The sequence below is a fragment of the Nothobranchius furzeri genome, chromosome 7 (assembly GCF_043380555.1).
Source record: "Nothobranchius furzeri strain GRZ-AD chromosome 7, NfurGRZ-RIMD1, whole genome shotgun sequence".
NCBI classification, from domain to species: Eukaryota; Metazoa; Chordata; class Actinopteri; order Cyprinodontiformes; family Nothobranchiidae; genus Nothobranchius; species Nothobranchius furzeri.
In genome coordinates, this window is record NC_091747.1 from 76,060,486 (window position 1) to 76,124,228 (window position 63,743).

At 41.3% G+C, this 63,743-nt stretch overlaps 2 protein-coding genes and 2 long non-coding RNA genes across 5 annotated transcripts in view; 2 read left to right on the top strand and 2 right to left on the bottom strand.

Annotated features, from left to right (window-relative positions):
* The window catches only part of kitb (KIT proto-oncogene, receptor tyrosine kinase b), a 43,375-nt gene extending 42,712 nt beyond the window's left edge, over positions 1-663 (top strand). For both annotated transcript variants that reach the window (XM_015954230.3, XM_015954231.3), the window contains exon 21: positions 1-663. This exon is cut by the window's left edge and continues 2,488 nt beyond it. The gene's annotated coding sequence lies outside the window, so the exon portion shown is untranslated.
* Positions 664-5,597: 4,934 nt separating this feature from the next.
* Positions 5,598-59,303, bottom strand: LOC107382190 (uncharacterized). The gene is made up of 3 exons (XR_011521260.1): positions 58,660-59,303; positions 58,404-58,516; positions 5,598-6,354 (listed from the first exon to the last, which is right to left on the bottom strand). It is a non-coding gene; the product is annotated as an uncharacterized lncRNA (long non-coding RNA).
* LOC139070810 (uncharacterized) lies at positions 45,217-58,395 on the bottom strand. The gene is made up of 3 exons (XR_011521261.1): positions 55,552-58,395; positions 45,636-54,822; positions 45,217-45,584 (listed from the first exon to the last, which is right to left on the bottom strand). It is a non-coding gene; the product is annotated as an uncharacterized lncRNA (long non-coding RNA).
* LOC139070809 (uncharacterized) lies at positions 48,997-50,625 on the top strand. Its single transcript, XM_070553756.1, has 2 exons — positions 48,997-50,434; positions 50,515-50,625. Exons 1-2 carry the CDS (start codon positions 48,997-48,999, stop codon positions 50,529-50,531), a joined length of 1,455 nt encoding a protein of 484 aa, XP_070409857.1. The 3' UTR covers positions 50,532-50,625.
* Positions 59,304-63,743: the final 4,440 nt, after the last annotated feature.

Here is a 63,743-nt window from a genome sequence, read left to right on the forward strand (position 1 = left end):
TACCAAGGCTGCCCAAACTTCCCCATTCTATTGTAGACAATAAGATGCTGTTGTGTAAAATAGCTCCTTTTTTTATTTATTTTTTATTGTACATTCAATTTTTTTAAACATTTTCTGAGATGCTTTTGTTGAATTCTAAAATAATCTTTCTGTTTCAAAGATATTTCCTAAAACATTTGATTGGTGATTGTCTCCGAATTAGTGCAACTTTTTTTACAGGCCTTAACAGTGTCTTTGAATCGATGAGCCATAAAAGCGGCGTGCAAGCAATGACCCAGAATGGAAGTCAAACAAGATAAAGCCATAAGTTACACAAACACTGACTCCTACCTGTGTGTTGTAGCTCCAGATACTGTGACTAGCTGCTTTATTACTGTGCGTACATCATGGTTAAGCTCTTTAGCAGCGCCACTGAGGCCGAGACTCTAGGACTGGTCGTGTGCTTTTTTGTTGTTGTCAAGTGTATGCAATGTAAATATAATAGAGATGTGCCTTTAGGTTTTTGTTTTTAAACTCTGAATACGTTGTTTCTTGACCGTTCAGCACTGAGAAGATGGGCAGAAGAGAATGTCTGCACTCTGGTTTTGAGATACTTGTCATTTTGATACGGCTGGTTGACTTGTGATAATAAAGAATGCACCTGTGATGGTGAAACCATATTCCTGAAAATGACTTCAATGAGACATATTATGACATATTTTCTGAAGTTGTGATAGTTCTATTGTCTATACAAAGCATGTTTATGAAGTTGTGTGTAGAAAAAGAAGCTGGAGTACTCTGGTCAGTCAAATAGTTTGAAGGCGCAAGTAATAGTTTTAGAAGTTGTTTACTTGACTCGCCAGAGTGCTTCTTCTACACAGTTCATGTCCCTCGGCTGTGGAGCACCAGTCTCATCAGTCAGATGGTGTGCAGACCACCTCGTTTGAAGTTCCTTACTCAAAATCCCACTCACAATCAGCAATCGCAGCAGTTCTATTCTTGACATTTTCAGTGCCTTCCAGAATGAGCCATTTCAGGCCTCTGTCACTCTAAAACAGTAGATCACTCGTTTAATCAGTACATTTGCAGTGGTCTCTGCTAGAAATGCCTTGTAAGTTGTGCTCTGGGGAAAATGTTGGTGCAACATTTTTTGAAACTAAAAGTTGCACTCGTGACAGCTGAGCTTCAGACGGCAGGTTTTGGAGTCTGATATTTGGATATCTCGGCCCGGATTGGATAACAGCAACCCGACTCTACGACTGACTTCAAATGTGGTTGTTCTATCTCCACAAATAATGGTGGAGTTGCTAATCCTAACAGTTAGATTCTATTAGCTAAGACGTCCACTGCTGATCCTGGACGTTAAAACGACAACCTACCAGAGCCGTGTCCAGGACTTTTAAAATGGGGTGGCCTATGTGGGGCACTTGTTTATGCATGGGTGGCACCAATGGTTATGCTTATTTATTTATTTACACAAATCGTTTATTTATTTACTTTCTAGTGAATTTTGGAGTTTGACATTGCACAATCACCATTTTTTTCTATTCATCTTCTAGTTTTGTGGTGGTTAGCAAGTCACTTCTTGTTGCATTATTGCCACCAACTGGAGTTGAGTGGGACTCTAAATACTATTTATGTGAATATGAAAAAATTATAAATAATATTAATACTACAGAAACGTTCTGTAGGCCTGGGCTAGAAGACATTGTTAAAGGTACATGCTACCACACACTATTTTTGGAGTTTACAACTCAAGCCTTTTGTCGACAATGTAAAGTCAATTTAAACTGGAACTTAGTAGGGTGGCACCTGGGTGGCCAATCAGATTCTAAGGGTGGCATGTGCTACCCCAGGCCACTCCCTGGACACGCCCCTGCAACCTGCCCCGTCACGGGTCAAGATCATCGACACAAATACTGGACAATTTGTGTCCATAGGCTCGAATTATAAGTTTTTGTGCACAAAGCTGGGCACCTGCTCAAGTTTTTATGCAGCCTCACTAACATGTTTGACCAAGCAGTTAAATGACACAGCATCTATTTAACCTAAAATGGGGTTTTTAACCAGGCTGTAAATATGTTTACTTCTGCTGTGAAATTGGCGTTTTTAACATGGGACTCGATGAGGATTTGCTGACTTCTGTTGCCAGACCCTAGCGGATGAGGGTGGAACTGCAATTTTTGCCTCTTCCTTGTTGGCTTCAAATTTAAGGCAGAATTATGGGGGCTTGGTCAAGCTCAATGAGTCCATGAATGTTAAGTGACAGCATGACTTAGAGTTGACAGGCTTTTCAAATCCTAGCATTCCAACTTCTGTTTTCTATCAGAAGTTAATGCAGGAGATAGGTGTAGCAGACCATTTTCATGTTCAGCCTGAATGAAAAGCTCAAGAGTGACCAATTATTATCAGCAATAATTATTAAAAATGGGTTTTCTGGGAACTACGCCTTTAATAAAACAAGCTGGAGCTGGCCACGCCCACCCAGCCCAGGCTGAGAAGCTCTGATATTAAAGAGGGGCTCAGAGTAGAGCCACTGCTCCTCCAATAGCATCTGCTCCCCTCAGGTTGAGAGGTGGTTCTACACTATATGCAGCTCAAAAAGATGCAAAAGGTGAGTTTTGCATAATATGTTCACTTTAAAATGATGCTGGAGTGACATTATGTTGTCTCATCTCACAACACTTTCACTAAAATGCATTAAAGGCCAAGTGTGCCTTTTATGAATGGATTCCCTGCCATCAAACTAAGATCGTTTTGAGAAGAGTCGCATTTCTGATCAAACCTTGAGAATAACATGAGCGATCTCATATAACCTCCACCTTGCATGATTTGTCAGCCGTAGGCAGGGGCGTGTCCAGGGAGTGGCCTGGGGTAGCACATGCCACCCTTAGAATCTGATTGGCCACCCCAGGTGCCACCACACTAAGTTCCAGTTTAAATTGGCTTTACATTGTCGACTAAAGGCTTGAGTTGTAAACTCCAAAAATAGTGTGTGGTAGCATGTACCTTTAACATTGTCTTCTAGCCCAGGCCTACAGAACATTTCTGTAGTATTAATATTATTTATTATTTTTTCATGTTCACAAAAATAGTATTGAGTCCCACTCAACTCCAGTTGGTGGCAATAATGCAACAAGAAGTGACTTGCTAACCACCACAAAACTAGAAGATGAATAGAAAAAAATGGTGATTGTGCAATGTGAAACTCCAAAATTCACTAGAAAGTAAGTAAATAAATAAATGAATTGTGTATATAAGCATAACCATTGGTGCCACCCATGCATAAACAAATGCCCCACATGGGCCACCCCATTTTAAAAGTCCTGGACACGGCTCTGTTAGATTCATTATATATTTCCCCCAGTTTCAGCTGAGTGTCTCATTTAGTAACAAAACATGATTGTGAACTCTCTCTCTCAAGTCAACAACGGTAGCCCAATGTGCTTCACATAGTTAAAACAATCACAAGTGAAATGAAATAGTTTAAATGTCACACCATGTTGTGTAAAATAAAATCAAAGAATACTGACACAGAACATAGCACACAAAAATAAAAACATATTAAGCACAATTATTGGTAGCGCTTTCCTTTACAGTCCACTAATTACTCAGTACTTACATGGTAATTACTTAGTAAGTTAGTTTATTGTTTCAGAGTTCTTAAACTGTTATTACCATGTAACTCAGGTTCAATTCTAGTTTTTATTTTATTAATTTATTAATCATTCCTAGTATATACTGCTTTACACAATAACCACACTTTATTACAAGTATTCACTTTAATTACACAATAATTCACAATAAAACAGCACAGAATATGTATACATATAAAATACATATAGAATAAATTTAACACAGTACAGAAAAATAGTAGAGCACAGATGCAAGGATAGGTTAATGGAAGGCATCATGAAAAAGTTTAGTTTTTAATCTGGATTTAAAAATGGAAATGGTGGGAGATGTCTTAATGTCTACTGGAAGACAGTTCCAGAGACGGACCGCATAGCAGCTAAAGGCAGCCTCTCCGTGCTTGGTGCGGGCTCTGGGTTGTACCTGGTGGGATTTATCTGCTGACCTAAGTGATTTTGAAGGGTGAAACGTCTCAAACAGGTCGTTTGCCATTTAATGATTTGAAAGTAAGTACAAAGTCTTTGAACTCAACCCTGTAAGTTACTGAAAGCCAATGTAAATATTTTAAGATTGGTGTGATGTGATCATTTCTTTTGGTTCTGGTCTCTTGCTCTCTGTCTCTCTGCTCTGTGTAACGCACAGCCTTCAGACCTGCGGAGAAAAAAAAACCTGCAAAATGCAGAAAAAAAGGATAAACCTCCAACCTTCATATTGTCAGCAATAAACGCAGCAAAACTTAACTTTCATGACCAAAAAACCACATACAAATTATTCAATAAATCAGGAGAGCAGGAACAAGTCTTATTTCTGATTTTACATTTTTTACTTCAATTCAAACTATTTAGACTTTTGTGTTTTCATCACATTTAGCTTGTATTTTATATAAAATATCATCAGCTTTACAGGTTAGCTGTTCCTGTGTGCTTAAAAAGTTATGTTACTAACCTTCTAAAAAAAATTACCAAATCATTCACATGAAGTAGATTTGTTATTCATTATCTGAAAGTATCTGATTATTTTAAAAAACTAAATATGTTTTGATTAATTTGGTTTTCAGAATGTCACTAGTTTACTTATACTTTTAAAAAAACATACATACTGATGTACTGAAATACAGAGAAATCAACTTGTGAGTACAATGCTTGTTAATATAGTAAGTATAGCATGTTTAACAAAAGCACATTCACACATGGAAAGTATCAATGTAAATAAATCATATGGCAGTAACTCTGCTGTACTTTCATTGTGTAAAAGTAGCTCACGGGCCAAAAAAGGTTGGAGACCCCTGCAATAGATCGTTCAGCCGTAGTGTTTTCTTTCACCGAAATCTTCGTCCACAGAGCTCACAAGCAAAAGGCTTCTGTCCTTTATGAACTCTTTTGTGACCGTTTAAACTTGTCTTTTCGCTAAAACTTTTCCACCAAACTCACAGGCGAAAATCCAGTGTGGACTCTCATGTGAATGTTTAAATGTGCCTTTTGGCTAAATCTTTTTACACAGATCTCACAGGCGAAAGGCTTCTGTCCTGTGTGGACTCTCATGTGACTGTTTAAAGTTGAATTTAAGCTAAATTTCTTTCCACAGAGCTCACAAGGATAGGGCTTCTGTCCTGTGTGGACTCTCATGTGACTATTTAAAGTTGACTTTTGGCTAAATTTCTTTCCACAGAGCTCACAAGGAAAGGGCTTCTCTCCTGTGTGGACTCTCATGTGACTATTTAAAGTTGACTTTCGGCTAAATCTCGTTCCACAGAGCTCACAAGGAAAGGGCTTCTGTCCTGTGTGGACTCTCATGTGACTATTTAAATTTGTCTGATGGCTAAATCTCGTTCCACAGAGCTCACAAGGAAAGGGTGTCTCTCCTGTGTGGACTTTCATGTGACTGTTTAAATGTGTCTTTTGGCTAAATCTCGTTCCACAGAGCTCACAAGGAAAGGGCTTCTCTCCAGTGTGGACTCTCATGTGACTGTTTAAACTTGTCTTTCGGCTAAATCTCGTTCCACAGAGCTCACAAGGAAAGGGCTTCTCTCCTGTGTGGACTCTCATGTGACTGTTTAAATGTGTCTTTTGGCTAAATCTTGTTCCACAGAGCTCACAAGGAAAGGGCTTCTCTCCTGTGTGGACTCTCATGTGACTGTTTAAACTTGTCTTTCGGCTAAATCTCGTTCCACAGAGCTCACAAGGAAAGGGCTTCTCTCCTGTGTGGACTCTCATGTGACTATTTAAAGTTGTCTTTTGGCTAAATTTCATTCCACAGAGCTCACAAGGAAAGGGCTTCTCTCCAGTGTGGACTCTCATGTGACTGTTTAAACTTGTCTTTCGGCTAAATCTCGTTCCACAGAGCTCACAAGGAAAGGGCTTCTCTCCTGTGTGGACTCTCATGTGACTATTTAAAGTTGTCTTTTGGCTAAATTTCATTCCACAGAGCTCACAAGGAAAGGGCTTCTCTCCTGTGTGGACTCTCATGTGACTATTTAAAGTTGTCTTTTGGCTAAATCTGATTCCACAGAGCTCACAAGGAAAGGGCTTCTGTCCTGTGTGGACTCTCGTGTGTTTGTTTAAATGTGTTTTATGGCTAAAGGATTGAAACCTGGCAGCATCAGTCTCCTTATTCAAATGAAGATGCTCTCCCTCCATACTAGATCAGTTTCTCCTGTTCCTCCTTGTTGTGGAGAAAATCTTGGTGCTGGTGGTTGACACAAGCACTCTGTTCTTCTGAAGCTTCTTATTTAACCAGAACCACCTGTTGAAAATCAGTAGAAAACACAGAAACATATTATGTGAATGACAGACAGCTGTAACTGTGTTTTCACACATATAACAGTTGTATTATTTCTTTAAACTGACAGAATGAAATGTATTTACAATTGGAAACTGAACTTTGAGCCTCTATAAATCATATGAGCCTTAACCCTCAGGCTTCATTTTAATTTTCATACAAGAGTCATTAGAAGACAAAAACGTCTGCTTGTAAAAGTGGCTATAAAAATGTATACATGAATGTTTTTTTTTTTACTTTTTTTCATAGATCTGTTGAACAACTTCAGCCCTGCTCAAACATAAAAAAAATCAATCATTTTGAGTAGGGCTGCTCAATTAATCAAATTTTAATCCCAATTACGATCTAAGTTTTGAACGATTATAAAAACAAAACAAGCCGATTATTTGCTCCTCTCACTTGTGCTGCCCTGAGTTGCAAATTAAGCGCCCCTCACAGTGTTGCCAACTTAGCGACATTGATGCTATTTCTAGCAGCTTTTCAGACCCCCTTCTTGACTTTTTAAATCCTAAAAGTACCTAGCGAACACCCCAGAAACATCTCTGGTAATCCTTAGCTACTTTCTGAATAAGTATCGTTGACATTTCCTGCAGGTTAGCTAAACACTCCGCCTGCGCTCCGGACCGTTCTTCAGGACATTAGGAAAGGAAATGATGTAGTGATGTGTCGGTCGCTAAAGAAACCGGCTCCCTGTTGGATTAACCAGAGTGAGTGACACACACCGTACCTGCGGGCTCCTGAGCCAATAAAAACAGCTAAATGCGCGCACGTGGCGCGCTAAACACACCTGTTCGGGAAACGGCTAAAGGGCCATTACACCCAATTTTTCTCTACTCTGACCATCTTTAATCTGCTCTAGCTCAAAAACTACAACAGCCACACTGTTCAAACCTGTTCTAGATTATTCTACTATAATAGCAGATTGCACCCAACCTTGTTTGGGATTTGTGAAACCTTTTCCTGATTTGTATAACTTCAATTTAGCCTTAAAAAATCGGTCTGCGCATGCCCCATAGTAGCACGTCAACGAGCACGGATAGTCCGAATATCTTGAAAATACGCCTCCAAAACAATTAGTTCGCTCCTCCATTGTTCTAATGGTGTAGTCTTTTTCTCCCGGGCCAGCTCTCAGACAGGAACTCCGTCATATTACCGTAATGTACCGTACACCTCTGAAAAGGGCAGAGTGTCACCTTTCTGAAACCATTGGAATTATGAAGGTTGCGCAATCGTTTGAACAGTTACGGTAGTAAACATTTGTGTGTGGCCTCCGGGCGAAGTAGACGACCACGCTTGACGAATATCTTTTGGAAGCTACATGGACGTTCATTTGGCTAAAGTGTGTATGATGTACTTTCAGCATATCTTTGAATAGTAAGGTGAGAAATATTAAGAAATTTTAAAATTGTCTCATGGGATGTATATGAAACGTGTATTCTAATTATTTAATATTGATACTCGCTTTTGAGTAAACATGAGTTGAACATGAGCTACTCTTATTATGGTTAATTTAATATAGTGTAATAATGAAAACACTTGCTACTATTCAACACAAATGCTCACTTCAATCCACCTGACAATGAAAAAAATGTGTTAGGATTTCTATGCGTAGGCTACATTAAGTGACATTCCATAAAAATGAAAGACCTTTACCCTAAATTTTTGTAGAGAAGATGACATAAAACATTAAACAACTGTACTTGATAATTAAAATGCCTTAAGACATGTTTCCAGTATTGTATTCCGGGACTAATTATGTGTTTGGGTTCTCATAATTACTTTAATACTCATTACAGTATAATACTCAACTATGCCATTTCTCTTTTTTTCAGATTCCAAATATGAAAATATTAAGAATAGGTCTGTCACGATGCGCTGGTGAGTTGAGCTGAGGTGGGGATCCAAACGCTGGGGAGGAATCAGGCAGGTAGACAAACTGGGAAAACTTAAAAGGTTTTAATGAACTTTGGACGCAGGACATGGAAACAATGAGCTAAACAAGAGACACAGAACTGGAGGGGTTTAAATACAAGAGGGCTGGGAGCTTGGGTGATTGGAAAACGAGAGGCAGGTGGGAGCAATTAACAGAGACTAAACCATAAGGGGAGACAGGACAGGGTGTGACAAGGTCACAGGCGTGGATGTCCACATATGTGGACACTGTCAGGAGGTGGACAGAATCATTTCAGAACTGTCAGCGTTTTGACAGTTACCAAAAAAAATACATTGGAAGAGCACCATATGGGAAGATTTGGCAGGAAAGATATTTCATGACAAGTCATTAAACAAAAAGAAGTGGCTTTATACTGTACAGACAGAAAGTTTGTAAGAACAAACCTGTTACAAAACCTTAAGAAAAGAACTTGTGATGATATTCATCAGGAGGAAAGAACAGATGACAAGAGCATGACAGCAATACAAGACAGAAAGGAGGAAAATACAGTAATAAAAGAAAATGCTCAGATTGCTTATGATGTTGTTAAAGACAATATTTGCCTTTCCAGACAAAAACAGATGACAGTTTCCTTAACCAATCAGATTTACAACTAGGGATGAGCCGGATACTCGTTTCAGACGAGTATCCGGTACGGATAAAGCATTTTTGACGAATACGAGCATGAAACGAGTAAAATTGGTAAATATCTGTAATCGTGCTGAAGGAAAATCCTCATTGGGTAACTGACTGTCTTCACGCTCGGTGATTGGCCAGTAAAATATAGAGTCCGCCCCTCCCTACACACAAAACTGCAGCCGGGAGCTCTGCTCAGTCCGTGTCCGGTCCATCCACGCACACACACAGACTCATCACATCAGGCAGTACTTTACTATGCATTATGCATCTCTTGTCAATACACAACAAAAACAGTGGTTCTTGTTTGTGAAATGCTGACCTCTGATCAGACTTCTGCTACTATTCTGCACTGGTTGAGTTGCTTGCGCCGTGACTACTTCAATGTATTCCACAAGCACCTTAAGCCACAAAAGGTAGAAATGGATTTCAGTTGGGCTATGATCCACGCGGTAGTTCAGGCCTTCAACAATGTCAGTGTTCAAAAATATCTGAAGATTTGTTTTGAAGTTTGTCAAAATAATGACCCAGCACAAGTTACTGTGGTACATCTGTGTGCTGCTCACATGCTGAAGTTGGTCAGCATGAAGTTGTCAAAAGTGCAGTGCAGTAAAGCCACAAAGCAGCTGTTTCTATACTGCTTTGCTCTACTACAGAATGCAGTAGAACTTAAAGACATTTTGACACTAACGAGGTGCATTGTGTACGTTTTTTCTTCAAGAAAGGAAACCAGAGGCTGCAAAGAACATCTATGTGTCCTTAAAGAAGCAATAAGGACGCAAAACACAGAAAAAATCAAAGTGGACAATGGCGACGAAGATGACGATCCCAAGCGGGTGGATATGACAGAGTTTACAAGATCTATAACTAAATCCTCGCCTTTCTATTCTACCATTCAAGGGATTGTTAAGCAGTCAAAAGAGGAAGCTGGGGAATCTGATGACATGGAGGAAGACCAAAAGCCAAATCTACATTACTGTGAGTCTGTGGCTGATATTATCTTGCATTTTGCAGGCACTGTTCCTCTTTGGTCTGGAATATTGCTGAAAAGTCTTGGGAAAACTAGAGACAGCAATGCAGTTGTTGAGAACTGGTTTCGCACAACTAAAACTGTCATTCTGACATCAAAACTGCATAGACGAGCAGGTGACTTTATTCAACTTCTGCATGAATTTGTCACCGGAAGACTGAAAGGACTTAAGTTTTTGGAAAAAAGAAAATAAGGTCATAGATTGAAGACCAAGTCTAAAGTTAAAAAAGAGACATTACCAGGTCCTGAGACAATACCTTTATATCAAGAAGAAGAATGGAAGAAGAGAAGTATTTCTGGCAAGCAGACCTCGAAATACTTCAGTCCACCCCCTCCAAGCAAGAAAAAACCAACAACTCATAAACAAAAAGACCCGTACTGGGGAGGGGAAGGAAAGATTGGTGATGAAACAATTACCATGATCAACACATGCACAATTGACAATCTCCTATACATTTTGCATTTGGCAATTAAACGAAAAGCAGGGGTTAAAAACGACATCGAAGGAGCTTCCAAACATGACATGTGGGTGTCAACTTTGCTTGAGGTAGATAAACTTTTTGACAAGAAGGAATGGGCACAGGGTAAAATATTGTGGTTGAAAAAAATTGGGAGATTTAATGGACATTCTTGAGATGCATTTGGATCTGAAGAGGACATGGTCACATGTAGGCTTGATTATCTTCTATCCACAGAAGTCAGACAACAATGCCCAAACCCATCTTGTCCAAGTGTGAGTAGGGTGTATAACGCCATTGAGATTATGTAAGTATTTCATAAAAAGCTCAAAGTGATATGTGTTTATTTTTTCAAATAAAATAAATTATGTATAACTAATGTAATTAAGAAAACTTGCTTGAATGTGATTATTGACTTTATGTCATTTAAAGTTTAACCAATTTTCTATGATTATGTTTTACTAGGTGTGATGATTTCAAAAACTTGCAAGTTAAGATGGATTAATGGGCCAGATACACTCTAAAAGTTCTGTGCTACAGGTATGAAGAATGTCATTCAGAACATATACTGGCAATGAAATGCAGACATTATGCAAACACCCTCAAGCAAAACTGAGCCATATTTATATTTTGTCCAGTATGTAATTTTCATGCATTTAACCTTGCCCAATTTGCTTTCTTTTTAAGTATCTTTATAATAAAACATTTCCTGATCATTAATATTAATTTCCTGGACATTTCTGCTTGTTTTTAATTAAGACACGCAAACATCAAAGTAATTTTTGCATAGTTGTGGCTGTTCTGTAACTGTGCTACATGTCACCGAAAAAATACAATCTGTGTTCACAAATCAGGGAAAGGTTTCACAAATCACAAACAAGGGTGGATGCAATCTGCTATTATAGTATAATAATCTAAAACAGGTTTGAACAGTGTGGCTGTTGTTGTTTATGAGCTAGAGCTGTTCCATCGTTGGCCAGATGCTGAAAAAACGCATAAATCAGGCTTTGTTGAAGTTTCACAAATCAGGAAAAGGTTTCACAAATCCCAAACAAGGTTGAATGCAATCTGCTATTACTGTAGAATAATCTAGAACAGGTTTGAACAGTGTGGCTGTTGTAGTTTTTGAGCTAGAGTAGATTAAAGATGGTCAGAGTAGATAAATATTGGGTGTAATGGCCCTTTAGCCGTTTCCCGAATCGGAAGCTGGAATCAGAAGCTAACTTCAGCCTCGTCAGCTTGCCCCTGATTGCTGTGAGACCGTCTTGGGGGGTGGGGGGTGCAGCTGTGGTTGGAACAATTATTACATTAACTGATGGACCTGTAAATAAATAGTTTATAAATAAGGTAGAAATAAGGTCCTCATGCTGATAAATAATAACGTTGGTTAAGTATTGTAACCCCAGATTCTATGAGTCTAGTCGCAGCCCTTAAACTAGCTGCTATTGGAAGGATGATCTCAGCATCAGCCTATCATGAAGAACTTAAATGTACGCCCACCAATGGTGGGCACCCCTGTGGGTATATAAGTGGAGCGACTCCACTGTTCGCCTCCGATGGCTCTTAGTCCTAACAGAACCAGTGGGGCCATTGGCCTAACGGCACCACAGCGTGGGCTGCAGCCATCATGCCCAGAAGTTTCATGACTAACAGGGCTCTCACGATCTTGCGGGGTTGCACGCGGGAGATCACCGTGGTGAGATCTGACGCTCTCGCCGGAGACAAACGTGCTCTCATTAGGGAGGCATTCAGCTCCACCCCGAGAAACACAATCGACTGGGATGGAAGGATGGAGCTCTTTTCCCAGTTTATGGAAAACCCCAGGGTTGACAGATGATCTATTAACTTCCTGGTTTGCTCTGACGCCTCGTCCTTTGGCCGGGCGCATAGGAGCAGATCGTCCAGGTAAAATAAAACCCTCATTCCCACCGTGCGCAATGGCTGCAGAGCGGTCTCCAGACATTTGGAGAAGGTGCGCGGGGCTAGTGAGTAGCCGAAAGGGAGACGATTGAACTGGTATTGAACTCCCTTGAATGAAAAGCGCAGGAACTTCCGATGTTTGGGAATTACTGGGATGTGGAAGTATGCGTCTTTCAGGTCTATTGACGTGAACCAGTCTCCAGAGCGCACGCATTCTAGGACTTGCCTCATTGTTAACATGCGGAAATGCATCACTGCTATGGAGCAGTTGAACAGGGAAAGGTCGAGAATTGGTCTCATTCCTCCCGACTTCTTCTGTACTACGAAGTAGCGGGAGTAGAAGCCTGAGAGCTCTTGTCTGTGAGGGACTTGGGAAATGGCGTCCTTGGACAAAAGTTCCCGCAGCTCCAGGGCCTGAGATTGTTCCTGTGACGTGAACGTCGTCTCCACAATCCCGTTGAAGGGAGGAGAAGCGGACTGAAAATGGAGTGTGTGACCGCAATGAATGGTGTCCGATATCCATTTGCTCATGAGACAAAGGCGGCGCCATTCTTGCGCGCGTTCCGACAGCGGACGCATGTTCGAGGTTACGTGAATGGCGTCTGAGGACTGGGTTCACACCCTTACCGCCGTCGCTCGCACCAGAGAACTGGGAGCGAGCCATGGAGGGCTGCGCTCAAAAGGGCGAGTGTGAAACAGCTGTAAAAGGCTGATCCGTACTGCGGAGCGTGGAGTCCAAAGATAAAGGACGAGTGGGAGCCGGGCCCATGCATGGGGATGACAAAGTGCCAGCGGATGGAGCCGCGCACTGTGTCGCCGCGCGTGGTCGCGACAGCGCCATGACATCCCATCCCAGCCTACATTGTGGGGGGAGCGGGGTGTGTTGGGCCTGGCTGGAAGCTAGAGCCGATGCGCAAATGGAGCGCACCCGTACAGCTGGCCGTGTAATATGACTGACTGCGGGAACATGCAGATGTGTCGCAGTGCTTGGTGTGGGGAACATGTGTGAGGATTCTGCAGAGGACTGTAGGATTGTGCTCTCTAAGTGACGTTTTTTGGGTTTTATTTCAAAACCAAAATCATTCATAGAGTTAACATTACAGTCAGAAACACACACATTCCCCCTAATGAGTCATTTTCGTGGTTATTTTCGGCGAGGTTCCTGCAACTGTGACTGCCAAGACGGTGTCTGCTGGCTCTTTCGGAACCGTTGGCCGCCAACTCTGGTCCCGCTTCGGCTCCACCTCAGCGGGAGGCCGGCTCCGCGGGGCGGGCGGTGCAGCTGGGCGCCTGAAGTTTCCGCGCCGTTCGTCCCATCCTCTGGAGGAACGGCTGGAGTGAGAGGCGGACCGAGGGTGGACCAGGTCTCGCACCGTGGCTGACAGTTCAGCTGTCTTGTGAGCCCACTCGATGACGCTCCTAAGATGGGGACCAAACATAATGTGTCAGAGGTGATGGGGCCTTCCAGCATCTCCCTGTGCAGGGGTTCAGGAATGGAGGGCAGGGCCTTGAGCCACAAGGCCCGCTGGATAAGGGTCTGCCAGGCAGCAATGCGAGCAGAACCGGTGAGTACAGCAGCGCACAGATTGAGAATGGCATCAGCAGTTTTAGTAATGATGGTTTTTGACTCGTCAGGAGCGTCAAGCTCTTCCACCATTTTGGAAACGCCAAAGGCAAGAAGGGCGATGTTATTTCCTGCAGCTCCGGTCCCAGATGGGGTCTGGACAGCGCATCTGTGTTGCCCCGAAAATTCCTGCCAAATCATCTGCTTCAGGCAAAGCCGGTTCTAGCACGGCTAGCCCCTTGCAGACCGCAGCCACGGAGATGATGGCAGGCAGCTCCTGGAGCAGAGCTCTAACTGCTGGCAGGAAGGAGCGAGAACTCAGTGGAGCAGAAGGACCCGCTGAGCGAGGCTCGTCGACCTCCGTGTTGTCCAGGAGGGAAGAAGGGCTATGGCAGCCAGCCTCGTCGTACTCCTCACTGTCGATGACATTATCCAGTCGGTTGAAGCCAGCCGGCTCCTGGCCGACGTTGAAGAACTGTAAGGCCTTGTCCAGCGAGTACGTGTCAGCCACTGGAAATTCCTCGGCGGTGGCGGGGGTGAAGTACTCGACCCGGCGGATTTTTTCAGCCACGGGCAGAGCGGCACAAAACGGGCACGAGGCCTGGGGGGTCAAGGCCAGGCCAGCATGATGAGCCCCGAGACAGACCTCACACTTGGCGTGGTCGCCGCTGGAGATGGAGCCTGTCTGGCAGGCCGGGCAGGTCCTGGCGTCGCTGGGCATGGTAGGTGAGTAGAATGCTTCTTGGATAATTGCTCTTTAAAAGAAGCTCTTAAGCTTGGCTTGAAGAGATAACGGAGGCGAACAGTGGAGTCGCTCCACTTATATACCCACAGGGGTGCCCACCATTGGTGGGCGTACATTTAAGCTCTTCATGATTGGCTGATGCTGAGATCATCCTTCCAATAGCAGCTAGCTTAAGGGCTAAGACTAGACGAAATAGAACTAATCTCTTTGAGGACACGGTGCTAGTGCACGCTCCTACAGCACCTTGACATGACTAAATACTGATATTATGCAAAATTTTGTTGATCATCAATTTATTTGCATTTATTTGTTATAAATGCCACTGTATAATTCTTGCTGTCAGTATTTGCAAGATATTGGTATTTGGGTCTGTACTGGTTAGACTTAAATGAGTTAAACCAAGGTCTATAGCCCTTGGGTCATAAACTATGAGCTAAAAGTATATTGGTCTTTTTATACTGGGAATCAGGAGTTATTTTAGTGATCATCTGTTTCCTATTTATTTTTGTCCTGATTGTGCCCTGAGCAATTTCATGACTGAAAATAAAACAAATAAAATCAACATTAATTGAAAAATTGTCTTAAATAATCGAGATCTCAATTTCAGTCAAAATAATCGTGATTATTATTTTTGCCATAACCAAGCAGCCCTAATTTTGAGGCTTTTAACCCCTGAAATGCCAGTTGGAATACTCAAAGTCATTGATGTAATTTATGAAGAAAAAAAAGCACAAAAAAGGAGTTATTTTCTAAAAAAAAAAAAAAAAGACATTTTGTTGCCTGGGGTGTTTAGTACAAATCAATCTTGATTATGTTATGAAATATCAAAAAATTTGAATTTTTTGCACTTATGGTTTTTATATAGCAACAGATTTAAAATTTACTATACACTCGAGCCATTAAAGGACAAAAACTTCCACTTTTAAAACAGCTTTAAAAATGGTCCAGATTAGGGCTGGGCGATATGGACCAAAACTTACATCTCGATATCTTTTAGCTGAATTCCAATATACGATGTATCTCGATATTTTTCCTCCTAATCCTAACAGTATTAACTCATATCAGCGATTATACTGTAATGACTCAGAGTCTCTGGTTGCCCATTTATGAGTATTATTTTCGGGCTACTGTCGCCGTAACCCACGCCTTACAAACTCTTAACTTTTTCTACAGAATCGCTCGTAACGGAGTATTTACTAACATAGCAAGCCAGAGCGGAAAAAAACAGAACATTTCTCACCCGTTGAGCTCACCTTCATAATAAAACAGTAACCATGTAGTTTAGTATTCCAACCCTTAAAATACATTTGAGGTAATTTGGCCACTCCAGCTTTCCGTAGTTGTTTCTTCATTACACAGGGGAGGTAGGGGTTTGGCTCGTCTTGCCGCACAAGCAGAATGCAAAAGAGAATTCCGTTGACGTTGAACGTCTCCAAATAATTAAAAACCAGGACGCCAAATGCGAAGTTTAGAGCAGCACATTTAGCCAGAGGCTCTCAGATTGAGCAAGCTTGTAAGAATACATGTAATAGCCACTTAGAGACGGAGCAACATGTCGCTAGCAGAGCGGCTAATCGCTAGCATAGCAGTTTGACCAGTTATATTGATATAAAGTCATTTTATATCTTGTTTTAAAATTATACCGATATTTTAAAAAATATCGATATATCGCCCAGGCCTAGTCCAGATTAATATTTTTTTCTGCTTTTTGGGTCTAAATCTTGGGATCAACTTCAGTTCTTATCGAAAAAATCAAATATTGAATATGTATCTAAATTTTAACCCTTTATATGCCAGTTTGATGTGATGCTCATTTTTCATGAAAAAAGCAGACAAAAGAGGAGATATTTTACATAAAACATATTTTGAGTGACTGAAATAACTTTTTGAAATCAGCCTTGGATATGTCAAGAGTCTGGCAAAATATCACATTTAATGCTGTTAGGTATTTTTAATTGTTCATTATTGTTGTGAAATCTTTTCCTTTGTCTATGTGAAGAGTTCATTCACCTTTGCTGCTTAAATGTGGTTAGGAAAAACCCTGACCTAGTTATTTGTTTTCACGTTTGGGTGTTTTCAGAAACTCCTTTCTGCTTTAGGCATTTTGATCCAGTATCTGAAGTTTTCCTGTGCATTCTAAGACCAAGATGTTATTCCAAACTGGTCAGGCAGGGGTTTCACACTAATGGTATTTCTGGGTGTGTATGTGCAAATAAAAACCCCTCCACAGCTTCGGCTCCTTTGTGAGAGGAAAATGGCTTCTGACTCCAGTGTGTCTCTGTGCCTCCCCTCACCCATTACAAAGTAAGCTTTGTAGCGTATGTTATGGTTTGTTACAATTAGGGATGGGTACCTTTGACATTTGAATCGATCCGGTACTAATTACCGGCACCTAGGAATCGATACCGGTACTTAACGGTACCATTTTTCGATACTTTTGAGTGTTTATTATTTTAATTCTCTTTTATAATTAAATATATATTTTTCTCAATATATAACAATATTTGATAAATATCACGATAAATAACATAACAGTTTGTATTTTAACATTGCCCTTGTAGTTTTATAAGCTGATAATTAAACTGAAGCAAACATCTTTACTGTGAACTAAATTTACTGTGTCTTCATTCCTTTTGCCGTCTTTTTTCATTTGATTTTTCCTACTGGGAAGTTAGAATTTCCGAGGAGAAAGCGAACGCACCATTAGCTGATAACAATGGTGGCAATGGAAGCTAACATATCAAGCTAACAATATCTTAAACAGTTTATTTAGCTGCTGGAGCAGATTAAAACGATGCCTCACACTTAGATCGTCACTGGTTTCGTCTTCACCCGTCACATTTAGTAAAGTGAAGCCAAACTTTAGAGCGCGTTCATGTTGTTCTAGTCGGAAAATCGGAGTTCCGAGGAGAAAGCGAACGCACCATTAGCGAAACGGAAGCTAATATATCAAGCTATTTATATTTACCTACCGGAGCAGATTAAGATGAGGATGTCTCATTTAGATAGTTGTCGCTGGTTTCATCATCCAGTTACCCATCACATTTAGTGAAGTGGACCCAAGCTTTAGCCTGCGTTCTCTCTACCATGCTGCTCTGTTTACAACTGGTTCACAGCAAGCGACGATAAAACGCTCTTGCGCATGCGCAGCTGTCTTGGCAAGTTCTCGTTAGGATGGACGGGTACCGAAACGAGGCACCGTTTGAAATGACGTGAATCGGTGCTCGGTCGGTACTATGGAATTCGGTCGGTACCTTAAAAAGTACCGAATTCGGTACCCATCCCTAGTTACAATTTACCAAATTATGAATCTAATCCCTCTGTGTGTGTGTTCTGACTTTCTTTGAGGTAATATAAGAACAATAGTATAAATTAAATTACCTAACAAATGCTTTTTTAGTTTTTGTGTAGCAACAGATTTAAAATTTACCACCCTCTTGTGCCTGTTATGGACAAAAACATCCCATTGACTTCAATGCAAAACACAGTTTTTGATCCTGTATTATCTGCATCAAATATTTATGCTTTCTGTGATGTAATGGTTTCATTTTGGACAAAAGTAGCCAAATTTATTATTTTTACTGTTCACCACCAAATTCAGTTATTTCTCCATATGTTGCCCAGGTGAGAAAGTTTACACATTTCTATGAATCTGCTGTTTTTATTGGTCAGCAGCTCAGCATGAAACAAGAAGAAGAAGAAGAAGAAGAAGAAAATATCATTTCTATAGCGCCTCTCAAGATAAAAATCACGAGGCGCTTCACAAAAACAAAAAATGTAAAAATATAAAAAAGCATTTAGAAAATGTTTAAAAATATATTTAAAATGAGCAAAAAGAGGCAATTGTGATTAAAAAAATGTTAAGAAAGAGAGAGAGAGCAAATAGGAAAGAGGGAAATCAGTGGATCCTGAGGAAGGTGGAATAGGTGGGGAGAGCAGAATAAAGAGAGAGTGGTGAAGAAGGTCATACAAAAGCCAGCTTGAACAAGTGAGTCTTCAGCTGCTTTTTAAAGGAGACCACTGAGTCCACTGATCTCAGGCTCAGGGGGAGAGAGGTCCAGAGTCTGGGGGCCACAGCAGCAGATGATCTGTCACCTTTGGTCTTTAGCCTTGTGCTGCACAACCAGTAGGCTTTGATCACTGGACCTCAGGGACCTGCTGGGGGTGTAGGGACTAAGAAGATCACCAATGTAAGATGGTGCTTGTCCATGTAAGGCCCTATAGACCAGAACCAGGATCTTGAAATGAACCCTGAAGTTGACTGGCAGCCAGTGAAGCTGGAGGAGAAGCGGGGTGATGTGGGTGTGTTTGGAGGTGTAACGGTATGAAATGACTGTTTCCCCTTCTCCTCTGACACAGAACTAATCTGCATGAGAAATTGCCCCAAGCCCTCATGCATTTGCTCTAAACTCTTTTCCTTTCCAGCCCAAGAGAAGAATGAAGAAAAGGACTCTCTCCTTTTAATAAATCAAAGAACTATATTTTTAATAAGCTAATCAAACAAAGTGTTAGTCAATAATAAGATGTGACCGATCTGTGAAATGAAAATATTAATGACTTTATTATAATCCTATAGAATATAATAAGTAATATGACTTTAAATGTTTAGACTAAGACTGATGTCACGTAGCGTAAAGACATGACACATTGCTTTTACTGATCCAATCAGAATCTGCCAGATCTGACGGAGGCGTGGTTTTGGTGGTGCTTGGTAAATCTGTCATCTTTTCATTCGACCATAAACCAAAACACCCGAAGTATAAAACTATGCCCACGTCATCTTTAACGCCAGTTCAAAGCGTTCTAGAGAAGTTGACAGAGTGGCCAATCTGTAACTTTCCTCTTCAGCCGAATGAACCAACGACAAGCTGGATAAAATCGGTTGCTGTTCCACCTGCTGCAACGGTTCCTTTCAGAATAAAAGCTGAACCATCACGACCCATTTGGGTCTTGTTAGATGCCGATAAACTGTCGTGACCCGGAAGTATCTCAAAGACTGGACTGGTCGGCAGCCGCTGCTGTTCTACACGCTGCGGCTCCAGAAAGGTCCAAGGTGGACCCCTACACCTCCTGATCTAGACGGGGACTTCCACCAGGGTATGTAGACCGACAGAATGGCGTCTTATGTATTTATAAATCTCAGAATCAAAGCTTAGCGCGAAGACATCACCTTCACTCCCACCAGAACTAACCGTTTCTTCGGATTTGCTGGTTCTGAACAAAATTCCACACTACACCATTCTTCGTCTCATTTCACCTTAGTTACACCATACATTTAGTGTTTAAGTTAGTCTAGTTTTAATTTGTTTAGTAATAAATCTTTAAACTTTTAAAACTTGACTCTCTCTTCTGTTGTCTCTGAGTTAATACGAAGTGTTACATAATCCCTGCAATAAAAAGTTCCAATCTTCTGGTTAGAAAGTACCCACAGATCCATAAGGTTGATTCCATATTTCCTATGGAATCTCATGTCTCATGGTTCATTAAATAACATGTAAATTAACCATTTACAGAGGACTTGGTCAGAAGCCGAGCACAGGCGTTCTGAACCACCTGTAGACGGTTCAGGGAGGTTCTGCTCAGACACGTGAAAAGAGAGTTACAGTAGTCTAAGCGTGAGGAGATGAAGATGTGGAGAACTGTCTCAAGTTCAGAGTGAGACAGAATGGGACTCAGCTTAGCAATGTTCCTGAGATGGAAGAAGGAAGAGCCAACAAGAGAACTGACATGAGAATCCAGGGTGAGAGCTGGGTCAAAGGTCACACCAAGATTCCTGACAGAAGGTTTGGTGTGAGAAGAAAGCTGACCAAGAGAGTCTCTGACTTTGGGAACCAGCTTGTCTGGGGCACAGATGAGGATCTCAGTCTTATCTTCATTCAGCTGTAGAAAGCTCCCAGCCATCCAGGTTTTGATAGAGTCTAAGCAGGAGTGTAACAGCTGCAGCTTAGACATCTCATGGGGCTTAAAGGAGACATAACATGAAAAACCCACTTTTTTATCCATTAACACAGTGTGTTTCACATTTTAAGTGTCTAAGTGAGCAAAAAGGCTTATATTATTCACTGGAGTTGCTATTTAGATATTTAATAATTAAGTTTTGGGCATATTTGTCCACCCGTTCAGTTTTTACATTATCTATTACATCAGTAATTAATTTAGTCAGGATAACTACCAAATATGGCAATGGCCCTCGGCTAAACACAGAGCCAATCCGCCATTTTTTCTTCTCGCTAAGATTTTTTGTAGTCCTATTGGAAAAATGCAGAATGTCTGGTTATTTTAGCCACACAAAGCTCAAAACTGTTCCTCGTTTTAAGGAAGGGTGGTGTGGCAGTATTTAAACCCAGGAGCTGATGACACTACTGCTAAAAAACACAGAAGAAAAAGTAGTGTGTTTGTGTTTGTGTGTGTGTGTGTGTGTGTGTGCGCGCGCGTGCGAGCGTGCGCGTGGTTCGTTCGTTCGTGTCTCCAGGCTAGTAAGTACTGAGGGCTTCATCTATCTAAAAGGAGTCATTTTTATCTGAATTTGGCAGCACCGGGACACAGCAGCAGAGCGGTAAGCTTCATATCACTCTAAAATGTCGACAAACTTTACTTTAGATTTACGGGCATTAGCAGCACTAAAGCGTTAGCATCCGGCTTGCTATCGCTAGCACAGTATGCTAGTAAAGTTAGCACCCAGATTAATGTGGATTTGGCTGATTTTCGTGGAATAAAACGTGATTTCTGATCAACGCCTTCTTTTACACCAGATGATAACCTCCCACTGATTGTAACAGCAGAGAGCCTGTGTGTTATTCTACGTGAGTGTGATGTAATCTTAGCATCCAGTAAATAAAGTCCCATATCAGCTAAAATGCAGCGTGACAAAGTCATTAAAGTGCGTCAACACAGTGGATTTAATAGTTTTAAAGAACAATCTCTGAGTGGAGTGAGGTTAGTTTTTTGTCTCACTGCAGATATAAAAACTAACTTTATCAGTCAGACGCAGCAAAGCTCACCGTCTGTATGAGCGTGAGCATCGGAAAGCTGATAAAATCGGCTGTAAAATAATTAAAACAAAAGTAAAAATGCTCCTTTGCTTTTTAGAGTCAACATCCAGAAGACTGGAGCCGTGTTTCACTGACAGGCTGTCAGACTAACGCCCTGATGAGCTCAGCTGGGACAAACTGGTCTGATGTTTAGGTACGTGAAGATCTGCTTCTCCAAGGCCTTGAGATGCTAGTAAAAAATAATTTAGCCAGCTTGCTAATGTTACTTTTCTTCTCCTCTAAGGAACACAGAACGTTCAGATGTTGGCATTTCACGTGACCTACTGAGGAAGGAGACCCACCAGTAAAGAGACGGTAGCTGGACCAGACCAAAGTGAGTGATGACACACCTCAGCCACCCTCATCATTAAGAACACCTCACCCCCTGAATCACTCCGTCTGATGACAGCAGAGTGATTTATTTGATGTTTTACTTGTTTAGTCTGTTTAGAAATGATTGAATTACATTATTTTCTGTAATCGACCATCTGATCTGGATGTGTGCAGAATAACTTTCCCCAAGTTCAGCAGCAGCTGGCCTACAAAAACAGCTGCAGCATGTAGTAAGTCTGTCTGCACTGCTCTCTAATGAGCTTCCTTTCATAAGGAATCATTTGTATAATTTTAGTGTCACAATTTTATTACATTTGTAGGAATATGAAGTCACTGCAGCAAAGTGAACTTGTGAACAAACACAAACGTGACTATAAACATGAAAGCTAAAGAAACAACTTTCCTAAAGCTGCTTGTAAACAAAATATGTCATTAAAGTTATCGTCTATCATTGCAGAATATGGCGATGACATCATGGAACTGGTCTTTGGAAAAGTTTTCCCTGAACCAACTCCGTTTCTAGATGAGGTAGAGAAGATCTGCATCTCACCAACTCTCTGGTCTCAGTATTCAGACAACGGAGGTCTCCCACTGTTATCCAGGACCAGTTTGAAGCCCACATACTGCCCCTCCCTCATCATCAGGAAACCTCAATCCGTATCCTGAGGACAACAGAAGACGGCAGGAGGACAGGAACTCTGAGACCTAGATACCACCAGCACCGACCTGTGTGCACAACGCCCTGTTTAACTACTAAAACCTGTTTATTATATTGTTCTACTTATTTGCTGTGAGGTTAATACTTAGAAAATTTGTATTTTAATGTAAACAATAAAAAAAAATCACTGATTGTATGTTTTCTTTTAGATGTAATGGTCCAAACTCAGCCTTGTAGACATTTATTGCATCCTGTAGGTAAATACACAGAACAGGCTCAGATCCAGGATGACCCAGCATGCTCTTCTTCCATTCTGGCTGTTAGGGATTGTATCAATAACTCAATGCCTACTGATGTTTCCACCTAACGGTATTTATTTAGAATGCAGGTAAGATTTAACTATATTTGTTAGCAAAGCAGACTGATCTTGGGAATTTCACTGCAGCACTGATGTCCACCTCTCTGTACACATTAGAGAGAATTACCACTTTACAGCTAAACACATTTAATAAAGATATAGGCTACGCATTGCAGACAATAAAAAAGTTCTAAGCATTAGAATTATAATGATCACATTAAAGAACATTGAGAAATGTTCTTTATTTTTGACTAGAATCTCAAATCTTTAAATTAAAATGTGACTGCTTTTTATCCATTTTCAGCCTTAAGACACCCAATATAAAATAAGACTACTTATAAAATTATTTATAATTATATGTATGTATATAGATAGATAGAGATCTTAATAAAATATATTATTTTAATGGTGTTTTAATGAGCTGTATCATTTTTTTAAAACATTTTTTTATAGAAATAAATAAGCAAGCAGCATTCCTTGTGTGTGTGTGTGTGTGTGTGTGTGTGTGTGTGTGTGTGTGTGTGTGTGTGTGTGTGTGTGTGTGTGTGTGTGTGTGTGTGTGCGCGCGCGCGTGCCTGCTCGTTTGTCCTTCAGTCGGCCGTGACGGATGTGTGTGTGTGTGTGCGCGCGCACGTGCCTGCTCGCTTGTCCCTCCGTCGGCCGTGACGGGTGTGTGTGAGTGTGTGCGCGCGCACGTGCCTGCTCGCTTGTCCCTCCGTCGGCCGTGACGGGTGTGTGTGAGTGTGTGCGCGCGCACGTGCCTGCTCGCTTGTCCCTCCGTCGGCCGTGACGGGTGTGTGTGAGTGACTACAGACAAATGCATGAGAGAGTTAGCAGCCTTGAAACAGCCTGATGAACTACTCTCCCCACATGTTTTAAAAATGCTAATATGCTATGCTAAATAATGATTTCTCTATAGAACTACAAAGTCCGGCTGGGGGAGGAGAGTACAGGTCTGCACTATGGAGGGGGGCGGAGTTTACAGCTCCTCCTCCAGTTTAAAGAGACAATACCCCAAAACGGCTCGTTCTCAAGACTCTCCTCAGAACAGGGGTAGATGAGGGTCTGTAGAGCAACAATAATGAGGAAATCAGACCAAAGAACTGCAGTTCCACTGTTTTTAGACCCCAACTGAAGGATTTAGATGTAAAAAGGAATAACTTAAAAGCATGTTATGTCTCCTTTAATGTTTAGAGCAGCAGGAACTCCGAGAGGCTGCAGGCGCATCAGTGAGTTTGCGGCTGCTGCGCAGGGGGAGGGGGGAGATGGCTGAAGCAGAAACTACCATTGTTAAAATAAATGTGTTTAACTTTGAAAACGTGGGTGCAATTTTAATTGTCAAAAACTCCAGCGAACCATTAGTTCATTTTGCTCAAATAGAAATAGAGGCCTGCCTCTAATACTGGCCCTCCTTCCAATAAAGACCTGGAGCTTGATGAGCTTGAGTCAAATACAGGCCCGGGCCTGTATTAGAGGATTTACGGTATAATGATGATGATGATGGTAAAACTAAGAAAGACTAAACTCTACAAGCGGATGAAAAGTCCCCACCATCCTGTTTATTCTGCATCCTGCAGCGCAACAGATCAGAACCGCTGCAGATACGAGTCACATTACTGCTACAAGTCTAAGGCAAGCCGTTGTAGTATATAATTCGCAAACGCTTCCATCTCTGGACATAATTTGAACTGGATTATTGCCAACCCGTACATAATACACATGCCACTATTACATTGTTAGCAGCAGAAATTAAATGTTATTACCATTTCCAACACAAATGCATGTTAATGAAATGCATTATATTTTACTGCATATATTTATGTGTTATTTAGACTAAGATGAGTGTTATTAATACAAACCTAAAATGTTACTGAAATGTAGGTCAAATATATACAAATATTTTAACTATAAATATCAGATGGAAAAAGGAACTAAACACCAATCTAATGCATATTATTGAGCCTTTCATAATAAGAGTCTGTTATTCAGCCCGATAATTTTGTTGTTTTATTTCATATTTTTTAGCAGCAAACCAGTTTTGTTTCACTTGAAACATTGTCAAACGGAATATTCTATTAATCAACAGAAGCTTAGATTAGAACACTTAACGATAACATATTTGGCCTTTAAAAAGTGAGACAGTTGAATGTACAGAGTATGCATGTGCTGGTGCACGGTCAGGATGGTACCACCTCTGCCTCAGTCTGAGCCAGGAAAAACCCTGACATAGAGCAAAGTTTTAAACAGATTCACGATCCAACAAGTTAAAAAGTTCAGAAAATGAGACCCTTGGTTTCAAACAACATAATGTAAACTAGGAAAATATGTAAATAATTAAGGTAACGTTATTTCATAAACAGTTTAGTTTTTAAAGCTGACTTATGTTACAACCACATTTTTGCCCCTGATCTGAATCCAAGTTGTTTGATTTTTGATTATCTTCCAATACTGAGTCCTGTTCTGATACCAGGTGGTGATGCAATGCATTAAAAAAGAAGAAGAAAATGGAGAAAGTCCCATAGTCATCATCACATACTGGTGATCTCATTGGAGGGGAGTGGTGAGATGCAGCTGTGGCTGGGCTCGGGAACTATTTGGTGGTTTTACCCCCAATCCAACCCCTTACAGCTGAGTGTCAAGCAGGGAGGCACTGGGACCGAGAATGGAACCTGATCTCACAGTCCCAGGGAGGACTGGAAGCTGGTCCCATATTGTCCTATTTGTATTGGAAATGGACTAAAGACAGCTCATGTAAGAGGTGGTAAAATATGAGTAAAATAAAATAAGTCAAATAAATGCAACCACAGGCAGTTATCCAGTGTGATCTACAGCTATGGTAGCTGAGATCTTTTCCTGTCTGTAGGAAGTTCCTGATCCAATTCCATGATCTCACTCCGAGTTTGCCTGTGTGCAGCTCCGACGTTGGATGTGTGTGTATAGAGGATGTGAGCTGAGAGGAGCAGCATGTTGGTGTACTGACTGTGTGATTCGGCTGCAGCCCAGATTGGACAAAACAAGCAATAACTGGAGTTCCGTGTGTAAACTGGCCTGAATATGAAAATAGAAAACAAGAAACACAAGAAAAAGTTGTAAACAACAGCTTTACTTTAGAAAAAATATAGAAAAGTCAGACAACTGCTAAACAGTGAACCAAACACAGATCAGAATCAGAATCGGAAAAACTTTATTTATTCCCGAGGGGCAATTAAAAAAAATAACAGCAGAGCAGCATGATGTTGGACATACGAACATACGAACATTGAATAAATAGGCAATAAGTAATAAGTAATAAAGCAGCAAGAAGATGGATACAACGGTAAAATATGCAAAAATCACTGAGTTAGTGAATAAAGTGACTAAAGTGTCAACTGTATAAAAGTTAAATATATGGAGAGCCCCAGGAGAGGGTTTATCGGGGGATGGTCTTATCCTACCTGCTGGAGTTAAAGAGCAGAATGGCTTTGGGGACAACGGTGGCCCTCCTCCTCTCAGTCTTGCAGGAAATGCAGCGGAGGCGTCGCCCAGAGGGGAGCCACTTAGTGCGTTTACATGCAGCCAGTAACCCTTTTAAAACCCGAATATTCACAATAACCCGGTTCCGCAGGTCCTTGTAAACACCGCCAAAAACCCGGATATGCTCATAACTACACCTGGGGTAACCATTTTCTAACCCAAATGTTTGGTCGTGTAAATGCATACCGGGATATCCCCATCAAAGCGTGTGTTCTGCGCATGCTCTGTTCGCAAGGAATCTTGGTCTTTTGAGTAGCGAGACGTCTTGTATGCGCCAGAACACCGGAAGTAAACAACAAGTTGGGAGCAACATGGCGAGTTGCGGCACAGCACCACACTTTTGGAGTGACGAGGAAACTAAAGCACAAACAAACACGGTCACTATCTCTTCCGAACTGGGAAACATGTTGTTGTTTTCACGGATACCGGAACAAGAAGAACCGGAAATGAGGCATATTGCGTCTGGACGTAGTCCACACATCCTGACGCTATCCCAACGTCCGCAGTTAAATCGGGTTATGCAAGTTAGGGGTAACTCTTTCTATTTATGCTTGTAAGCAGGTTATTCTGATCAACTCAGAAACCAGAATACCGACCTTAACCCGATCATAACCCGGATATTGGCTGCATGTAAACGTAGTCATTGAAATGCGGGGTGAAGGATGTGAGAGGGGTAGTGGAGAATTTGGGCTGCCTGTCTCGGGGCTTGTTGATAGAAAACCTGAGCAAGAGTTCTGACAGGCAGGCCAACGATTTTGGAACACACTGATTCAGTGTGCTGCAGTCTGTTCCTGTTCTGGAGGCTAAGGGAGTAGAACCAGCAAGTGATGGAGAAGGTCATGATGCTTTCCAGGAAGGCACAGTAAAAGGTCATCATGACTGAGGAGCTGACTCCAAAGGAGCTGAGCTTCCTAAGGAGATATAGCCGTTGGTGGCACTTCCTAAGAATCTCCTCTGTGTTAGCAGAGAATTTCAGGAGGTTGCCAAAGGTGGTTCCCACATACTTGTACTCCTCCACTACCTCCACTGGGTTCCCGTGAATAATGGTGGTTACTGAAGCAGCCGGATCCCTCTGCCTCCTGCAGAAGGTCACCACCATGTCTTTGGTTTTGCTCACATTCGGTTCAAGTTTGGAGCTGTCACACCACTCTACAAACTCCTGAAGAGCAGGTCCGTGGTGTTGTGAGGAGCCTGACAGAAGTGACAGGTGGACTGTATCATCAGCGTATTTCACCAGGTGACAGTTGGGATGTGTGGATCTGCAGTCGTCGGTGTAGAGGATGTAGAGCAGGGGGGAGAGCACACAGCCCTGGGGGGAGCCGGTGGAGGTGGAACGGAACCCGGAGAGACAGTTGTTGACCCGAACTTTCTGAGTCCTGTTGGTTAAAAAGTCCAGTATCCACAAGGTTAACTGGTCATCCAAATGAAATTGGGAGGAAAGTTTAGTAGCCAGGATGTGAGGCTGCAGAGTGTTGAATGCTGATGAAAAGTCAACAAACAGAAGCCTGGCGGAGGAGTCAGGGAGCTCCAGATGTTTGTGGATGGGAGTCCAGGATGAAGATTTTTGCATCATCGGCGCCTCTGCGTGCACGATAAGCAAACTGGAGTGGATCCATCAGGGGCTCAGTTGCTCTCACAATGTGCTCTTTTATGATCTTCTCCATGGCCTTCATCACCAAGGAGGTGAGCGCCACAGGAGGAAGATCGTTAGGAAACTTTGGGTTGCTTCTTTTTGGGACAGGGGTAACTGTGGACTGTTTCCACAGCTGGGGGACGGTGTGATTGTCAAGTGAGTGTTGAAATAGAGTCTGGAACACACTTCCTAGCTGCTCTGCACAGTGCCTCAGAACTACTACTGATGTTGTCAGGGCCGGGTGAGCTCCTCTCCCTGGTCCTCCTGACGGCTCTCACAACATCCTCGGTCTGGAAGGCGAGTGCAGAGCTGCCAGGTTTGAGTGAGGATCTGGACTCCTCAAGCTGGGTGATACTGTCTGTCTCAAACCTGGTGTAGAAAGCGTTGAGGTCGTCAGGGAGGGAGGTGGGGTCGCTGCCCTCCACCTGGATGGTTCTGGAGGCGGTGACCACAGTATTTACAGCAGCCATGGTTTTGAGCCCCTGCCAGGCTAAGCGAAGGTCCCCTGTGGTAATTTTTTTTTCCACATTGTTTTTATATTTCAGTTTAGCAGCTTTAATGGCCCTCTTGACCTCCCTGTTGACTTCTTTCTTGTCCTGTGCACAATCGGTGAAGAAAATCCTTCTTTTTTTGTTAAGGATTTCCTTTTGCTCCTTGGTGATCCAAGGTTTGTTGTTGGGGTAGATGGTGACTTTTTTGAGGGGATGATGCTGTCTACACAGAAGGAGATGTATGATGATACTGTGTCGACTTGATTGTTGATGTCATCAGAGGAAGAAAGAAGGCTGACCCAGTCAGTGGCCTCAAAACATCCTTGTAGGGTGAGGATACTTTCCACTAGGGATAGGTACCTTTGACATTTGAATCGATCCGGTACTAATTCCCGGTACCTCCGAATCGATACCGGTACTTAACGGTAGGGCTGGGCGATATGACGATTTTAGACCGTTTTACGATCTACACATCTGACGGTCTGTCATTTTTGAAAGACAGTTTTATCACGATTCACAGCTCTGCTGTTGAATTTGTGCCTCTGAATGAAAATGGAACTTACCCCAGGCGAATGACACGCCTTTGTTTGACCCTTAACCAATCAGAGTGAGTAATATATTAGTGCCCCGCTTGTTTTCACCTGTGTGTGAACAAACATGGCTTCGCCGCGGCTGAGCGACAACAAGGTTTTCGTTCCGAAGAGGAACGCAGGGTTTCCTTAGCGCGCGGCGCTAACAACTTAGCGACGTGACATGTCTCGGAGAAAGCGTAAAAACACGCTGGACGCTTCTTCTGAAGCAGGAAAATAACACCGCTTCTTAAGCAGAGCACGACGTCGCCTCGGCTCGTTCACCCTCTGCCGAGCCGGTGTCGGTACCGGACTGAGCTCGGTCACTGGGTCGATGAAGCTGCCCCGTGACTGCCTGATGGAAAACCAGCGGGTTTCATCAGACTCGTAGTTTCTTGTTTTTGCTGGGACCCCCTGTATTTTACCGCTCCCTCCTGCAGTCTTCCCCTATTAACATTTAAAATGATTCTGTAAACTCCGTGTATCAATAGAAACAATCTCTGCCTCTGCCAGCTGCAGTAAATGTAGTCTCCAAATAATAAGAGGTGCATTCATCTGTGTATCTCCTTTGATCCGCATTAGTGATATTTTCAGCACCAGAAAAGTGAAGCAAAGAAAGATTCCTGAGTTTGTTATAATTTCATTTATTAGGTGCATCTAACCTGTTCTATTTTTCTCTGAAATGAGATTAAATCACTGCTTCTATGGGTTGTCTCCAATCTGCACTGGAAAATTTTACTTTATTTAGAGACTTGTTGCAGAAAATATTCAGAATGCGCAGTTTTTTGCTACCACAAGCGATCTCTGGTCCAGCCGCACGTCAGAGCCGTATTTGAGCTTAACTATCCACTACATGATCAACTGGGAGCTACATAGTATTTTGAACAAGTTAATGTTTTCACAATACATTTGCAATTGACATGTTTGCACTTTAAATATGTTTACCATTTTAATTTATGTTGAGTTACTTGAAAAACGAGAAAAACTGATTTTTGTAATTGTTTCTCTCAGGGCTTCTATCATCTCTGGTGTGAGTTTAAAATATAAGTGTGTTAGCACTGTGCTGATTATCCCTAATATGAATAAATGTTTATTTATTCAATGTTTCTCTTCTTTAATAAGCAATTGAAGTTATGCTATTCATGGATAAAAAATCGTGATAAAATCGAAATTGTGATAAAATATTGGAAAAATCGTGATATTCTATTTTTGCCATATCGCCCAGCCCTACTTAACGGTACCAATTTTCGATACTTTTGAGTGTTTATTATTTTAATTCTCTTTTATAATTAAATATATATTTTTCTCAATATATAACAATATTTGATAAATATCACGATAAATAACATACAACTGTTTGTATTTTAACATCGTCCTTGTAGTTTTATAAGCTGATAATTAAACTGAAGCAAACATCTTTACTGTGAACTAAATTTACTGTGTATCTTCATTCCTTTTGCTGTCCTTTTTCATTTGATTTTTCCTACTGGGAAGTTAGAATTTCCGAGGAGAAAGCGAACGCACCATTAGATGATAACGGTGGCAATGGAAGCTAACATATCAAGCTAACGTTATCTTTAACAGTTTATTTAGCTGCTGGAGCAGATTAAAACGATGATGCCTCACACTTAGATCGTTGTCGCTGGTTTCATCTTCACCCAATCACCCGTCGCATTTAGTAAAGTGAAGCCAAACTTTAGAGCGCGTTCATGTTTTTCTAGTCGGAAATTCGGAGTTCCGAGGAGAAAGCGAACGCACCATTAGCGAAACGGAAGCTAACATATCAAGCTAACGTTATCTTAAACATTTCATTTACCTACCGGAGCAGATTAAGATGATGATGTCTCATAGGGCTGCAACAACGAATCGATAAATTCGATGAAAATCGATTACTAAAAGCGTTGGCAACGAATAGCGTCATCGATTCGTTGTGTCGCACAACTCTTCCAAAAGCGCCCCCCCCCCCCCCTTCCCGCCCGCCGTTGCGCGCAGACCAGAGCAAGTCAGATCAGCGCGAGGTAGAGCCGGCAGATCAGCGCGAGGGAGAGCCGCAGATCAGCGCGAGGGAGAGCCGCAGATCAGCGCGAGGGAGAGCCGGCAGATCAGCGCGAGGGAGAGCCGCAGATCAGCGTGAGGGAGAGCCAGTACCGGCAGATCAGCGCGAGGGAGAGCCGGCAGACTTGCGCTGCTGCGAACCGGTTCCGCATTGTCGCGCAGCGATCCAGGCAGCTGCTTCCAGCGCACGGTCCATTCTCAAAGTGGCGCAACCAAAAAACTATAATTAGCACACGATCGTTCATGTCCGCACATGTTCTCTATTTTCTGTCTTATTTGTGCCTGAAGCTCGCTACTGTGGAGCTCATCACCTCTGCTGTGGTGATGTCACCTCACGCAGCATCGAAAACGCGCTCTGCGCTTTTCGGTCAGGAGATCCCTTTGATCTGCTCAAAAGTAACTGATGAGGTGAAAAGGTAAGAATCCAGGCAACAGATTTTCTGGAGAATTATGAGGAGATGCAGGAAGATGAGAGACAGACAGGACAGGAAAATAGTTAAATAAAAACAAGAAAACAAAACAAAGTGTTGAAAAGTCAAATGTAGGTAGATTTATCTCCACGACACGTTTTTACCAGTAAAAAACAATAAGTTATACACATGTCATATTTATACATCTGATACAATTCAGATCACCTTCAAAACTCAGTCACACACCCAGGGCCGTTTCAAGACATTTTGGGGCCAAGGCAAAATGCCCCCCCCCCCCCCCCCCATAACTGGGCTCCCCAGAAGCCTCTGTGTAATTCATACCCTCTCCAGTAGTGTTAGTTATACGGTGTTTATAAAAGCCCCTCAAACATTACTGACATGTTCTAATATTATCAGATGAAAAACTAAATTATCAGACATACTGTCTCATCTGCTTCTTTTAAAAACTTGCAAAAAGTAACAAAACCATTTGAAAGCCACTATTTGTGGATTCTCTGAAAGTTTCCATGGAGTGTGTGACAACTTATTTTTTCATTGATCCTATCGTCTAATCTCACAGCTGAAACAAGCATCCTTGATAATCTGTGCACAGGAAGCTTACCGATGCTGTAGTAAAACAAAAGGTATAATAATTTATTATTAATAAAACCTTGTTGCAGCACTAAAGCAGAAAAATTAGATTTTGCATTAAATATGCAAAATATTTACATATGAATAGTTTTAGAGCCCTTTAATTGGCAGAATCTGATATTAATTTAGTTCTTACAAAAAATGGGTCCCAACATGGTTTGTGTGGTGTTGCCATAGTGTGACGTCATAGGCACAGATCCCCTGTCCTCTTGTTTGGAAATGGAAATATGGTCACCCTATATTAAACAAACTGTCCACCCGGGCTTTTGCGCTGCACAGAGACGCTTCGCTGCCTACGACTGAATGTCAGTTGAGAGTCAGTCTCATGCAGACTGACCAATGAAGAGAGGGCCTCAAGTTAAGACCCTCTCCTCATTGGTCAGTCCACACGAGGTGGGTCAAAGGTTACTCTGGGCGGGTTACGTGTTGTCAGGCATTCAAGTATTGAGTATATTTACTGCATATTACAGTAAAATATTCTGTATGTGACCACATTATGGTGATCCTTGGGTCGTGATGATGGAGCCCTTGAATATTGTTGCCCAGGGTACAACAAAGTGTTAATCTGGCCCTGGTTCCGCCGTCACATTCCCGCAGAAACTGGTTGATCACACCGGGGCCAGACTACTAGCATGTGGTTTTAAACCACAATGTCCTCAGAAGCAAAAACGCTTTTAAAAGGGAGGGAGGAGTCCTAACTGTTGCTGCAGGCGTGTTGTGTGAGAGTGCAGTTATATACTGGTTAATATATTTTTGGGTTCAGTTGCTTTCATGTGGCCTAATGTGAGTCTATTTGGGATCATTGGAATGATCAGCAGCATTTCTTGATGTGACTTTATGGCAGTTGCCCAGGGCATCATCACAAGGAGGATGGCATTCATTTACTTTTGTTTTATTTGGTATTTTTTCAGTCAGTTTTGGAAATAGTGATCAATTTTGATTAATTCACAGCCTATGTTTAATTACATTTAAAATAAATATTAACAGATGAGATCAAACAAAACAGATGAGAATTGCCCTTAAGCTGTTTAACTTGGACCAAGCATTTTAGGTCACAGATAGATGTAGCTTAGGGTCTCTGTCTATACACCTTATAAGACAATTTAGGTGATGGCATGTTGTTTTTCTGCTATTGAACTGTTTTCTAATAATGTTGTGTTAAATAAAGTGAAGAAAGGAGAGAAATAACGTTTCCCTAGCAGTTTTTAAAAATTTCCCCATGTAATCCGATTAATCGATTAATCGTGTCGAGACCCCGTCCGATTAATCGATTATCCAAATAATCGTTTGTTGCAGCCCTAATGTCTCACTTAGATCGTTGTCTGTCGCTGGTTTCATCATCACCCAGTTACCCATCACATTTAGTGAAGTGGACCCAAGCTTTAGCGTGCGTTCTCTCTACCATGCTGCTCTGTTTACAACTGGTTCACAGCAAGCGACGATAAAACGCTCTTGCGCATGCGCAGCTGTCTTGGCAAGTTCTCGTTAGGATGGACGGGTACCGAAACGAGGCACCGTTTGAAATGACGTGAATCGGTGCTCGGTCGGTACTATGGAATTCGGTCGGTACCTTAAAAAGTACCGAATTCGGTACCCATCCCTACTTTCCACTGTCCACTGCTGGATGCTTTTGGTCACCTTTTTAATCCTCTTGATGACTGGGGTGTAAGCAGGGGCTAGCAGGATGGTGTGGTGGTCTGCTGAGCCAAGAGGGGGGAGGGAGAGGGCTTTAAATGCATCTGGTACCGAGCCAAAGCATTTGTCCAGTCTTCCCCTGACGTGTGCTGCATGTAACATACTGTTGGAAACCTTTAAGCGACTTGTCAGGGGAGCAGTGGTTAAAATCACCCAGGATGAACTTGGGAGAGTCTGGTGATAATTGTTCCAGTGTGTCCAGACTGCTAATGAGGTTCTCTGTGGCTTTGGCAGCATCAGCTCTGGGGAGAATGTAGACCAAGATGATGAAAAGCTGTGGGAATTCTCTGGGGAGATAATAGGGGCGCAGGGAAACAGCCAGAAGCTCGATATCTGTGGTGCACAACTTCTCCCTCACAGTGACTGTAGAGCACCAGCTGTTGTTTACATAGAGACATGCACCGCCGCCATGTTGCTTCCCGGTGCATTCGTGGTCTCTGTCCAGGCGAAAAGGTGGTGAAAAGCCATCAATGTGCAGCGTGCTGTCATCGTCACTATTGTTTAACCATGACTCCGTGAAAGCCAGAACAGAAGCAGTTCGGTACTCATGCAGGTGGTTGACGCAGGCTTACAGATCGTCTAGCTTGTTAAGGAGAGACCGGACATTAGCCAGGATGATGGACGGGAGCGCTCATTATTTGTGTGTTTCCCTCTTGAGCCTCGCTCTCACACCACCCTTCTTTAATCCCCTCCTGTTCACCTTGTATTTATGAGGTGTCAAATTTCCGTGTCCACGGAGTATTTCCTCGGGAAAGAAATCCGTAGGAACAGGGCGGAAAGGCTGTTGTCCGGGTTGCCGCTGCCGATGAATGAGGAAGTCTCTGGTATAGCAGAGCCTTGGGGTCATGATCCAAAATAAAAAAAAAACACAGAAGGAGCGATCGAGTTGAAAAGTTAAAACGTTTAAAAGAACGCCATAACTGCTCAGCTGTCTGGCCGGTCGACCGCACGAGCAGATGTGTAGAAAAACAACTGTTGCTCAGAGTGCTCTTAAAGTTGCTATTTGACTTGCTCTGATGTTTCCAGAAGACCACCACCCACTCGACTAGGACATTAAATTCACTGAGCTGCATGCTGACTTAAGCCCCCTTCAGACAGGCTACGAAAAACGGAAATGTTCCGGACTCTGTCCGTAAGACCTTTGTGTCTGAATCAAGCCCCCACAATGCGGCTCTAAAATTGGTCTCAACCCGGAAGTACCAACAATTGCAGTTCCACCCTCATCCACTAGGGGCTGGTGTCAGAAGCGAGCAAATCCTCATCGACTCCCATGTCAAAAATACCAATTTCACAGCAGAAATACACGTTTACAGCCTGGTACCAAAACATGTTTTTGGTTTAAATTATCTAGTTTACACTCATGACAACTGTGAGGGGGGTGAATTTTTTTCTCACTCTTCTGTTTATGTTTATGTATTTAGCAGACGCTTTTGTCCAAAGCGACTTACAAGTGATAATCGGCATTTTACCCTTGAGGCTAACAACAACAACAACAACATTGACATCAGTCATGGAGAGTAGGGAACAAGGAGTGGACAGTAGAGAGGGGGGACAGGTGCAGGCAAGGTGCTAGTTAAGAAGATGCTCTCTGAAGAGCAGGGTCTTCAAGAGTTTCTTGAAAACTGAAAAGGAAGCCACAGTTCTGGTAGTGCTTGGAAGGTCATTCCACATTTGTGGAACGATGCATGAGAAAAGTCTGGATTGTCCTGAGCGTGGTGTAGGCACCGCTAGCCGACGATCCTGTGATGACTGGAGCGGCCGGGCCGAGACGTAAGCCTTTGCAAGAGGATTCAGGTAGATGGGAGCCGTACCATCTCGGACTTTGTATGCTAGTGTTAACAATTTGAATTTGATGCGTGCTGCTAGCGGTAGCCAGTGGAGCTCAATGAACAGAGGGGTGATGTGTGCTCTTTTTGGCTGATTGAAGACCAGACATGTCGCTGCGTTCTGGACCATTTGAAGAGGTCTCACAGTACAGCCTGGAAGACCATTTAAGCCGGGCGTACACTGTGCGACTTTTTCACTCGCAGCACTCAGCTTCAGCTCAAACTGTACGACTTCCTCGCAGGGCAGATCTCATGAGTCATGTGCTCACACTGCACGACCCAGTTCTCGGATGCGACCTGACTGCTCACACTGTACGTCTGGTAGCAACACGTCGGACCTAAAAATATGCTAAAAATAGCATTTTTTACACAACACGTCAGACTTTTTTGTCTTGTTTTACCTGTTGTCCTTCAGGAGTGCTGCAGGAAGACACACGGATTTATGGGGGTTGGATGAGGAAAACGAAATAAAGAAAGTAAATCTGTGTTATGTGATCAGTTTAATTTGACATGAACACGACAAACACGCTTTCTTGACAAACTTTGTGAGTAAAAAACGTGTAGAAATAAAAACGAACAACGTGTGTTATTAGGGAAATAGCGGGGAGCGGCGTTGATGAAGGATTGTGCATGCGCCGTGAGCGGTTCTGATACATTTTGGGTCGCAGCTGCTCGCTTCAACAGTGCGATACCCTCACGAGGGACAAGCAAAATATTAAACACGCCAGAAGTCCGTGCGAGTTCATGATTGCTGATCGGTAGCTGGTCACGTGGTGTTAATCGCCTTCGTAACCCCCTGTACACTACACGACGCTCGGCGCAAAACTCGCCCCGATCTCGTGGATTCTCGCACGAGAGGAAAATCGGCTCAAAAAAGTGAAAAAGTCGCACATGTACGCCCGGCTTAAGAAGGGCATTGCAGTAATCGAGGCGGGAGATGACAGTAGATTGCACCAGGAGCTGGGTGGCATGTTGTGTTAGGTATGGTCTGATCTTTCGTATGTTATACAGCGCAAAGCGGCATGAACAAGCAACAGAGGCAACATGATCTTTAAAGCTCAAGTGTTCACCAATCACAACACCCAGATTTCGAAATGCCTTTGATGGAGCCAGAGATAGGAAGTCATTTTGGATTGAGATATTGTGCTGTATGGATGGTTTTGCTGGGATGACAAGTAGTTCAGTTTTAGAGAGGTTGAGTTGGAGATGGTGGGATTTCATCCATTTTGATATGTCAGAGAGTGTATTAAAAGTGTATTAAAAGTGTATTAAAAGCCTAAAATTCTGTATAATTAATGAGCATCAGACACACGTGACCACAGAGCTAGCTCTGGGGAAAGGCCTCAGTAGAGCCTCGGTCTGGCCTGGAAACTGCTCCGGGATTTTGAGTCTCTGTGTTTGTGTATTGTTGTTTGGATATTATTTGTGCAATTGTTGGACAAAATGACTTGCTGTGGCATTAATTGCACTAATAGAGCATCCAAGGAGTCTCCACTTCATTTTTTTCGGTAAGTAAAATTATATTTATGTATTTTAGGTCACTGCCGAGCTGAGCTTAGATTTTAACATGTACTGTTTAACCATGAAATTTAAATGTAATAGGGTAAAACCCAGTGCATTTAACATAATGCTGCACTTTAGAAAATGGGTTGAAATATAACATGTTGGTGGAGCTGGGTTCCCACTATCGTCTTGTGGAGCTCTCGGGAGACCGATGTTTTCCACCCGCTTCTCCCCTCCCGCAGCTCGGCGCATCTCTGTCTGATCGCGGCTTCTGACTGCTGCACGGGCTGACGGCTTGTGGAGCTCTGGGATGGAAACCTTTCCACCCGGTTTTCCCCAGCGGCAGCTCTGCGCATCTCAGGTTGCAGCGGCGCTTGTCTGCTGTGCGGCTGCCGGCATTTGGAGGTCTCGGAGACCTCTGTGTTCCACCCGGTTTTACCCAGCGGTCAGCCCGGCGTATCTCTGACTCAGAAGCTCTGGTGTTGTGCACAGTTAACTCCGGTTGTAGCTAGGTTGCTACCTCTGTTAGCTTAGCTCCCACCTCCGCATTAGCTTTGGGTTAGCTTCAGGTTAGCTTGTAGCTAGTTCGACCGGGTGTCGTCAGTTGATCCCAGCCTTACAGCCCCACCCTCAGCTCCACCTCTCTTCCCTTTTATGGAATTGTCTGGGCTTGATGGAACCTGTGACACGGCCAAAATGGCGGTGGTGGCCACCTCCCATTTTAGTACAAAAACTTATTATTGGAGCCTATGGAAACCCATTGTCCATATATTTATGTCGATGGTCTGAATACAAACATCCGGATAGCCTTTTCCGTAATTAAACCGGACAAAGCCCCTAGTAACAGGTCTGGAAATGTCACGGACAAGGTGGCTGCTTCAGACTGGTGAGGTCGAGCTCCGGACAGGGAGGAGGGGGAGGAGGAGGGGACCGGGGAACGCTGTGCACACCTAGATAGCTCGCTCCTGTAGCATGCGGCGAACCATGGCAGCTCGCCTCCAACGGTACCGTCTAGACGCGCGACAGAGCACTTCACACCGCTTCCGTGATTCCTTTAACCATTGAGCTTCATCATCCAGGTCTCTTATGCGTCTTCATGTGCGCAGAATTATGCTTAACAAAGTCCGATCAGTGAGAAGAATTCTATCTCTTCGTCTGCCATGTTTGAATGAATGGCTTTGTTTGGGTAAATAACGCATGTACGCCTGCTGCACTATCCGGGTACAGCCTTCCCACCCCCTCTCCCTCAGACATCTGGAACTTTTCCCTGCTGTGTGAAGGCAGCCGAAAGGACAAGTTCCGGTACAAAAGTGGTGTGTCTGAAAACACAGTTCTGGTTAAAAACCGGACTGAATTGTCCACACATATTCCAGAATGTCACTCTGAAAAGGGTTTTAGCGACTGCACTCTGGAGTCACATGTGGAGGCTGTAGTAAGCATTTTGTTTTTGTCTTTAGCGCTGCAGACCATTTATTGCAGCACGGATATACTGAATAGTTTCACAACTTTAAATCAAAAAGATAATCGGTCCATCGCCATTCTCCTTCCCGGTGTTCCGGGAATTTCTCCTACCCCGTAAACCGTCCTACCCGTCGTTCCTGCGCATGTGCGCGCATGCGCACAACACAAAAAGGAAGCAAAGCGCATCCGGCTGTGATTTCATGCTACTCCGTTGTCAGATTTGCAGGAAAATAGGTAAGTAGTTAAGTATTCATACTTTTTATTGATTTATTTAAGCCTTCGTGATTGTCAATATTAAAGTAAAGTCGCTATCTGCTTTCTGCACAAAAATGTCGAATTTGCAGCTTTGGTTAAGTCTGCTGTGGTTACTGGACATGTGGTATTTGGACAACACTTCTGAATCCGCAGCTTCGGTGTTTTAAGGCTGTTTCGGTAATGTCGCTATTTAATAAGTTAAATTATTTGCATTGTTAACTGCACATATTGAAGCTCAGAAGAAAATGTCTACTTACATTCATAGATATGGAGAAGAAGTGGGAAGAGATGTACACATTCATTTCTGCGGGCTCCTACCCTTCAGGATATGACAAGGCTCAGAGGCAAAACCTCAGAAGATATGCCTCAAAATTCAAATAAAAGGGTCAGTAATTTATTGTTAATCCTAACAACTCATATATGTGGTTACATTAAATTCTAAATATATATTGTTTTACTGCAGATGGAGAACTCTTTGTTGGAACCAGAAGAGTAGTAAAAACCATGGATGATGCCAGGAAGATTTTTCATGAGTTTCATTCATCTCCAATCGGAGGACACACTGGCACACACAAAACGCTAAATGCAGTGTGTTCCAGATTTTACTGGTTTGGTATGACAGTTGACATTAAATTTCCTTTTCAGTTCTTTGTCCCTGTGTTCTGTTGGATCTATAAATGTCAAATATATGTATCTGTAAATATATTCAGTAAATATATACTGTAACGATAATGGAGTGAGTTCATTGTCAAAGTTTATATAGTCAGGTGTTCCAATCACTTCAATGGTGACAGCTGTATAACTTAAGCACCTTGGCATGCAGACTGCTTCTACAAACAAGTGCCAAACCATGCTACCTTTGTTATTATAAACTACAAGCATAAGAATTATGTGCCAAAACATGCTACCTTTGTTATTATAAACTACAAGCATAAGAATTATGTGCCAAAACATGCTACCTTTGTTATTATAAACTACAAGCATAAGAATTATGTGCCAAAGCATGCTACCTTTGTTATTATAAACTACAAGCATAAGAATTATGTGCCAAACCATGCTACCTTCGTTATTATAAACTACAAGCATAAGAATTATGTGCCAAAACATGCTACCTTTGTTATTATAAACTACAAGCATAAAAATTATGTGCCAAAACATGCTACCTTTGTTATTATAAACTACAAGCATAAGAATTATGTGCCAAACCATGCTACCTTCGTTATTATAAACTACAAGCATAAGAATTATGTGCCAAAGCATGCTACCTTTGTTATTATAAACTACAAGCATAAAAATTATGTGCCAAAACATGTTACCTTTGTTATTATAAACTACAAGCATAAGAATTATGTGCCAAAGCATGCTACCACTGTTATTATAAACTACAAGCATAAGAATTATGTGCCAAAACATGGTACCTTCGTTATTATAAACTAGAAGCATAAGAATTACGTGCCAAAACATGCTACCTTCGTTATTATAAACTACAAGCATAAGAATTACGTGCCAAAGCATGCTACCTTCGTTATTATAAACTAGAAGCATAAGAATTACGTGCCAAAACATGCTACCTTCGTTATTATAAACTAGAAGCATAAGAATTACGTGCCAAAACATGCTACCTTCGTTATTATAAACTAGAAGCATAAGAATTACGTGCCAAAACATGCTACCTTCGTTATTATAAACTACAAGCATAAGAATTACGTGCCAAAACATGCTACCTTCGTTATTATACACTAGAAGCATAAGAATTACGTGCCAAAGCATGCTACCTTCGTTATTATAAACTTGAAGCATAAGAATTACGTGCCAAAACATGCTACCTTCGTTATTATAAACTAGAAGCATAAGAATTACGTGCCAAAGCATGCTACCTTCGTTATTATAAACTACAAGCATAAAAATTATGTGCCAAAACATGCTATCTTTGTTATTATAAACTACAAGCATAAGAATTATGTGCCAAACCATGCTACCTTCGTTATTATAAACTACAAGCATAAGAATTATGTGCCAAACCATGCTACCTTTGTTATTATAAACTACAAGCATAAGAATTATGTGCCAAAGCATGCTACCTTTGTTATTATAAACTACAAGCATAAAAATTATGTGCCAAAACATGCTACCTTTGTTATTATAAACTACAAGCATAAGAATTATGTGCCAAACCATGCTACCTTCGTTATTATAAACTACAAGCATAAGAATTATGTGCCAAAACATGTTACCTTTGTTATTATAAACTACAAGCATAAAAATTATGTGCCAAAACATGCTACCTTTGTTATGATAAACTACAAGCATAAGAATTATGTGCCAAACCATGCTACCTTCGTTATTATACACTACAAGCATAAAAATTATGTGCCAAAACATGCTACCTTTGTTATTATAAACTACAAGCATAAGAATTATGTGCCAAACCATGCTACCTTCGTTATTATAAACTACAAGCATAAGAATTATGTGCCAAAGCATGCTACCTTTGTTATTATAAACTACAAGCATAAAAATTATGTGCCAAAACATGCTACCTTCGTTATTATAAACTACAAGCATAAAAATTACGTGCCAAAGCATGCTACCTTCGTTATTATAAACTACAAGCATAAGAATTATGTGCCAAAACATGCTACCTTCGTTATTATAAACTACAAGCATAAAAATTACGTGCCAAAACATGCTACCTTTGTTATTATAAACTACAAGCATAAGAATTATGTGCCAAAGCATGCTACCTTTGTTATTATAAACTACAAGCATAAGAATTATGTGCCAAACCATGCTACCTTCGTTATTATAAACTACAAGCATAAGAATTATGTGCCAAAACATGCTACCTTTGTTATTATAAACTACAAGCATAAAAATTATGTGCCAAAACATGCTACCTTTGTTATTATAAACTACAAGCATAAGAATTATGTGCCAAACCATGCTACCTTCGTTATTATAAACTACAAGCATAAGAATTATGTGCCAAAGCATGCTACCTTTGTTATTATAAACTACAAGCATAAAAATTATGTGCCAAAACATGTTACCTTTGTTATTATAAACTACAAGCATAAGAATTATGTGCCAAAGCATGCTACCACTGTTATTATAAACTACAAGCATAAGAATTATGTGCCAAAACATGGTACCTTCGTTATTATAAACTAGAAGCATAAGAATTACGTGCCAAAACATGCTACCTTCGTTATTATAAACTACAAGCATAAGAATTACGTGCCAAAGCATGCTACCTTCGTTATTATAAACTAGAAGCATAAGAATTACGTGCCAAAACATGCTACCTTCGTTATTATAAACTAGAAGCATAAGAATTACGTGCCAAAACATGCTACCTTCGTTATTATAAACTAGAAGCATAAGAATTACGTGCCAAAACATGCTACCTTCGTTATTATAAACTACAAGCATAAGAATTACGTGCCAAAACATGCTACCTTCGTTATTATACACTAGAAGCATAAGAATTACGTGCCAAAGCATGCTACCTTCGTTATTATAAACTTGAAGCATAAGAATTACGTGCCAAAACATGCTACCTTCGTTATTATAAACTAGAAGCATAAGAATTACGTGCCAAAGCATGCTACCTTCGTTATTATAAACTACAAGCATAAAAATTATGTGCCAAAACATGCTATCTTTGTTATTATAAACTACAAGCATAAGAATTATGTGCCAAACCATGCTACCTTCGTTATTATAAACTACAAGCATAAGAATTATGTGCCAAACCATGCTACCTTTGTTATTATAAACTACAAGCATAAGAATTATGTGCCAAAGCATGCTACCTTTGTTATTATAAACTACAAGCATAAAAATTATGTGCCAAAACATGCTACCTTTGTTATTATAAACTACAAGCATAAGAATTATGTGCCAAACCATGCTACCTTCGTTATTATAAACTACAAGCATAAGAATTATGTGCCAAAACATGTTACCTTTGTTATTATAAACTACAAGCATAAAAATTATGTGCCAAAACATGCTACCTTTGTTATGATAAACTACAAGCATAAGAATTATGTGCCAAACCATGCTACCTTCGTTATTATACACTACAAGCATAAAAATTATGTGCCAAAACATGCTACCTTTGTTATTATAAACTACAAGCATAAGAATTATGTGCCAAACCATGCTACCTTCGTTATTATAAACTACAAGCATAAGAATTATGTGCCAAAGCATGCTACCTTTGTTATTATAAACTACAAGCATAAAAATTATGTGCCAAAACATGCTACCTTCGTTATTATAAACTACAAGCATAAAAATTACGTGCCAAAGCATGCTACCTTCGTTATTATAAACTACAAGCATAAGAATTATGTGCCAAAGCATCCTACCTTTGTTATTATAAACTACAAGCATAAAAATTACGTGCCAAAACATGCTACCTTTGTTATTATAAACTACAAGCATAAGAATTATGTGCCAAAACATGTTACCTTTGTTATTATAAACTACAAGCATAAGAATTATGTGCCAAAGCATGCTACCTTTGTTAATATAAACTACAAGCATAAGAATTATGTGCCAAAACATGCTACCTTCGTTATTATAAACTACAAGCATAAAAATTACGTGCCAAAACATGCTACCTTCGTTATTATAAACTACAAGCATAAAAATTACGTGCCAAAACATGCTACCTTCGTTATTATAAACTAGAAGCATAAGAATTACGTGCCAAAACATGCTACCTTCGTTATTATACACTAGAAGCATAAGAATTACGTGCCAAAGCATGCTACCTTCGTTATTATACACTAGAAGCATAAGAATTACGTGCCAAAGCATGCTACCTTCGTTATTATAAACTACAAGCATAAGAATTATGTGCCAAAACATGCTACCTTCGTTATTATAAACTACAAGCATAAGAATTACGTGCCAAAACATGCTACCTTCGTTATTATAAACTACAAGCATAAAAATTACGTGCCAAAACATGCTACCTTCGTTATTATAAACTACAAGCATAAAAATTACGTGCCAAAACATGCTACCTTCGTTATTATACACTAGAAGCATAAGAATTACGTGCCAAAGCATGCTACCTTCGTTATTATACACTAGAAGCATAAGAATTACGTGCCAAAGCATGCTACCTTCGTTATTATAAACTAGAAGCATAAGAATTACGTGCCAAAACATGCTACCTTCGTTATTATAAACTAGAAGCATAAGAATTACGTGCCAAAACATGCTACCTTCGTTATTATAAACTAGAAGCATAAGAATTACGTGCCAAAACATGCTACCTTCGTTATTATACACTAGAAGCATAAGAATTATGTGCCAAAACATGCTACCTTCGTTATTATACACTAGAAGCATAAGAATTACGTGCCAAAGCATGCTACCTTCGTTATTATACACTAGAAGCATAAGAATTACGTGCCAAAGCATGCTACCTTCGTTATTATAAACTAGAAGCATAAGAATTACGTGCCAAAACATGCTACCTTCGTTATTATAAACTAGAAGCATAAGAATTACGTGCCAAAACATGCTACCTTCGTTATTATAAACTAGAAGCATAAGAATTACTTGCCAAAACATGCTACCTTCGTTATTATAAACTAGAAGCATAAGAATTACGTGCCAAAACATGCTACCTTCGTTATTATACACTAGAAGCATAAGAATTACGTGCCAAAGCATGCTACCTTCGTTATTATGAACTAGAAGCATAAGAATTACGTGCCAAAACATGCTACCTTCGTTATTATAAACTAGAAGCATAAGAATTATGTGCCAAAACATGCTACCTTCGTTATTATACACCAGAAGCATAAGAATTACGTGCCAAAGCATGCTACCTTCGTTATTATGAACTAGAAGCATAGAATTAAGTGCCAAACCATGCTACCTTCGTTATTATAAACTACAAGCATAAGAATTATGTGCCAAAGCATGCTACCTTTGTTATTATAAACTACAAGCATAAAAATTATGTGCCAAAACATGCTACCTTTGTTATTATAAACTACAAGCATAAGAATTATGTGCCAAAGCATGCTACCTTTGTTATTATAAACTACAAGCATAAGAATTATGTGCCAAAACATGTTACCTTTGTTATTATAAACTACAAGCATAAGAATTATGTGCCAAAACATGCTACCTTTGTTATTATAAACTACAAGCATAAGAATTATGTGCCAAAACATGTTACCTTTGTTATTATAAACTACAAGCATAAGAATTATGTGCCAAAACATGCTACCTTTGTTATTATAAACTACAAGCATAAGAATTATGTGCCAAAACATGTTACCTTTGTTATTATAAACTACAAGCATAAGAATTATGTGCCAAAACATGCTACCTTTGTTATTATAAACTACAAGCATAAGAATTATGTGCCAAAACATGTTACCTTTGTTATTATAAACTACAAGCATAAGAATTATGTGCCAAAACATGCTACCTTCGTTATTATAAACTAGAAGCATAAAAATTATGTGTCAAAACATGTTACCTTTGTTATTATAAACTACAAGCATAAAAATTATGTGCCAAAACATGTTACCTTTGTTATTATAAACTACAAGCATAAAAATTACGTGCCAAAGCATGCTACCTTCGTTATTATAAACTACAAGCATAAAAATTACGTGCCAAAACATGCTACCTTCGTTATTATAAACTAGAAGCATAAGAATTACGTGCCAAATCATGCTACCTTCGTTATTATAAACTACAAGCATAAAAATTACGTGCCAAAACATGCTACCTTCGTTATTATATACTAGAAGCATAAGAATTACGTGCCAAAGCATGCTACCTTCGTTATTATACACTAGAAGCATAAGAATTACGTGCCAAAGCATGCTACCTTCGTTATTATACACTAGAAGCATAAGAATTACGTGCCAAAACATGCTACCTTCGTTATTATAAACTAGAAGCATAAGAATTACGTACCAAAACATGCTACCTTCGTTATTATAAACTAGAAGCATAAGAATTACGTGCCAAAGCATGCTACCTTCGTTATTATAAACTACAAGCATAAAAATTACGTGCCAAAGCATGCTACCTTCGTTATTATAAACTACAAGCATAAAAATTACGTGCCAAAACATGCTACCTTCGTTATTATAAACTAGAAGCATAAGAATTACGTGCCAAAGCATGCTACCTTCGTTATTATAAACTACAAGCATAAAAATTACGTGCCAAAACATGCTACCTTCGTTATTATAAACTAGAAGCATAAGAATTACGTGCCAAAGCATGCTACCTTCGTTATTATACACTAGAAGCATAAGAATTACGTGCCAAAGCATGCTACCTTCGTTATTATACACTAGAAGCATAAGAATTACGTGCCAAAACATGCTACTGTAACGTGAGGAAATATGGGTTTTCTGTCGCAATGGTGGTGTTGGACTCAGCTGTGTCAAAGCTGGGTCGCTGAGAACTTTCACCCACAGATTAAGACCTGAACGCCAGCGAGTCTGGGAGGAAACCATAACATCTGCCACCTGCAGTCTACCAGAAGATGTGTTTACATGAGTTGTACCCAGACCAAGTCAAAACATAAAGTTTAAACTTCTTTTTCTTGATTTTAATGTTAAAATAACCATTATCATTTTGCTCATTATAAATGTGTTTAATCAAATGAATGGTTCTTATGCTTTGGGGTAATTATAATGGATTAATGAATCCACACTTAAGTAGATAATGTTGAATGTTTGGTACTGACCTTCACACTCAAGCACACAAACATTCACACACACCTTCCCACAGTAAAATCCAGACACATTTGATGACGCACATGTTTTGCTTTGAGAAGAGAAAGGTTTTTGGTAAGTTTCAGTCTTTTTGATTCAGTTCGTGTTGGACAACGAGAGAGAACAGACCTGAAAACCAAAGGGGGGGCAGAGCCTGTTGGCTCGTTCTTCCCCCCTTTCACGCTGTTTCTGCCAAGCCAGGCAGAATAGCTGAATCGCGACTTCTAACGAAGACTCATTACCGAGTCTTTTGATTTCTGAGTGAATTAACTTAAGAAAGCGCATCGATAAAACGCTCTACCATCCACGTGTACCGAGGGCAACTCTGGACCGGTTCCGTTCGACACCTATGTCTCCTGTCAGCCGCCGGTGTCATCTGGATGAACCACAACATCCTCCACGGCCCGGATCCGAAAGAGGGTCCACAAGAGTTTGGTGAGACAGAGCACGGTTTTAGCGTTTGATGCAGTTCTCTGATAAGGCCTAAGTTTATCCAAACCATCACTTCACTCAGACACCTGTTTCTTCTTGAAGCAAAATCAGACTCACACACGCATTCATGTCACAACATTCTCAATCTTCATAAATTCACCAGAAGGTCTATTTGAGCAAGAACAGCATATAAACTGTTAAAAGATTGTCCCACAAAGTTGCCAATGTGATTGTTATTTCCTGTTTGTCAATTTTCAAAATCATTAGTTTAATTTGAAGAATTAAAACTTTTAATCCTTCAAACTTGTTTCCTCATTGAACTGAAACACAGACACTCAGATATTATCGGCAGTTTATGGATGAAAACAACCTTTGAGTCTTCTGAACAATATAAAATTTGGTTATTGATTTATTAAAATTAATATTCCGAATTAATACGTAGCATGGTTCCTCTTTCATAAAAGAGCATAAATCCATAACGCTACATTAATGGCGAGCGTATCCAGTCTTCTATATCTGCGATATGTCTGATTTCTTACATCTAAAAGCTACAAACAACGCTTTTCTCTGTGTTTCACTTTGATGTCTTATTTTGAAATTAACCGGAAATTGTTCCGTTGAAGTCACTCTTCCGGGAGGCGTCCTGGTGGAAACTTGACGGCGGAAGATCTCCGATCTCAAATTGACCGCAAATTACAGACCTAACTTTGATTTATCCCATCTTCGCCTTCGGAGCGAACGTGTGAGTTGTGCTTTTGACTAAATTCTGTCCATTTTGACGCGCCGCCGCGTCTCTAATCTAACCTCAGGTCGGACAGCTCCGTTTCCGCTCTGATCATGGCTGGGTGAGCTACCGTGCAGCTTATCCTCAGTTCCTGAAATTATCACTAAATTCTCCGAACCTCAGAACCGAGACTAACTTCTCGGACACCTTTCGTCTCAGTGTGTTGACACTGTGGGCGAGCTATTGTGAAAGAAGTTTCTACTGCATTCAGATTGCGTGCGCTTTTTAAACGGAATGCTCGGTGACACCTGCCGGAGCTTGACTGCTCGGTAAAAGTCGTAAAGCGAGGCACAGCCGTTACGCGTTACTGCATTCAGATTGCGTACGTTTTTTTTAAAGTCCGTATTAAAAGTGGAGCGAGATGCCTACTTGTTAATCGGGGAAATTTCAGTCTGGCCGCTACAGACAAAGAACGCTAGGCCTGGCCGGGGAGCTAAGCTAGCGCCACAGTTAGACAAAAAGGGAACGCGTCCCGTTAGATTGTCATCATTTCTGGCACAGTCAGTCTGTGTCCTCACAAAACCCGCATTGGCGGTGATTCTTGTAAATCGCTACGGTGTGTAGAATCTACATTTTGCTACGTTTGTCCGTCTGATACCAACACGGCAGCGTAGGGTTTGTTATTTTTTTTTTATTATTTTTTATTTTGGACCGGTGAACGGGTCGGCTTTCACAGCCTCCGTTGCTCGGTTCCATGCCTTTTTCTTCCATCTTGTGAAGTTGTGTGTATTCATTTCTCTATCAACAATTCCTTGTTTTACCCTGTGTCATAAAGTTAAGTAAGCTACGGACAGTCCTTGTTTGTGTGAGACAAATTAAGGAATCTGCCCGGAGTTTTACGTCGGCTCAGAAGGTAAAAACGCGAGTTGCTCTGAACTTAATGGGAGATGGACGAGACACGACAAAATCTTTCTTGCACTGTTACACCTGATGCAAGGTTCTCTGACGTTCTGCTTCCAGAACATGCCAAGACGCAGGAAATTCACCGGCCGAGCATCGCTGGTCCCTCCGCCCGCCCGAACGGGCCCGTTTTAGGCGGGTGCCGCCGGTCGGGAACAGTGGGGACCAGTGGCTGCGGTTCGGTGCCAGCTGCACTGGGTCGGAGGTGGTTCTGGTCTGCACTTCATGTCGTGAATTCAAGCAACATGCTGTTTACAGTCATAACGCTTTTTCTTTACTTTTATTTCTTCCAGGGGGTAAAAAACCCACCATCAACATCAAGGTTTGAAATAAACAACACTTTCTCTGCTGCTTTTAAGCTGAATAAATCTCTTGAACCTATGGTTAACCTCTCTGACAAACAGGTTGTGCTTAACCCTTTGGTTCCTAATGCTTCTCCTCTGTCATCCATGTTAAAGGCTGAACATCTCTCCAGCATGGGTGTGAAATCTTCAGGCTGTGACCCACCGCTTCAGTCAGAGGTCTGTTTTACTCGTCAGTCCGCTTCATGCACAAACCAGCTTCTTTATCGGGGCGTGATGGAAACGTCAGCCGCCGTGAAACGCTTGTGGTCTCCGGACGGAGCTGCCATGCCATTTAAGGGGTTTGTGCCCGGACATCTTGACCTTTATGTGAATGACCTTGTCACTTTTCAGTTTGTGACCTCTGCTAATACGGTGGCCAATTCCTTTCTCCTTTCACAGGGGTGTGACTTAGTCTCTGGCCTCTGTGCCCTCTTTCCTGTGATTTCTCTTACAGGTGACCACGACGACGCAGAAAACCCTGCGGTTTCCAGCAGTCCTGTGGTCAGTGGCGATATTAAAGGTGGCTCGGTGGTTGCTGCGCACACCTCTCTCACGGGCTCGGGAAGGCAACCCGGCCCGGGAGGTGTAGGTGCGTGCAGTGATGCTCTGCTCGGGGCCCCTCCTGACAAAGGGGGGGTGCTGAGTGGCTCTGAGTTTTCCGTTGCGGACTTCAACCAGTTCGGGGGAACGCCTCCTCCGAGCGGGCGGGTCATTGCAGAACTCGACACTGACCTTCCTCCAATTCAGCTGACAACATTGACCTCCGACCCGGAGTTAGGTGCTGCACCTTCTACGGGGCGGAGTTCTAGTCAGTCTGTAACTACTCTGGTTAAACCGGGTTTTTCTGATTCTGTGTGGGAACCTCCATCATTCTTGGGAATAAAGTATTCTTGGTTTCAGTTTTCAGGACAGACCATGTTCCTAAAGCTAGCGACATGTCTGTATCTGATTCTAAACATGGCTAGGTTTGTTTTGACACCCGTGACACAACCATCCTTGGATCACTCCTTTTCAGAACCTCCAAGTCCAACACCTCCAGGTCTTTGGACATCTGAACACCTACTCTTTCAGCACGATTCAGGTGACACTGTGCATCTTCTTGGTAATAGGGCTTTTAAGAGCTTAAGAACTGTTCTTTGTTATGCTTCTCCTGTCTCACAGACACGGCATACGTTTGAGAAACAAAAGGGGGGTGGGGAGCCTCCTCCCGCTTTGCGAGCATCATTTTCGCATTTCCAGTTCACTACTATTTCTGATCACAACAAAGTCGCCTCCGTAAAGCTGCAACCCAACTTTGAGCAGGTAAAATCAGGTTCTGATCTAACAGCTAAACCATCAGCTTCGCTCCAGTTCCAAACGGAACCCTCAGGTAAATTCAAACAAGTTTCCCTGTGGGTTCGTAACACAAGATACAAACGGTTTGTTAACCAAATCGCTTATGAGCCTGCTCCCACAGATACGTCCAAACTCGTGTCTCTGTGGGTCCGCAATACCAGATTCAAAACTCTATTCTGACCGACTCTATTCTGACCGGATTCTTTTCCACTGACTGGTGGACCGTTACAAATTCTCTCGTTTGTGGGATGAATTTTTAACAAATGTGATATCCTTTGAGTTTTTTTTTTTCAGGTTACCTGCCTCCAGCCAGGGTCCTGTTACTAACTCACATTTTTAGGGGTTACTAACCTACTGAGTTACATTTTTAGAACTGATTTACATCTCTATCTTTTCTTAGTGCTTTGTGTAGCATGGTTATATTTGATTACAAATTTAATTTTATTTTGTTGCTATTTCCCTTAAAGGGCCACAAGCCAATTTGCCCTTCATTTTCATGATTTTTTTTTTTTATATATACATGCCTTTAATTAGTGCAGCCTGCTGAGTTTCACATATCAGTTAGGATTTACTTTCTTTTATTTGTGTTTTCTCTGCATCACGTTTTTACATGACATGTAGAGCAGGGTGCAGAACATTTCTTCTTTAGATAATTCACAAAAGGCATCCACATTTTCCCAGAGGCACCCATAGATAGGTTTTGATTGATTTCTTTGTTTTGCATCAAATGCTATCTATCGTGTGGGCTGTCTCACTTTGTCTCCTTCTCCGAGCTCGTATGGACTACATCCCATCAGAGGGGCCGTCTTCACCATCCTTCAACTGGTTTCCTGTCGCATGGGGCTTCGGTCGTGGTTCGAGATGGGTCGAGGTCGTCACTGGACTTCGCCTGGACTACGCCTGAGGAATACATCACCTGCCCAGCTCCGTGTGGCACACGAGCTGCTTATCCTTTGCATACCTTTGCATTATTGCTGATGAAATTAACTGCTATTGGCATAGCTCAGCTTTCAAGATTTCCTAAGTGGATTACTTTACAATGATTGCAACAGTTTTGGCCTTAATCATCTGATCAGGATAGACTCCCTTCTACACGAGACCTGTGGTGACGCTTCATCGTTCCTGCCTTCATCTGGGATGTCTACCTTTACGAGTACATCACGTTATTGTGGTTGTGACGTCAGGTGGCCTCTGCTTGACCTCCATGTCGTCACAAAAGGGGGGAATGTAACGTGAGGAAATATGGGTTTTCTGTCGCAATGGTGGTGTTGGACTCAGCTGTGTCAAAGCTGGGTCGCTGAGAACTTTCACCCACAGATTAAGACCTGAACGCCAGCGAGTCTGGGAGGAAACCATAACATCTGCCACCTGCAGTCTACCAGAAGATGTGTTTACATGAGTTGTACCCAGACCAAGTCAAAACATAAAGTTTAAACTTCTTTTTCTTGATTTTAATGTTAAAATAACCATTATCATTTTGCTCATTATAAATGTGTTTAATCAAATGAATGGTTCTTATGCTTTGGGGTAATTATAATGGATTAATGAATCCACACTTAAGTAGATAATGTTGAATGTTTGGTACTGACCTTCACACTCAAGCACACAAACATTCACACACACCTTCCCACAGTAAAATCCAGACACATTTGATGACGCACATGTTTTGCTTTGAGAAGAGAAAGGTTTTTGGTAAGTTTCAGTCTTTTTGATTCAGTTCGTGTTGGACAACGAGAGAGAACAGACCTGAAAACCAAAGGGGGGGCAGAGCCTGTTGGCTCGTTCTTCCCCCCTTTCACGCTGTTTCTGCCAAGCCAGGCAGAATAGCTGAATCGCGACTTCTAACGAAGACTCATTACCGAGTCTTTTGATTTCTGAGTGAATTAACTTAAGAAAGCGCATCGATAAAACGCTCTACCATCCACGTGTACCGAGGGCAACTCTGGACCGGTTCCGTTCGACACCTATGTCTCCTGTCAGCCGCCGGTGTCATCTGGATGAACCACAACATCCTCCACGGCCCGGATCCGAAAGAGGGTCCACAAGAGTTTGGTGAGACAGAGCACGGTTTTAGCGTTTGATGCAGTTCTCTGATAAGGCCTAAGTTTATCCAAACCATCACTTCACTCAGACACCTGTTTCTTCTTGAAGCAAAATCAGACTCACACACGCATTCATGTCACAACATTCTCAATCTTCATAAATTCACCAGAAGGTCTATTTGAGCAAGAACAGCATATAAACTGTTAAAAGATTGTCCCACAAAGTTGCCAATGTGATTGTTATTTCCTGTTTGTCAATTTTCAAAATCATTAGTTTAATTTGAAGAATTAAAACTTTTAATCCTTCAAACTTGTTTCCTCATTGAACTGAAACACAGACACTCAGATATTATCGGCAGTTTATGGATGAAAACAACCTTTGAGTCTTCTGAACAATATAAAATTTGGTTATTGATTTATTAAAATTAATATTCCGAATTAATACGTAGCATGGTTCCTCTTTCATAAAAGAGCATAAATCCATAACGCTACACTACCTTCGTTATTATAAACTAGAAGCATAAGAATTACGTGCCAAAACATGCTACCTTCGTTATTATAAACTAGAAGCATAAGAATTACGTGCCAAAGCATGCTACCTTCGTTATTATACACTAGAAGCATAAGAATTACGTGCCAAAGCATGCTACCTTCGTTATTATACACTAGAAGCATAAGAATTACGTGCCAAAACATGCTACCTTCGTTATTATAAACTAGAAGCATAAGAATTACGTGCCAAAACATGCTACCTTCGTTATTATACACTAGAAGCATAAGAATTACGTGCCAAAGCATGCTACCTTCGTTATTATACACCAGAAGCATAATAATTACGTGCCAAAGCATGCTACCTTCGTTATTATGAACTAGAAGCATAGAATTATGTGCCAAACCATGCTACCTTCGTTATTATAAACTACAAGCATAAGAATTATGTGCCAAAGCATGCTACCTTCGTTATTATAAACTACAAGCATAAGAATTATGTGCCAAAGCATGCTACCTTTGTTATTATAAACTACAAGCATAAGAATTATGTGCCAAAACATGCTACCTTCGTTATTATAAACTACAAGCATAAAAATTATGTGCCAAAACATGTTACCTTTGTTATTATAAACTACAAGCATAAGAATTATGTGCCAAAGCATGCTACCTTTGTTATTATAAACTACAAGCATAAAAATTACGTGCCAAAGCATGCTACCTTTGTGAATATGACCTACAAGCACACTTTAATGGGTAAAAAGAAGTGTCAAACCGTACTGGCTTCATGAATATCAGCTACAAACATACTCTGACTGGCAAAGTTAAGTGGTAAACTGTCATACCTACTTAAATTTGTGCTGGAATTATTGTTTGGCAGCAGAAATGTGCATAAATTACGTACAGTAGGACATTTGTCCAAAGTAGGGCAGTTTGTCATGAGGCAGCGTAAAATTATCCTATGGGTAGGACGTTTTGTCAAGTAGGACGTTTTATCAGAGGACACCGTAAAATTATCCTACGGGTAGGACGTTTTGTCAAAGTAGGACGTTTTATCAGAACACCGGCACCTCCGTTCTGCTGACTCCAACCTCCTTTCCCCTTTCAGAACAAAACATGGCACCATGGGGGATGGAGCCTTTGCAGCCGCTGCCCCACACTTTGGAACTCTCTCCCACTAAACATCAGGAATGCCGTCTCTCTCTTTTAGGGCTGCAACTAACGATTATTTTCATAATCGATTAATCTGTCGATTATTTTTTCGATTAATCGATTAATCGGTTTGTTATTGGTTAGCTATTTAACCTATACAAGTGATGGATGCATTTCAGTTAAGAACAAAAAAACATAAGAGAATTGTGCAGTTGACTGCAATCTATTTTATTGCACATGAACACAGTCAGCAGTATAAAATGAGCTAAACAGTGCAAAATATCAGTCCAGAATAATTTTTAGCATTAGCTGGAAGCCTGCTCCTTCCACCATGGATAGTGGCCTCATGTCTTTTACCAGCATGTTTAGAATAGAGTTTGTAAGTGGTATGAATTGCTGGGGGGTGAGTGTCTTCTTCCCCATGTAGTTGTCCATCGTTGCTTGTTTTTTTCTGCATAAGAAACACAAATAGACTGAAATAAGTACACATATAAAATAAAGCAGCACACACACTACAACACTAAATCAATATTATATTATTTGAATTAATTAACAATATACAGTGATCATTTATTTTGAGGGTTACGTTCTACAAAATAGCCCGCAACAGGAGATATTCAGAAAAAAAGTAAAACATTTTTACTATTAAAAAGCTCTAAGTAAGAAGCTCATGAGGTTTTTACTTTGAGTCGGGAGTGTTTAAATTAGCCAGAGAAATGTGAAAAATGTTTATTTTGTGTAATACTGTTTAAGAAACATGATAAAAATGTGTTGTGAGGCGTTTTACAGCGTTAGATAGTAAAACAGCCTTTTAATAGTAAAAAAATGACTTTTTCTGAATTTCTCCTGTATTTAAAAATTGAAAGTGTACAACTATGCCGCGTTATATTCACCTGGACACAGCTTGTCTGTATATTTTTCTCCGCGGAGTTGTCCTTTTTTGAATGAGGAACATAGTTATGGGTTTGTGCCGTTTTTCTCTTAACGAGAACATTCTTATAAACAGACGTGCTAAATTTGGCAAGCGCATGATACACAACACGGAGGAGATTCACGATTGCATCTAGTCAATCAGAAGTAGAACACCGCAGACTGACGCGGCAAAAAAACATGTTTAACATCCACTATAACGAACTCAGCTAAAACACTAAGTCCAGCTTGTTTATTTTCTGTTACTTACCGGGCTGGCTCTTCCAAATGACGGCTCACTTGACCGCGGTGCTCTTCCTCTGCTGCATCAGCCCCCACATGCTTTCGTCTCAAATGTGCTCCCATACTCGTGAGGTTTTTGTCCGGGGTTTCTCTTCAGTTTTGTCGCTTCTATTTTTCTTCCGTATTTCCTCTTGTTCCGCCATCTCTCACAGCAAGATGAGCGTCAGTAACGTGATACGTCATGAAAACCGAGGGCACCCATTGGCTCATTTCTTCTTCTACGGCTCCACTGGTAGATCAGTGGCTCATTACTGCCACACACTGGCGGCAAATTTAACAGCTTGTAACCGATGTCAGATTGTGGTAAAAAATAGACTTTATGCGGTAAAATATGATTATTAAACAACTAATCGATGACTAAAAAAGTTGTTAACTATTTTAATAATCGATTATAATCGATTAAATCGATTAGTTGTTTCAGCTCTACTCTCTTTCTACTTTTAAGTCACTGCTTAAAACCCACTTCTTTAAATTGGCCTTCTCTTAAGATCAACCCAGCACCCCCAGTCACTATTATTATTATTATCACTTACAACCGCAGAAGGAAAAGTGTGTCCCCACAAGGGTTGTCACGGTAACCGGTGTAGCGGTAAACCCCGGTAAAAAAGTTGACAATAATGATAACAGTCTTGTTTTAGAAAAAACTATATTATCTGGGTGGGTTTACCGTGGCTGCGGTGTAGGCGCGGTGACCCTTACCAGCCACCGTATCATCTGCTGAAGTTGCCGGCGGCACATGCGCACTTTGCTGTTTACAGCCAAAACTTTCTTGAAGCTAAAGCTGAAATAATGGCCAAAGGAGGAGACGGCAGTGCTCAGGAGGACATTTTTTATCCCTCAAAGAAGACAAAGTGGGAAGTACGGGCATCTTTTGGATATCTGAAGAATGCCGAGGGACAGTTGATAGAAGACGGCTATCCTGTTTGCAGCACGTGCAGAAAAAGTGTCTGTGAAAGGCAGCAACGCTTCAAATCTCATGACACATCTGCGTGACCATCACCCACAACTCTGCAGTCAACGCAAGGCAAGCTAACGTTAGCGTTTTAGCTAAAATGCGTGATCCGAGGATCTGGGTTGAGGGAGAACGCAACGAGTCGCTATATGAAGCAGCCGCAGCGCCGCTACCTGCATATAAACCGTGTCGAGGACACTAAGGATGCACCGATCAGGTTTTTTGTTGCCTGTTAGGTATTTTTTATATTGTTCATCTTTGATTGTGAAGTTACCTCACTTTTAGGAAAAGTCCAAACCAGCTAAACCAGGGAGTTTTCTGCCAGACCAAGAAACTTGTAGTTCTAGTATCTGAAGAATTCCTTTGTCCTGTGCATTCTAAGACCAAGGTGTTTTTCCATTAGCTCAACTCTAGAAACTTCTCTTGTGATTGTGGAATTTGTGGGTGTGAACATTTTGTGAAATAAATCCCTCCATGAGCTTTGGCTCCTTTGTGAGAGGAAAATGGCTTCCGTGTTGTATGGTCTAATTCTTTCTCACCCTTTGCAGAGTTTGTTGTCTGTTTAAGGTTTGTTACAATTTATCAAATTAAGAATCTAATTCCTCTGTGTGTGTGTTCTGACTTCCTTTAAGGTACTTTAAGTTTAAGGTAATATAAGAACAATAGTATAAATTAAAATACCCAACACTGCCGATCACCGATACCGATATCAAAGAATGCTGATCACCGATACCGATCACGTGGATTGGCCAGAAATTTTCTACAACATTATAATGAGTGCTACAAACTACATAATCTGGGAATAAAGGAAATGTAACCTAATCTAAAATGGTCTGTATTAGGGTTGTCACGGTGTGAAAATGTAACCTCACGGTTATTGTGACCAAAATTACCACGGTTTTCGGTATTATTGCGGTATTTTTTTTAAACGTGCTACATTTTCACACAATTAAATAAACCCTGTATGTCAGGAAATATTGTCCTCAGTTTGTGTCTAAATTTTGCCTAAAATGTGTTATTTTGTAATTATGTTATTTGTTTAAATTTTTTCCCTTTAGTTTTTAAAATACCAACATTTGCCCATAACTTCTTATTTTTTGTCTGTTTGATGTCATCATTTTAAAAATATTAGATCAGATGATACTCAGTACTCAAGTAGCCTTCTAATCACATACTTTTTTACCCTTACTTGAGTAATAAACCCTATATCAGGAAAATATCGTCCTCGGTTTGTGTCCTTCCAGTGAGCTTTGCAGATGTGGGGAAATGTCATCAGGCAGTAATCATTGTTAAATTCATAATTATTCTCGGAGAGAGACCAACCCTTATCTGCCCCTGGGAGTCCCGTAATGCATAGCGTCATTTCAACATGGGGGTGCAGCATCTGATTAGAAGGCTACTTGATTACTGCGTATCATCTGATCTAATATTTTTAAAATGATGACATCAAACAGACAAAAAATAAGAAGTTATGGGCAAATATTGGTATTTTAAAAACTAAAGGGAAAAAATGTAAACAAATAAACAACATAATGACAAAATAACACATTTTAGGCAAAATTTAGACACAAACTGAGGACAATATTTCCTGACATACAGGGTTTATTTAATTGTGTGAAAATGTAGCACGTGTAAAAAAAATGCCGCGATAATACCGAAAACCGTGGTAATTTTGGTCACAATAACCGTGAGGTTAAATTTTCACACTGTGACAACCCTAGTCCCCACTCCCTGTTGAGCTATTTTCCTGCACCAGATCTGGCTTTTACAGATGTTTCACACCTGTGTGAATAACACAGCTGTCTGAGAGAAAAACCACTTCTCCAACTCATTTACTTATTTACATATCTGAAAGGTGGCAGCCCTACCTGTGTGCATGCTGTCCAGGTCCAGGTGGTGAAGAACACACAATGAATCAGTCCCAGCTGATGGATGATCCTGAAGTGGTAGCAGGTTTCCTTTAGCCGTGTTTAGCTAACAGCTGCAATAGAAACAAAGCAGGAGAGCTGATTAAGACGCTGCTTCAGAACAACGCAGGACATTAAAGATCCAACGCTTTGGTTCTGGCCAAAGGAACAGCAGCAGATCCAGAGGGCAGGAAGTTTAGAGAAAAGCTTTTCTCACCCACAACCTGATTCTGGAGCTCCGATTGTCATGAAGACCGCAGAATATCTTCTCTGGTTATGGAAAGAACTCCAGCAAGTTGTTGAGGAGGAGAAATGGTAAATGGTAAATGGCCTGTATTTGATATAGCGCCTTCTAGAGTCCTGGAACCCCTCAAGGCGCTTTACAACACAATCAGTCACTCACCCATTCACACACACATTCACACACTGGTGGGGATGAGCTACAATGTAGCCACAGCTGCCCTGGGGCGCACTGACAGAGGCGAGGCTGCCGAGCACTGGCGCCACCAGTCCCTCCGACCACCACCAGCAGGCAACGTGGGTTAAGTGTCTTGCCCAAGGACACAACGACAGCGACAGACTGAGTGGGACTCGAACCTGCAACCTTCCGATTACGGGGCGAGCACTTAACTCCTGTGCCACCATCGCCCCAAGAAGAGAAGAAAGTTTCCACAGCCTGGTGAGAAGATTTCTGCAGCAGCAGCAGTTAGTCGCTTTAGCTGATCAACTCTCGCAGAGACTGAAGTGAAGACATTTTTACTGCAGAGCCTCAAATATTCTCCTCACACACCAGAACAACAACAAGCTAGCTCTGCTAGTAGCTTTCGGTTTCTGCTTCATCTGGTGGTCGGTGATTAGCGTAAAGGTGCACTAGCGCCACCTGCTGGAGCAGAATAAAACACACCTGTGTGTTCAGAATGGGACTAATAAAACACACATATGTGATATATTTTTATTATTTTAGGTGGTCTCTTCAAAAGCCACGAAAAACAAGCAAAATACGTTTTTCTTAATTATGTTTTTAATCTAAATCTGACCAGTTTTATTCTTTATGAACTTCAAACAAACTAAAAAATCTTACTTTCTATAAAGAATGTGATAGAAACTTTTGATGTTGTTACTTTTATTTTTAGCAGCTCTGAGAAGCAAATAAAAAGTGTTGGGAAGGTGCTGATTTAGTCATAGACTGTACATATACAGGATTTAGTCATTATAGCTTCATGTAATGCTTAATAAGGCCACCAGAGGACGACGCTCTTGTTTTCTCCACTCACTGAGCTCTGATGGGCAAAAGTAAAAAATAAGTTTCTATTTGGAATAAATATTCCTCATATGTAATATAATATAATAAATACTCAGTATAAAGATATAATACATGTGTAACTGTTGTTACACATTACTAACATTAACTAACATTTTTAGTGTACAGCGCCTTGTTTGGTTGTAATGCCTTGTTGAATGCGCTTTATGAATAAAATTGGAATTGGAATTGAATTGGTTGTGTTTTTCACTCAAGTCCAGAATCATGTCTTCAGTTTCTGAGGTGTTTATGGACAGGTTGTCTCCAGAGCACCATGGGTTAGTGATAGGACAATGGAGACAGGCTTCATCATTGGACACAAAGACAGAGACTACCATCAGCCAGGAGCTTGTTGTGTTCATCTTACAGAGCAGAGAACTCTGTGCATCACCCACTTACAAAATGGTGCTGCACAGCTGATGGACACTGAGAATCAAAAACAGGAAGGCTGGAATGCAGGGGAGCGAAGGTTTATTAAAACAAAATAGAACAGATTAACAGACCATATTCTTTAATAGCTTCCAGTGTGAAAGAGAGAGCAAGACAGAAATACAACAAGTTATAATGCTCTTAAATAGATAAGATTAGTTCAGATCCTAAATAAAATAAAGAGCTATAGGAAGCAGGAGAGACTGTTCTCAAAGCCAGCCTGAACAGCTGAGTCTTCAGCTGCTTCTTAAGAAGAAGAAGAAGAAAGTATCATTTCTATAGCGCCTCTCAAGATAAAAATCACGAGGCGCTTCACAAAAACTAAAAAAGTAAAAACATAAAAAAGCATTTAGAAAATTTTTAAAAATGTATTTAAAATTAGCAAAAATAGACAATTGTGATTAAAAAAATGTTAAGAAAGAGAGAGAGTGAACAGGAAAGAGGGAAATCAGTGGATCCTGAGGAAGGTGGAATAGTTGGGGAGAGCAGAATAAAGAGAGAGTGGTGAAGAAGGTCATCCAAAAGCCAGCTTGAACAAGTGAGTCTTCAGCTGCTTTTTGAAGGAGACCACTGAGTCCACTGATCTCAGGCTCAGGGGGAGAGAGGTCTAGAGTCTGGGGGCCACAGCAGCAAATGATCTGTCACCTTTGGTCTTTAGCCTGGTGCTGCACAACCAATAGGCTTTGATCACTGGACCTCAGGAACCTGCTGGGGGTGTAGGGACTAAGAAGATCACGAATGTAAGATGGTGCTTGTCCATGTAAGGCCCTATAGACCAGAACCAGGATCTTGACCCTGAAGTTGACTGGCAGCCAGTGAAGCTGGAGGAGAAGCGGGGTGATGTGGGTGTGTTTGGAGGACTTGGTCAGAAACCGAGCACAGGCATTCTGAACCACCTGTAGACGGTTCAGGGAGGTTCTGCTCAGACACGTGAAAAGAGAGTTACAGTAGTCTAAGCGTGAGGAGATGAAGGTGTGGAGAACTGTCTCAAGTTCAGAGCGGGACAGAATGGGACTCAGCTTAGCAATGTTCCTGAGATGGAAGAAGGAAGAGCGAACAAGAGAACTGACATGAGAATCCAGGGTGAGAGCTGGGTCAAAGGTCACGCCAAGATTCCTGACAGAAGGTTTGGTGTGAGAAGCAAGCTGACCAAGAGAGTCTCTGACTTTGGGAACCAGCTTGTCTGGGTCACAGATGAGGATCTCAGTCTTTTCTTCATTCAGCTGAAGAAAGCTCCCAGCCATCCAGGTTTGATAGAGTCTAAGCAGGTGTGTAACAGCTGCAGCTTAGACATCTCATGGGGCTTAAAGGAGATGTACAGTTGGATGTCATCTGCATAAAGATGGTAGGAGATTATTTTGAAGGAGCTTAGGATGTGCTGAAGAGGAAGCAGATAGAGGAGGAAGAGCAGAGGCCCCAGCACAGAACCTTGTGGGACACCATGGGTAAGAGAGGTGGTGGAGGACCTAAACTTGGAGACGGCCACAGAAAAGGAGCGCTCAGAGAGATAAGACGAGAACCACCCCAGAGCAGATCCTGATAGTCCTACCCAGTCTCTCAGCCTCTCCAGTAGCAGGTGATGGTCAACAATGTCAAAGGCTGTAATCAGGTCCAGCAGGACCAGAACAGAACAGTCCCCTGCGTCACTGTGAGTCAGAAGGTCATTAGAGACCCTAAGAAGAGCTGTTTCAGTAGAATGAGCTCTACGGAAACCTCACCGGAAGCTATCATAGATGTTATGTTCATCAAGAGCAGGTGTGAGTTGTTTAACCACAACCTTTTCCAAGATCTTGGAGATGAACAGAAGTTTAGAGATGGGTCTGAAGCTGCTATGGAGAGAGGCGTCGAGACTAGGGCTGGGCGATATGACGATTTTAGACCGTTTTACGATCTACACATCTGACGGTCCGTCATTTTTGAGAGACCTCTTTATCACGATTCACAGCTCTGCTGTTGAAATTTTGCCTCTGAATGAAAAGTGAACTTACCCCAGGCGAAAGCCACGCCTTTGTTTGACCCTTAACCAATCAGAGTGAGTCATAGTAATTAGTGCCCCGCTTGTTTTCACCTGTGTGTGAACAAACATGGCTTCGGCCACGGCTGAGAGCGACAGCGAGGTTTTCGTTCAGAAGAAGAATGCCTCGTCCGTTGTATAGAACTGGTTTGGTTTTTCACCAGATGACAAAGAGCAGCGAAACGTCATTTGCAAAGTTTGCAAGGAGAGCATCAAGGCAAGTGATGGCAACACCACAAACTTGTTTAATCACTTGAAAAGAAAGCATCCCAAACAGTACAATGAGAGCCAGCTGGCAGCTAAAGCTAAAAAGCCTGCAGCGACAGCGGCAGTGGCTAGCGCTTCTTCCAGGCAGCAAACGCTAACAGAAACACACAAAACTCACTCCTTACGACAGAGACAGCAGACGATGGAACAGCGTGACAGATGCAGTGACGTACCACTTGGTTAAAGATTTGAGTCCCGTGCGAACAGTAGGAGCAGGATTTAAGAAAATGATAAAAACATTGGATCCGCGCTACGAGTTTTCCAGCCGCAAGTATTTTTCGAACATCGCCATTCCACGCATGTACGCTGAATGCAAAGTGAGAGTTGCAGAAAATATTCAGAATGCGCAGTTTTTTGCTACCACAAGCGATCTCTGGTCCAGCCGCACATCAGAGCCGTATTTGAGCTTAACTATCCACTACATGAGCAACTGGGAGCTACATAGTATTTTGAACAAGTTAATGTTTGCACAATACGTTTGCAATTGACATGTTTGCACTTTAAATATGTTTACGATTTTAATTTATGTTAAGTTACTTGAAAAACGAGAAAAACTGATTTTTGTAATTGTTTCTCTCAGGGCTTTTATCATCTCTGGTGTGAGTTTAAAATATAAGTGTGTTAGCACTGTGTTGATTATCCCTAATATGAATAAATGTTTATTTATTCAATGTTTCTCTTCTTTAATACGCAATTGAAGTTATGCCATTCATGGATAAAAAATCGTGATAAAATCGAAATCGTGATAAAATATTGGAAAAATCGTGATATTCTATTTTTGCCATATCGCCCAGCCCTAGTCGAGACTCGGTTTTTTTAAGAAGCGGGTGGATTACAGCATTCTTCCCCCACTCAGAGCTGTGGACTGGCATTTTGTAGAAGAATCCTGTAAAATGTTTAAGAAGCGGTGCTGAGAATAAACAGGCTTGAGAGGATTTGTGTCTGATAATCTGTGAAGTTACGGACATCCAAAAGTCAAGATGGAGTGAGGATAATTAGGGATGTTCCGATCGCGTTTTCCTGCTCCTGATCGTGATTTAGAGCATCTGCCGATACACGGTCCCGATCCAATACTTCATTAAAATAAAATAAAAATAGCATTAAAATAAGAAAACACATTCAAGTTGGCCTTTTAAGTTTCACTTTCCCTAGTTTAGGAAGCACACTGATGAATAAACATGTTTATATCATGAATATATTTAAAAGTAGCAGCGTTGCTCTTATTTTACGTTGTTTACTCCCTCAGTATGCAGCTGCTAGCAACGCTTTTCCCGGGACGGAGCAGGCAGGC

Excerpts from the sequence above, each read along its gene's own strand:
- LOC139070809 (XM_070553756.1), top strand. The coding sequence starts at position 48,997 with ATGGACGAGACACGACAAAATCTTTCTTGCACTGTTACACCTGATGCA.